This window comes from Rhododendron vialii, chromosome 13a (genome assembly GCF_030253575.1).
Source record: "Rhododendron vialii isolate Sample 1 chromosome 13a, ASM3025357v1".
In the NCBI taxonomy this organism is placed as follows: Eukaryota; Viridiplantae; Streptophyta; class Magnoliopsida; order Ericales; family Ericaceae; genus Rhododendron; species Rhododendron vialii.
Window position 1 is genome coordinate 29786668 of NC_080569.1, and position 61138 is coordinate 29847805.

The window sequence follows — 61138 nt, forward strand, 5'->3', positions numbered from 1 at the left end:
GAGAATCCCATCACAATTACCGGAAGTTCAGTTTTTACCAACTGACAAACACGTTGGATTATGAAGAGGGAAAGAGAATACAAATATTTCTGCTTGTGTTCTAGATTTTTGCTTTTTGTTTCTGGTTTTGGTGGACGATAAGATGCTAGTATGTTCGTTAAATTAGATTAGTACAAGGAGTATTGATAATGTTCCGTCAACTCGAAACCAGAACCTCCCATCACTTAAAGTGCCGATAACAACCGAGTTAGAAGCTTTGGTCGGCTTATGTTCTACATCCTCCGTCCCTTTTTAGGTTTGTAATTCCAATCAAGGAAACATCAACATTACAACTTTTCAAAAGGACAAAATGATAATTGTGCATACTCATTAATTATTCAAAACGGACAGCCCAAAAGAAAATACTTGACTCTTTTTTGGGAACGGCGAGAGTATATTGTAGGGCAGTTTGGTGGCAACTGTTTTTCTTTATGTCGTCATTTCTAGAAAATACTAGATAGTTTTCTTAGCTCAAAATCTAATGTTGCACTAAGATCAGAGAAGCACAAAATTGTGGATATTTTTACAAGGAAAAGAGCAAACTGAGGTAGGACTACCAAACACACAAAAAAGACAGAGTGCCGATAAGGTGTGTAGAGCGAGATACAACAAAATTACATGGCTCTAGAGTTGCCTGTTTGGCCAAAATGTCGGCGCTCATGGCTTCGTGATCTCGTTCTGTTAAGGAAAATAAATACTTATTGTTTGAATTAAATATAATGTATTGTGAGAGAATGACTTATCTTGTAAAGCGAGAGATAAATATTTAAAAAATAAAAACCTTAGTAGAATAGAGCTTAAAACTCGAGAGCGTAAGAAGCATAGAGAGGAACTCTCGGGGCAAAGGCCCTATTTTGACCGGCTTGTGTCAATCAGTCAATTTGCAGGAGTTAATAATGATACCAAGAGCAGATTGCCTGATATTTTAGCCACTGTAGGGTCTTTGCCTGTGAAAATATCTAGGAGTTCCCCTCATCGCCTCCAGAGGCCAAGCTGAAGTGTCTAGGAGTTCTCAGTCTATAAAATATCTAACTTTGTTTCAGGCATTTTGAACCAAAGTTGAATATTTCGTAAATACTCTTACCGATATCCAAATGAGTTAATATTTTACAGGAACCCTAAACATATTTTGAAAAAAAATGAGCTACTCAGATCATCTTTATGAGACCCAAAACAAGTCCCAAAAATGCAAGTACGCTGAGTATGTACTCATAATCTTTTTAATAGTTTTTTTCTTCTTTTTTTTGATCGTTTATTTTTTTCATTAATTAGGAACTAGTAATTGGTGAGTACCTGGGTCAGGAATTTATCATGCTTCACCACTATTTTTTTTATGGTAATGGTGGACACTGGGATGCACAAAGCAAATATGGAATTAAATTTAATAGCTAATGGGTTGCATATAATAAACTTGCAATCATATGACTTATCAAAAAAAAATAAACTTGCAATCATATTGCGTCTCCCAAATCAGAATAAGGATTTTTTATTTGAAATCTATCTTAGGAGATAGCAACATTCTTAACACATAAGTTGATCGACACCTAAAAGAGATTGCTCTCGCTTGCATGCTTGGATATCTTAAAAAGATGGCGCACTATTTTATTATATGACGAATACAATATGCATGTGTAATTAAAAGATATAATAATATTAGAAGTGACCTCAGCATCTTCATTATAATACTAGTAAATTTAAGGCTGTGAAGATAAAGTTAATATATTAATCTCGAGAAAAAACTAAATAATTTCAGAAAAGATGTTCTCACCTTTTATATTGTCATCGCGGCATACAAAATACTTTACTGACTATATTAAATTGTCAGAACAGTCATTAAAGTGGGTATGCTTATAGTAGTTAACAAGTCAAAGCGATATGCATAAAAAATTGAAATCCAGAATAAAAATTCGAAAATACCATTGGACATACCAAACAAGATTGCATAGTTACAATCTAGATTCTGAAACTCATCTAAAATCAGTTCTAAACACCCACATAAAATCAGCATAACAAAAATCACTCCAACCTCCCAGTGCTAATGAACGCAAGAATGAATCTCCGAGGAAAACCATAAGCAGCAGAAACTCCCACAAACAGAACCTCAGATCAGTTTTGGTTACAGTCGCGTGCATACACACACTCGCAAGTCCCTTACATAATTCATAGCTAATCAAACGTTCAATAAAAAAGTGATCTCCAAAGTGAACTGATTTTACGAGGGAAAACACAACTGAAAAAAAAACCCGGGTGTTCCAAGGTTTGGTTGAACTTGGAGCTTTGGTAGTATAAACTATTCAAAAGGGGAGAGCAAGATCCACCTTCCAAATGAGAAGGCAATAAGATATGGCACTCCTTCAACTTCCTCTAAGAAATAGCCCATGATGTTCAACCACATTACTTGCACATCTGTTAATTCATCATAATGTACATAATACACAAGGGGCTATTACCCACTTCAACAACCACCACCGCTACAATTGCTACATCCATCCACTTCTAACTACTAGCTTTCCAAATCTCATCTTATACCTGTGTTGGAAACTTCAGGTTGTTAGGTTGTAGGCATTTGATGGCCTCTTCACAACCTTATTCCCGCGTGGCAATCCAACATCCTGCTTCCGTTTCTAGCACTAAAAAAATTCCCTCCAATTTTGCTCATCTGTGCAAGAAAAAAACATCTATAATCAACTTTGAAATGATACTTCAAACGCAACAAAGCAACAGATCTCAGCAATGCACCGATTATATTAAAAAGAAATGATTATGCAGTAAAAAAAGATGCCCTAATTATTGTCTTATGCCATGAATCTTAGCTGTACAGGTCTCCACCACAAAGTAATCGATACGCGACAGAAAGCCTGTAAAAAAGCTAAAGCACAGATAGGGTATCCTCATATTGTCTTCACAAGTTCAGTTATTTACTTCTTTTTCGCCCCTTTTCCCTACTGTTTCGCGCAAATTTCAGAACTTCCATGCAGTCGAAAGTAAAGATACTGTAAAGACAACATACAAGCTTGAGGGGATCCACTCAAACCATCTCTAACACTAAGGAATTGGTAGATAAAATTTTTATCACGTGGCTCCATAATCATTCTACCACACTTCAAATATCAGTTCAAAATTTCTCAGCTGAAAGAAAGGGAGAGCGGGAACCCCAACCCAACACCAATTTCCTACCCTTGGACAATTTCAGAAGGCTTATGCATGACAAAGTACCAAAACTGTGAAGACAACATACAAGAACAAGGGGATTTAATCAAACCCTATGCACACTGAGGAATTCATGGAAAATTTTCTGAAATTTCGTAGTTTGGTACTTTGGTCCAACTAAAGTACAGGGTGATTCAATCAAACCCTATGTTTGGAAGCATTTCCGCTATATTATTGGACTACACGCTAATGACAATAGTCAAGTCGTTTCCACTAAATGGTATTTTTGTTGATGTATGTGAGGAGAATGACCTGACTAGAAATTCGTGGAAACATGGGCTTTAACCCATTTAGTACATTTAGTTTAGCGGAAATGCCCCCTTACCATTCTGCTATATCTTATATTTCGGTTCCAAAATTCTCAGCAATAAAAACATAAGCACAAGAACCCCAGTGAACGTAGAATGCAAAGGTCCCTAGAGAACAGTAACAGCTACGGGAGAGCATTGAGAAGCTAAAAGTCCAGCACAAATAGAGTCACTTATGTTTAATTTCAGTTATTTCACTTCATACTTTCAAAAACTTTAATCACTTTTGCTTTTACTCATTCACCTACTCCTTGATCCAAATCTGATGATTGAATGCAGTCCAATGACATACATATTTCAAAGACAAAATCAAAGCAGGAAGGGGTACACTTTAACCCTGTCTACACAGAGGAAATGGTAGATTTAAGGTTCAACTATTTTGACAATTTGGACCAACTAATCATTCTACAATGTTACTGACCTCTATGCCAAAGTTTTCAGCCAAAAAGGGAAGAAACATTCTCAGAAAAAGTTACTTCTGTGTTAAATAAGCTCTTGACTGTGGATGATTTGGTCATCTTAACATACGCGGTACCACCGAGCATAAACAGAAGATGAGAAGACTTAGATGTAAAAATCGGATCACCTCATCTGCAATTCAATATGAACATGCTCAGGCTGATGCTTTTTAGTACGAAAACAAACCATATCTCAGATTCTAAACAATCTTAACTAAAAGCAAGTAAGCAACTCTAAATCCAAAGAAAAAAATATACTTTCGGTGTATAGTCTCAGACTTCTCAACGCAAAAGATACCAACTCTTTCCAGAGTAGATGAAGCTACTGCGAGTACCAACATTCAACATCCACCTAGGGCTGATAAACGAGCCAAACTGCTCGGTTTAGCTCGTTTGTGAACGGTTTGCTACACAAAAAACCAAGCTTGAACATCTTTTTGAAGGTCGTTAAGCTTTCAAAACAAGTTCGAACAAATAACTGCTCAGCTCGTTTGACTTGTGATGTTTAAAAATTCAAGCTACTGGAGATCGGTTCGTGATCGGCTCGATTATAGCTCTTTAAAAATCAGTTCGTCCCCCAAACAAGCCAAGCTCAAACAAACTTATAAAGCTCATTAAACTTTCAAGCATAAACATTTAACTGCTCGGCTCGTTCGGCTCATTTATCACCCCAAACTCCAAATCTCCCCTGACTAAACAACTCACCAAACTACGATTCAACTCACATCACAGTAAAAACACACCAAACTCAAAATTCACCACATTAAGCACACATCAACAGAGGACACTCACCAGACCATAAGCAGATCCTCCTAGTCGCGGAAAATGACCGAATCTGATATGTTCAACAGAGGGTCCAAACAATCCGGCGCGAATTTCCTAGCAAACAAGTAATGCTGCGAAAAATTCGACTCCCTGAGCTTGTAAATCAGCTCCGGGGAAACCTCCCCCGCCCCATACGTGTGCGGGTGCCCCCCTACCATACCCGTCCAATTTACCCTAGTCAACGAATACCCTGTACACCCTCCCGGATCCTCCATCGACAGGAGCGTCGGGAAATAATGCTCTTCCGGGTAGCAAGAATCCCTATCCCTAATGCACGGCAGGCTGAACTTCCTCCACAACCTCCTATCCCTCACCACCGCCACCGCATGCCGCCGCGTCAATACAAAAAACTGCGACCCCACCTTGAACCTATCAAACGGCACTTCGGGCAACATCACGCCCTCCCCCCTGGCATTGTACCGGTTTGACATGAACGTCTTGTTCGACTCGATTTCAATGAAGCTGCGGTAGTCCAAATGATCGATCGAGCGGTGGAAGAGGGTTTTGCGGAGGTAGGCGAAGGAGTGGAGGGGGATGCAGTGCTGCGAAATCAGGGCGAAGAAGGCGTTGTGGCGGTCGTCTAGGAGGGCGTTGGCGAGGAGGCGGCGGGCGGCGGAGATGAGGGTTGGGGAGGAGCGTTCGGTTCTTTTCGACGGGATGAAGTGATTGGCGGTGAAGGGGGGGCGGATTGGGATGGGGACGGCGGGGTCGGCGTGGACGTAGATGTTGTAGAGGTGGGGGGAGGAGGCGTTGGAGAAGAAGATTTGCCAGAGGGGGGAGAAGGCGAGGGGGGAGTTGGTGAGGAAGAGGAAGGCGTTGTTGGGGGAGGGGTTGGGGGAGCCGAGGGGGGATTGGGCGGAGGGGAGGGGAGGGGGGGGGGAGGAGGGGGAATCGGGGGCGGCGCGGCGGAAGAGGGAGAGGTCGTCGAGCTCGTCGGGGAGGGAGATGGGGGAGGGGCGGGGGGGGAGAAGGCGGGGGGCGACGAGGAAGAGGAGGGGGACGGAGAGCAGGAGGAGGAGAAGAGTGGGGGCCAATGGGGATGAGGAGAGAGAGAATAACATTTGGAGGAGTGAGAAAATTGGGGAAATTTCTTGCGGGAGAGTGCCCTTCAAGTTGTGGGGGTGGTATGGTGGTGGTTGGTTTTTTTTTTTTTTTTTTGATTTTTTTTGATTTTTCGGGTTAGGGTTTGGTGATGAATTGGTTGGGTTTGGGTGGGAGTGAAGTGAGAGAGTAGAGAGAGAGAGAGAGAGGGGTGGATGAATGGTGGGGAGTGATTACTGATTGGGACAGGTGGGGGAGAGAAGGACGAGATTGGATCGGTTCAGAATCCAGATCGGGATTCCAAATGTAAAACGGTGTTCCAACGGGGTATGTTCCGCTAACTTAAATGAGAAGTAATTCGTACTTGCTTATTTTTTAAATTAAAAATAATGTGTTATAAGAGAAAGATAATAATTTATCTTTACAAGCGAGAAATTAATATTTAAAAAATAAAATTTTATCTTGTAGATTGAAAAATAAATACTTAAAAATTAAAATCTTTGATGAACGGGACCTAATTCTATGAATCCGATAAATTTCCGTGAAAATGTCCAAGAAAGAGTGAATAGTTCAAATTCAAATCTGAGCGGTCGGTTCATTTTCTCTTTCATGGATGTCTTTCCTGTATCGTATCAATTCTCTTGACGCATAAGATCCAAACATCCAATTGAATTCGAATCACTGATCTCTTTTTCGGAAAACTTTACGAGGTTCCTAGCATTGCCAAACAGCGTTTGATAATTGATGGAATTGCCTCTCTCTTTTTTTATCGGTGCTAGCTAATAATTGATGGGCATTAATGCATTATTAGAATTCAGATGCAATTCGCCATCGACAGATCTGATCTTTTGTAGCTGTACCAAAACGCGTTTATGGAGTACGAGTAGAAAACTAATAGAAAGAACATAATCAATAGGCATCTATAATTAATTAAGTGAGGCGGTTTCACGGACAACCAATTAAACACTTAAAAAAACATTCCCAAATCTCAATCTCATAGTTTCCGATTAAATTTTTATGATCCAAACCATTTTAATATGTGCAGAATGTGATTTTAAAAGTGCCCGCAAGAAATTAGCAAAATATATGACCGAAAGTACTTGTTTTGAATAGTTTTTAATTGAACCGTTCATTAAATCTAAGCTAAAAACTGCTCAGATCAAGCCATTTCCGATCTTTTTTTTTATTAATTTCTCACGGGTACCCTTTAAATCACGTTCTGAAGTGTTTTTTTAGATATCTAATTAGTTTTCATCGGAACTGACTCGATTACCAAATTATACAAGAAGAAGTCAACAAACGAATGCTAGTTCCTTTTTGGTTCATCAAATAAAACACCCTCACAGGTACTTACAACATGTTCTTCTCTTTCAGCCATATACAATCTTCTAATCTCCTTTCTCTACAGCTTTCAACAGTCAGAACCGAAAGACGACCTCCGCATAACGTGGCAAGACCGGAAAGACAGCAGCCCGGAAAACTCCGACATTAAAAGCTCAAATTATAGCCTGATTAAAAAAAACGAGGGCAACGTTGATGATGACAACAGATTACAACAGCCTCGATCAAACATGCCTATCTTATTTCTCCGACAAGCCCAACTTCCCAATGGTCTTGGGTCCTCAGTCCCCAGTAATCTCTGGTCCTCAGTCCCGCTACACTCCCAGCCACACGCTGTGGCGGGAACAGCGCGGCAATGAGATGAAAGAGCACTGAAACAGGAGGAAGGAAAGCAGTTTGGGGGGAAGAGGATCCTTAACGCAATGGTAGACAGAAGGACCAGGAAAAGGCGGACAATGGCACTACACCTCATTGCATGCAGAGTCCAATATGTACAAATGTAATGGCAGCAATTTGAAGGACAAGATCTTCTCTGAGTCTTGAAGCTACAGATTAACAGTGGGAGGCACAGATACTGTTGGGTCCAGGTCATTTCCAATCGATTTATCCTTCACAAGCTTTTGTCCAATCGGTGACCTTTTTCCAGCAGTTTTACTAAGTTGCCTTGAAGGTTGAGCTCCAAGCACTTGCCCTGGTCAATTCAAACAATAAACAATTAAGAAGTGCGAAAAAAATGTTCGTTGCACGACCTAAAATACTCACATTAAGGAAGGTTTTAAGTATTGTGTACATTGTTTAAGTTGTAATTACATCTCAATAGGGACATAGAAAAAATCGAATAAGTAGCTGTACAAATATTTAGCTACTTAAATAGCTAAAAATAGAAACAAGCAAAGGAACGGTTGGATGAGTCAGATATAAATAGCTGTGGAATAAAAATGTTATCCCTTTTTTTTCAAACGAAAAAATGCTATCCCTTAAATGAGTTAAATGAATCGGAACATGAGTAATGTGAACATTCTAATGGATTAGGGGGGAAAAGACACATGAACTCAACCCTGGTATAACCAGGGACAAACTGGGTATACCAGGACTATGACGACCATAAATTAATCCCTATGCCCAAAACGAGCAATCACTGAAAACCCTTTTGAATCATGAAAATAAGCACAAGACAGACAGCTATCAATTATTGAAGACAAAGTGGGTAGAAGCTAACTCCACAACGAATGCTATAGGAGTAGGGGATGTGATAATACAAAAACAACAACAATAAAAAAAAAAAACAAAAACCATCTAGTCCCCAATCATCGGGGATATGGGCGGGGGAGGATTGGAGAATGGAGACAGACCTGTGGCAATGTATGCACAAAGTAGCTGCTTTCAGAAGAATACCACTGAAACATGACCCCCTATACCTCCAGGAACCGAGGAGCTAAAGGGACGTTTTGTTACGAAACTATGCCCCCAAATGAAAACCGAAAGGCATCAAATAGACAGGCCTAGAGACTGAAATCAATTTTTGTGCACATTACCATGCTTCCTTCATTCATAGTCAAAAGCATCGGAAAGCACAAGTAGGGGATGTGGTGACGGCGATGGCTATTTCTCTAGTAATTATTCAATGCCATTGGGCCCCACGTGGCGGTGCTCCAAACTCCTCTAAAAAAATTTGGTGGACTCCACACACTTTGTGGTGGGGACCACATGAGAAGAGTTGGGGGCCCCACGTGGCTGTACCCAGGGGCAATGAATAATTTTTCCTAGTTTTCAGACTTCAACCAACTTCCTCACCCGATTAAGGGTGTTGTAAATTCAGATATGGCAGGTATTCCTTATTCGAGAGTCTGTTGAGGCAAGGCTTGAAAAGCCACCCTCTCTCCTTCAGTGATATTAAACAAGTGGCTGCTCAGAAAGTTTAATAACTGGTAACCACACTACATTAGTACAATATATCACCCAAAACAAGGTGAGGATGAAACTAACCTTAAAGTCAACAACACAGTATACACTCTACATTCTGATAGTACCAAAATTTCCTTCAGACCTTCAAGGTTTCCCAAGAGAGAGAGAGAGACTCACCCTTATTAGGCAGGGATAGTCGCTTCTTCGCCTGCTTATCTGAAAGGATGGATCGCTCTTTAGGATTGCTGTGGGATCTCAAGGCCATACCAGTTCTTGATCCAGCTACTACAACTAAATCTTCAGGAGGTGGCTTAGACTTGGCCTTAGTAAGCAGAGTGGCAGTTGCTTCTTCGACACTTGGGGACTCATTAAGTGGAGAGGAACTACAGCCTTCAGCAAGAGACCTACCCATTTGGTGATTTGACAGTTTTGGTAGAAGGTTCGGAGAAATGGGTTTCTTACCAGCAGATTTTACAAACGCCCTGGTCCCACTATTATTTACTTCGCCAGATCTATTCTCTTGAATCTTCACTCCATCTTTGAGATTAACGTCAAGAAATCGGTTCTCCCACGGACGAACAGCCATCCATCTCTCCAACCAGTTCCACCCCCAGTTGTTTTTATCTGGTTCGAACCCAGCGGGAGCTGACTGCAGCTTTGATCCTGCCTGCCACTATAGCATAAACGTAAAACTTACTGTTTAGCTAGCCAGAGAGACAATTTCGTAAACTAAACAACAACAAAAAAGGTTCCTGCTGGGGTTATAGAAGCTAAATTTCAAGAATCTTACCATATGATTCCCGTAATATTAAAAAATTATTTCTCACATCTTAAGTATAATATAACCACTATCAATCTAAAAACTTTGAAACGAATGTGTCTGAGCTTATGTAACTTATCCTTAAATTAAAATCATCTTTGCGGCAGGTTGACTTACCAAGTATTGTATCTATCAGTTTTACTAAGCCAAACAAACAAATTTATCCTTCATTTGTTATTGCGGATTTGCAGTAAGTAACAACCACTTACGTTGCGAACAACAATCATACAACACCATGAAATCAGAGTATCCTATTAGCTATTGCAATATGCTATTTTGCTATGGGTGTTTGTAATGTGGGTTCAAATATGAAAATATTAGAACCTACCTCCCCAATCTAGAAGAATTTTCGGCACATTGTGCTGAAGGTTTGAACAAATTATGGGTGAATTCCAATATACTTGACGTTATTCCAGTGAGAATTTCCAATTTTTGGACGGCTGTCTTCTTACCAATCTATGGAGACATCTAATAAAAGCAACTTAAGGGCACAACCTATCCAGCAATACCAATATTTAGAAGGTTGAAATGACATTGGCATTGCATATTTAGAATAAAAACCGTCTTTGGGGCCAAATAATTTCTTTGTCAACTCAAAAAGGTTCAACAAGAGTTACCACAGATTGGATTCACGCATAAAACTTGATACATCAGCTACATTAAAGAAATTAAATCAATTGTAATGACTAACCATCTTAGAATATAGGTAATTACTAAAGTTCACCCTTTTAAAATGCCATGGAGGCACATAATCAATCCACCTATTGTTACTTCAGCCTTATAACAACTTAATAACAAATGGCCCTGATAAATTTAGGGCAGCATCACACATTACCCTTACAGTTTGGCTAATGGGCAGATTGTCCCCTCTCATTTGAAAATCAGCACATAACCCCACTGTGGTTTGAGAACGAAACTGCACCACTAACTTCCATTAAAGAACTTGTAAATTGAAGTAAAGGCTCTTCATCTGCTCTACAAATCTAACTAATCTATACTAGTACTTAGGAGCCAAAACACAAACTTACATGCCAGTCTGCAAACTACCCTTCCATTAACCAAATTCTGCCCTCCCATCCCAGGACTTCTCCCATTTTGAGGTCCAGTCCTTTGGACTACCCTTTAATTGCTTCAAAGTTGTCGAGGGAATTGAAAAGAATAAGAAGAGATTTATGGTTCCTACTAAGGCCGAAGGGCATCGCCTTATAGCAAAAGGTCCCCCCAAGAAGGTCAACCTCGAGATCACCCCTTTCGTATCTTGCTAACATAACATCATGTCATGGTCATATTTCTACTTCTTTTCTCCCACCCTCCACCATCTTTCTCCTTCATAGCAGAATGCCACTCAATGTTCATTTCTTCATTGGATAATTCATAATTCATTGGCTTGCTTAAACTGTGAGTGGGATTTCACTATTTCCACATAATTTAGGTAAATTAGAAAGTCGAAATTTGGTAACAAGCCTTCTCCTTTCAAATTAAACTTGATAGAGCCAACATACCGAGTTTGGACAAGACCTGTGGGCAAAAGGTGACGAACCCCCCAGCAATTGACCACAGTAAGGAAAAATGTCAAGAGACATCCAGAACAGCAATTGTTTTCTAAAACCAATACTGTATTGGTAATCTGCAAGGGCGCAATACCAATTCTCTATAAAACTCGAACTGATCTGCAAGGCTTCCCGACCATCTCTCTCTCTCTCTCTTTGGAATTGACAAAATGAGCATACAATATCCTTCTACAAACACACAGTAGGTACATAAACAAGGATTGGAAGAGAGAAAAGGATGATGAGAACTGCCGCGTCTACAATATTTAAGCCTAAAAGCTATTTTGTCGCAAAAAATAGGTCGACTGAATGCCTGAGACCAAGCCCTTTATCACACTATCTGTTAACAGAAAAACAACTGGTGCATCTTCCATGACCATAGGGGGTTATGTGCTGATTCCCAAACAAGAGGGGGTACTCCGCCCATCAGCCAAATCACAAGGGGTGACGTGAAGTTTGACCAAACATTAACTTGCCTACAAGCATTCCTCAAGATCACCAAAACTTACTTTGGCAACAATCCGAAAACCATCATCAAGCAGAAAGAATCAATTATCAAGACCAAAACAATTCACAGATGTTGAACAGTGTTTATATTATTTGAATAGTTATACTTCATCAGACACATCCTGACGGAAGTAGGAGCCAAGTTATACCGTGGGGTGATATCAATTGAGTCAAACTTTCAGAAACACAGCATAAACAACAGAATAACCACATTCCATTTGAAGTAAAAGCTATATATTCATCGGTAATTAGAAATGCAGATGCATTAACATCCATATTTTTCCTCTGTTATCGTGGTCAGTAACCAATTTTCTGATCTGAAGGTCTAGATCATCTAATGTTAAAGTCAGAATTATCTTTGATGTTGATGCAGCATGCTATGATATTCTTACCTGGTGAGCCAAAGCGTAAGCCATAGCCCTCTCACGCTTAGCTGCCGCCTCCTGCCTCTTTAACAACTTGGCTTGAATTTCTTTGACAGATCCCACGCCGTCACACCAGCCTTCCTGCACCAAAATCAGAAGCAACATGTAGCATGCAATTAGTGTAAGAGGAAAGTGACATAGAGATACATAGATTATTGAAAGAATACAAACCAAACCAAACCAAACCAAACCAAACCGAGCCTTATGTCCCAATCAATTGGGGTCGGCTACATGAATCATTTTTCTCCATTGAGCTTTGTCAAGGGTCACTTGTTCACTCAAACCTATTAGACTCATATCTTTGCGCACAACAACATCTAATGTCAATTTAGGTCTTCCCCTCCCCATAGCGTTACTACCCAAAGCTATCTTATCCGCTCTCTTAACTACTGCATCTCCAGGTCTACAGTAGACATGCCCAAACCACCTTAGCCTATTTTCTCTCAACTTCTCCTCTATAGGTGCTACACCTACCATCTCACGTACCATTTCATTTTTAATCATGTCTCGTCTAGTCTTACCACACATCCACCTCAACATTCTCATTTCCGCTACACTCATCTTGCACACCTGTTGTATCTTAATAGGCCAACATTCTGTCCTGTTAAGCATAGCTGGTCTCATGGCAGTTCTATAGAATTTTCCCTTCAATTGTATGGGTACCCTCTTGTCACATAGTACACCGGTAGCGCTCTTCCACTTGAGCCACCTCACTTGGATCCTATGAGTCAGATTATTGAAAGAATACACAAGTTAACATAGATATAGCTTCTCAATAGTAGTGTTGATAGCTTCCCTGCTTTCAGTACAGAGACACAAATGGAATCTCTGAACAGGCATCAGTATAATAACAACTTCAAACAGCATATGTACTTCCAAATCCTTAACCTTCATTTCATCGATGGTCAATTAAAGCCATATTCCAACCATCATTGAAATCCTACACAAAACTTGTGAAAACAGCTAAACATCATGAAAGATTCTCCAAATTGAAAATCTGAAACAGAAAACCCATATATCCTTACAGCGAAACTCCTTCCAAGGCCTTTAAGAAAACAATTGTCAACACTTTTACATAAGCAAACAGTACTTTCTTATAAATCCGACTTTCAACCGAGACATCCCCATTTTGAAGTGTAGGTTATTCAATGTTGGGGAAAAGTTAAATAAGGCATACTTATAAGCTAGGGATGCTACCAATAAGTTCCATAGCCATAGCAATAAGAAATTTTGTTGCATTATCAAGGGGGGAAAACAAAAGTACTATATACTCGAGCTTATATTGAGGGTGTTTACCTCGATTTCTCGAACACGGGCCTCATGTTCAAAATGTTGCTGATGTTTTGGTTCTTCTGTTTGACCTTCCAATGCCAAACGAACACGCCGAGCTCGAACGCGAGCCTGAACTCTCACCAGAGCTTGCATACAATGAAGAGTTATTGCTGCTTGCTTCCTCACAGCATGACCGCGGACAAGAGCTTGAAGCCTTACCAATCCTTTCAAAGCTCGTAAAGCTCGCCTAGCCTAACAAATGTTTCAAAACTTGTCATATGATCCAATTTGCGAAACTTAAGTCCTTAGTAGGATATCAGGTATACCTAAAGAGTGACTACTTCTGATATTCGGAGGAATGAATAAGTAGGAAAGGAAATTAAGGAGGATGTTGCCCATGGACTTAGATCAAATGGATGACAAAATGCTTAAAAGACAATTATATGCTGAGTTAAAGAATAACTCTATAGAACCTCAAGGCCTCTTTTTGTTATTGAGAAGTCATTGTACAAAAGGGAGAACTAGAAAGCTTAAAACAGGAACTCATTGAACAACTTTTTCCTGAACTTGAGCCTTAATTGTTCAAGGCGCACAACGCTGCTAGTTTCTGACCATCTAAGTATTACAATGCCCCAAGCCAATGATAATGTTGTTTAGATATTGTGGTACTAAAAAGTGCGCAGATATTCAAGGTGAGAGAATTGAGAACGTCATAGATCTCCTTGGGTAAATAAATTGGATGTTCCAGATGTCAACATGTTACATTACAGCAGGTCAAACATTAGAGGAGTCCATGCACCTGTAGCCATCTGTCAATCAAATCTTACAGCAGGTTATCACAATCAATTAAAGCACCAAAAAGGAGGGGGAAACCCAATACATGAGAGGTACCAAAGTGAAGTATGTAAGGAATATCGACACCATGCTACACTCAACTCTCCCAGATACTGACAAACACCTGAAGAACAGAATTTCTCCCTCTAAACAACAACAATTATGTTCAACAAGTCAGATTAGGAGAACCATAATATTTGAGAAAAGATGCTAAGCTCTAGAACACATCTCCGCTGAAAGTTCCATTACAGTAAATAGAAAGACAAACCCACCAAAAAAAAGTATATTCAGGGGCCAGTTGAGGCAGCTAAAAAATGAAAGGAAGCTTCAAGTACCAAAAATCCTCGAAAAGCTGTTTGGATGCATGTGGCTGCCCAATCTTCCCTCATATTCGGTTGAACTTGAGCTGCATCCTGCCCTAGACATGGGCTCAATGGAGAATTAGCAGCTTCTGCGAATGAATGAATATTTCCATGTAATAGTGGTGGAGCAGCATTGGGAATGAACTCATCTTGAAGTTTGTCAGCGTCGAAATCAACTGAAAGCTTTTTCCGGTGCCGGAACTTTCCGGTTCTCTGCAAATGTCCAGAAAATAAGAAATGAAATGTGTTTATTGAAGTAAAGCCCTGTCTGATTACCATTTTAACATAGAATTTTGTAAAACACTTTCGAGAAACTACAGATTAGATTCACTGTTTAGCGGTTATTGTTTTCAACAATTCTTGAACATACTTTTTTGATTTTCTAAATTTGGTTGATTTAAAACCTTCAGAAAATTGCTCACCAAACAAGTTTTCTCAGGATCAAAAAAACAAAAAACAAGTTTTTCTGGAAAGGAGGAAAAAACATAACGCAAAAGTTATACCAAACATGCCCACTGTTTTGGCAATCAACGAATCAGAAATGTCAAGAACTAAATCAGCATCCAGGAAGTTCTTAGTAAGCGCAAGGTTGGAAGCCTACAGAAAAATGATTTTACCCCCAACAATGGAGTTTCTACTTCAAGCACCGTTATATACTGCCATGTCCAGGACAGTCTCGCACATACATAAAAGATGTAATTTTGCATTAGTCATCAAATTCCCTTCTTTTTTGTTTTTGCCGCTCTTCTGAAATTTAAATTTTTAGGACCAACAACTGTGAAACCAACGTAAGAAATGGAACACGAAAGGGTGAAGTGTGAACAATATCTAACAATGGAAATAATAGAAATGCAAAATACTCCACATAGATAACAACATTTTCATCCTTCTCTGAAGATTGTGACTTTTCTGATTTCTTTAAACCAACCAATGCTTTAATCCATTTCCCAGGTAAACCCATGATGATATTCCTTGCACCCTACCAACTTCAGACCTGTCACAGCAAAGACTTCAAACATTACATACATGAGCTAAGCTTCTTGTTCATAAACCTACTTTGGAAAAATAATCAGCGCAAGAAATATAAATAAGCCTCATGTTGAGGTACATAGTGAACAGTTGTTGCAAAACAAGATTTAGCTGAGCAGGGTGTCCAGTCTGAGCTCTCCAAAGAAGGCAGTTTGGGTATAGAAACCAACATATATGAATCATGATCCTTTTAATATCATATCATTGCTTGGAACACAACAAGAAATGTGTCAAGCACATCTTTATTGTGTCTTTTCAGACACTTCAGTGGTGTGTGCTTAGGTATCACTTGCCAGCTACCGCAACATTTAACTTAGTAACGCAGTTAAACCAGATTCCTATGATCTAATACGCACCCACCAGCATTCAGTTCAGCCAAGGATATCCAAAGTTTCAGTCCAACTAATCGAAACAGCCAGGGTCCAAGAAAAAATCCATTACAAGCAATTACCACCAATAATTACAAGAATTTCAAAATGCTTAAATTTACCCCTACTCTTTGATTTCTACGTTGTTTAGTTGTGAGTAGAGGGAGTGCAACCCTACACTGGATCAATTATTGTTCAATATTTTTGGAGTTTAGAGTGGTGTAGAGGTCCTTTTACAATTTGGCCTTTTCTTTTTTATTCCTCGCTTTCTTTTGTACTTGGTGGGTAGTGATCCCATTGATGCCTTTTCAATAAAAGTGGAGAATTACTTATAAAAAAAAACCTATTGATTCATTAATCAAAACCTAACCAAGTCCATTCAATTCAAACAAAGGAAGTAGAAGATAGTTGCAGCCAGTGGGTTCCTCGAAATGTGGATTAAAAACAAACAAAATTGGGCGAAACAAAGAAGCCTAAGATTAAAGCGCCAAAAAAAAACCCGACAAATTTGGAGTTAAAAAGGCACGATTCAGTGCAAAACCAATGCAGATCGACATATCATGAACAAGAAAACCAAATACATAACACGAGCACAATTATTGGCTCACAAATACACATACACGTGAGAGAGAGTAGGGAGCTAAATTCACCTGGATTGTGAGAGCCATTAAGAGAGAGAGAGTGACAATCCAGAAAAGGAAAAAGAGAGAATACCTTTTTTGGGGGGTGTTGGGTAGTAGTGGATCCAACAAACTACTGCTCCAATATCAATCAGTCAACAAAAACGCTCAAATTCAAGTAGGCATTGATGCACGTCTTTCATACTCAACTCGGACCAGTTAGCGAAGTTGGAGATTCGAAATCAAACCCAAATGGATTACTGAGAGTAGTTGATAATTACTCTCTCTCTGGGAGTAGTTGAAGATTATTCTCTCTCTCTCCCTCAATGAATTGATTACTCTAGTAGTTAAAGATTATTCTCTCTCTCTCTCTCTCTGTGGTCTGGCATTGAAGGTGGGCCGCCGGCAGTGTGATGAATGGGGGTGGGGGGTGGGCCTATTGTACGCGAGGGGGTGGGGAGTAGGGCTGTAAACGAGCAGAGCCGAGCTTTACGGTGTTCAAGTTCGTTTATTAAGTTTTTAACGAACACGAGCTCGAGCTCGAGCTCAGTGAAAACTTAACGAGTCGAGCTCGAGCCGAGCATGGCTTGGCTTGACTCGAGCTCGAGCTTGTTCACGAATCTTAACGAACCAACGAAAAATGTATATATATCCTCACATAGGCCTAATACAACTAAAAATATTTTGATTGTGAAGGTATATATCTTTCATTTTCCTATGGAGCGGGGGTGTACTGGTATGTGTGTGCTCTCGTTTCCTTTAGTTGACTAGAAAGTGAAAACAGAAAAAACAAATTATGAAATAACAATAAAAATTCTAAATTTAAGTATATATACCCCGGCTCGCGAGCCGACTCGAGCCGAGCTTATCCTAGCTCGAGCTCGGCTCGTTTACAAAACGAGCTGAAAAAATCGGCTCGAGCTCGTTCATTTAACTTCCGAGCCGAACTTGAACGAGCCACTAACGAGCCGAGCTGCGAGCGGCTCGGTTCGTTTGCAGCTCTAGTGGGGAGGGTTGGGACTGGCCAGGACGTCGCCGTTTAAATGGTGGGGCCGGTGGTTGGTCGTGTTGCTGTCGTGCATGAGACAAGAGTCAATCACGGGATTATTGTTTATTTTATTCTATTGGGCCATCCATCGGTTTTGGGCGAAAATTATTGGATGGGTCCCAGTGTCGGCCCAAATTGTTTTCTGGACCAAATTCGTTTTCAAAATATCATTACCCTTTTTGACTTGCTTTCTTTATTACTTTTAGCTGTTTTTAAAGTTTTTATTAAAAATTTTGGTCAAATTTTTACGCGTCTTCATTGATGAAAGGGATCGAAAAAGTAATATAACATAGACCGACGTTAAAAGAAATATCATACTCCGTCGTGATTTGAGAGGAAAGATGAGAGAAAATGACAAAATATTGTTTTAAAAATAGTAAAAAATTTCCTCTTATTTCCTCTTTGTTTCTTTGTTAATTATTTTCCTTCTCTTCCCTACTTTCTACAAATTACAAATAGAGCGTAAAAGGCGTTTGCTTTCCTCAAAAAGAGCAAAATCAGATTAGCTAATGCTGCAAGCGTGCCAGGACTAAATGGCAGTCCAATTTGATGTCAATAAATGGTAGTCCAACTTGATGTCAATGCCTGAATGCCTCAAATTTGACTTCTTCTAGGGCGATTGTGTACGACCTAAGGGGTAAGGTTGTGAAATGGTTCATTGCTTACCTTTGCGGGATAAGGACTTAATATTTCCTAACCATTGTTAGAAAATGAAAAGAAAACAAAACAAAGTTGAACTTGAATTAAAAGAACTCCATTAATGGTTTAACGAATTTTGGGTACAAGGGAATGCAATAAAAACTTAAGCTATATTGCAATGAATACAAGCAGTGTTCTGAAAGTAAAGGAAATGTAAATGAAGTTGCATAAGCCATGCCATGGGCTTTGAAGGTCGTGGACCTTTGGTAAGGCCTTTCATTATGGTATTTATAGGCAACCACCTCTGATCTTGAGCTGCTTGACCAGCTTCCATGATTTCCAGTAAACGCGCCACCTGCCCCTTCGTTGCTTCTTACTCCAAGACTTCGGCTAGCAACTTTGCTTGAGGCCTGAAATGAACCATTTCAGGCCAAGCTTTTGCCAGAAGGAAGATCTTGGGGCCTTCCAAGACTAAAGGCCGAAACTTTACTGCAAATCAGCAGACTTTCTAGCTACTTTTTTGCTTTTTGTGGGCCCTTGAAGGCTCTGGATTGGTTCCTTAAGTGAGGAGCTTGAAAACAAAAGGAATTTTCGGGACTTGGTCCATATTTTCTCGTGTAACAAGAGCCAAACAAGCCCAAAACGAGCTGCTTGTGAGCAACTTCTCTTGTTTTGAGCTGCTTCCACACGTTTCCCTCCATACGGCCATTTAGTTGAAGGCCGACTTTGGAACTTGAGCCATGGGTTCCATCTCTACTCTAGCAAGATTTTTCGCATTCTTCAAACTACTACTCTTTTCTAAAGGCTTCCTCAAGGATCTAGACAAAAGGTCTTCCGGGCCCGGAGCTCCATAATTTTGGGCTTTGAAAATACATCGGGCCCAGAAAAACGCCCAACGCCAAGCCCAACTTGTGGAGAGTCTTGGCCTAACGAACTACTCCTGGCCTTTGAGATGGAAACAGGCCTTTGGCTAATCTGGTCATTCTAGATCTAGGCCCAAAGAACCAATCACAGGCCTTTAACTGATTTGGACTTGTTGATAAAGGTGATCCAAACAGGGACTGGGTGGCGTGGCAACGAACCTTGTTGCCCCAAGGCTTGCCCTGAGTTTTGTTATAAGGGCTTAGGCCATGAATCTAGGTCATGCTCTGCATTTTAAACGGCCAAACAACATCTCACGTCTTAAGTTAAACAGACGCTCCTTTTAATCATTAAGTACCAATTTTTAAAACCTTCTTTGGCATCTAAAATCAACTCTTTAATTTGGCCAAAATTGAGTGTAAACTGTACCGTTCGAGTAAAATCAAGTAGAGTATTCTTTCACAATCATGAGAGCAAGAGAGAATGCGAACGCTACCACTGGCAAGAGCCTATGTACTGTGAAAGAAGAATTTCAGGAGAGGTTGTCCTAAATTACTGAAACGGTCTCGTTCCAGTTTAGGTTCTCATTTTAAAAGTTCTTATTTTCAATTTTTGAACTCAAATATAATGAAAATAAAAAATAATTTTTTGATTTTTTTTGCACCGTATAAAAAATTTCAATGAGATCTATCAAACTAGATCCATATTGTTAGAAAAATTATTTGCGTAAATATATGATTTTTGAGCGTAAAATTACTTTATCAAAAAATAAGAACTTTACATAGAAACTCGAATGGGGCCATTTTATTTTCCTTTTTGACAGTACTACTATTTTATAAGATTTGCGTTTAATTGGTTTAGAGAAATCATTTTCCTTGACATGAATCTAACTAGTAAAAAATTTATGATCAAAAGTTTCCAAAAGTACATTGATAAAGGGAATATTATTAGGTCCTGTTCCGTTAAGGTTCTTATTTTTAAAGTATTTATTTTTATTTTACGAGACATGTGATTCTCTCGCAATACATCACAATTAATTCAAAAAATAAGTACTTAGCCCCATTCCACTAAACCTTCTTAAAAAATCAGCATGTTTTTGCAATTTTCAAACTTAAAAATAATAGGTTTACGAATATAATTTTTTTATTTTTTTTGCATTGTTTAAAAGATCTCAATCTCAAGATCCATATTGCATATTTGTAAATTTCAATAAGCCTATTATTTTTAAGTTTAAAATTTGTAAAAAAAAATATACTTTTTTTGATTTCTAGAACGGAGCTAATTCTAGTTAGTGGAATACTTAATGAAGGTGATTTAGAAAAAAGAAAATGGACGCCTTTCACTTGCGCGCACCAATTTGCTAGTATTTCATTTCAGTACGAAACTATGGACCTTAAAAACAGAAATGTAAAATCAAGAATCGAAAATGCGAAAAAAACTAGCCCTATTCTTCCTAAATAACTACTCTGCTAAATTTTTTTCATTATTTATTTTTCACCATAATTTTTGGAATTAACCATTTTGTCTCGATTAGAGGAATACAAAAGTATAAAAATGGGACCGAAATGAAAAAAAAAAATTCATATAAGACAACATTAAAAACAAGAAAAGGCAATTTTGTCTTTGTTGATAGTATTTTTTTCCTCTTAATTGATCTTTTATTATACTTTTAAACTCTTTTTGTCTAGATGAAGTAGTGAGACCCCGTTTTTCCTAAACTATAAGTTGTATATTACTCCCTCCGTCCTTATTTAATTACCCACTACGGCTTTGCGTGTATTTTCAAAGGCTTATATCTCTCGACGTATATTATCTATCTAATAAAACACAAGTGTTTAGGAATATTCCTAAAGAATATTCTCTCTCAACGGTTCAGATTTCTCCTTGACACAAATTTTATCTATCCATACAACCAAATCTAACGGTCTAGATTTCTCCACCCTTCACATACAAACCAATGGTATCTTCGTAAATAACTTTCATTTTCTGGAATAAATGGTTGAATATTGATTCTTTCAGTTTTGGTATTTAATTTTCCGGATTTGGTAATGATTTAATTTTCCAGTTGAGTACATAGATGGACTTGAATGCTATCTATGTGATTCTTTTTAATTATTGGCATATGTTGACCCAATTGGAAAGGAAAAACCACATAATCTTCATTGAAGGATTAAAAATCCTGAACATCAGTATTTGATTGCGGATAAAAAGAAAAGAAAAGAAAAGACAATAAAAAAGCAAGCAAATACCATAAAAAAAAAAAAAAAAAGACCATAAAAGGGTGGTCAACTTTGGCACCATTGAATGACAGTGAACTCTCTCTCTCTACCTTTCAAAATAAAGTAGGAGTAGTATATTTAGTAGACCTAAGAGAAAAGCAAGTCAAGGTCCCTGGCTAAACCGCGCCTAAATCGCGTCCGAGCAATGGGTCCATTGCTCTCAAAATACTTTCGTTGCAAGTTTTTAAAAAAATGTGAGGGAGGATTTTAGTTGAATGTTATATTCCGGTTTTGGAAAATTTTGATTGGGAGATTTGGTAATGGCAGATTTTTGGGTGCTTGATTTTTTGTAGTGATTTTGATTGCCGATTTTTGGTAATAAAAGCTTGATTGAGCAATATAGTCTTTGGCGTTTATTCTCATTTTCGATTTTCTCTCTCTCTCCCCCTAAACATTTTCTTTCCATTTCTCTTTCCTGTCTCCCTGACCCTCGCCTTCTCTCTGGTTGACTCTCCACATGTATGGCTCTTAGTTCTTTGTTTTGTTTTGTTTTTTTCCCAGCCAATTCTTTGTTCTCTTGCCACATTATTTAGAAAATTAGTGTTGGGTTCTAATTGGGAGTTGAAGTTAATCGAAAAATTCTTCTAACAACCATATTGCACGAGCATAAGATTTATTTTTGAAATTATCTTTGAAGCTTGGGTTTCAAATTCTTTAGCTTTAGTTAAAAGGATAGATTTGTTTTTTTCCTCCGAAAAAACACATTTTATATATTGAACTTGCATGAAAAAACACGTTTTCCATCACATGGGATGTAGCTACTAAACTTGCATCTGAAATTGATTTTTGGTTGCATTCGATACATACATTATATAATTTTTTTTTTTTACTTTTATGCTCTTTTCTTCAAAACATATTTCCATCAAAACATTGGTTATCGATTGTTGGTTCATATGGACTAATAGAATTGCCGAGTTATGTCAAGGTGTGTTCCACGAGAGGCTAGCTATTCATAGGATCTTGAAGCTGATTGAATAATTGGCAACCAACCAACAATGACCTCTCCGTCTTCCAAATCCCACCAATGCCGAGCCGCCGATGACTGCAACCTACCCACATGATGTGAGTTCATTTTCAATCCTTCTTTTTTTTTTTTTTTGTTTCCCATTGCTTGCCAATCCACAATCCCCCAATTCAAACCCAATCACAACAGACACTGAGAACTTCGTGTCTTCTATTATGTAGTCCACTCTAGATAGATTCATTCAGAAGGTGGAACCCAGCATTCGATTGGAGATCAACTGGGAAATCGATCAGGATAGGGTTGAGGAAATAGACCTAGATAAGTTCAAGGGTAGTGGATGGGTGAGCTACGTTGAGATCGATGCAGAGGCTGCAAAAACCTGGATCTAATTTTCCTCTTCTTTTTCTGTAGTGGTTTTAGTTTTTCAGGATTTTTGTTTATTTGTTTGAAAATGGTTAATAGTTTTTCTGAGTTAAGTTGTTTATCTGAATGTGAGAAAAATGATCTGCCTAAAAATCCTAGAAAATAGGGGCTTTAGACCATTTAGTTTAGTGAATCCAGAGAACTCACCACCTATTTGACGCAACATCGACAATGTTACTCGAATAGGACGTTGAATACTATCAAATTTGGATGCGCTTTGACATGGATCTGGACATGAGGTAGAGAACAAGCTATATACTGATCATACTATGGATGATATGTTTGTTGTGGGATGTTTTCTTTGGAACAATTTGTATTTGAGTTTAAGTTTGCCCTCTTTGTATAGCTTTTTGGAACAACAAGCTATATGTCTTGTATGATTTGGGGTGACCGTGGAGTATAACCTACTAGGAAAATATGGCATTATTTGCTAATTACACTAATGAATCCATTTAGTGTTTGAGCCATTAGATAGCAAGTGCCGTAGGCACGGGTAAGCACTAGTGTTTAATATTTTTTGAAATCATTGTCTTATAGAAAAAATTGAGATCTATCAAACAAGATCCATATTGCATATTTTTAACAATATACTTTGAGAGATATAAACCATTGAAAATGCACGTAAAACCGTAGGGGATAATTAATTAGGAACGGAGGGAGTATAATTTTTTATTTTGTTTTCTTATTAAAAAAAAACCCTGCATTTGTTAGTTTTTGGGCCTTTTTCTCGAATATTTTCTAAAATATTCGTATAAAAGTCATAATTTTTTTCTTTTTCGATTATTCTCGTTGAGACATACCAATAGGACATGAAATTTTGGCTTTTTTTGGATGGAGTATTTTCTAAAATACTTGTGTAAATCTCATACTAATTTTTACTTACCGAATTCTCCTCGTCAAGACAAATCAAAAGTACATAAACGGAAAAAATGAAATAAGGACAAAACCCAAAAAATTATAGTCTATAATATGTAGTTTAGCGAAAACGGGGCCGATCGCAAAGTTTAACATGATGAGTTTATTGAGTCCTAACAAAAGTACTACTTTACCCAAAAATACAAAAATAGTTTGCTGATATTCCTCAACAAAACTGGAGTTTCCCACGAAGCGGATGGACACGGATCCTTTTTACGGAACCCTCTAGATCGCTAACCTCAGCCGTCCCATGAACCATCCAACGGTCCACACTCTTTCCTCATCACCGCTGCTGCAGAGACAGCCCCAAAGAAACAGGAAGAGTATTCTAGACCCTTCCACTACTTTCAGATGCCCACGCTGCAGTCGCGAAACTCCCACTCACCACCCCGGAATCATCCCCGCCGTCCATTTTTCAATAACCCAAAAACAGCATATTCACATGGCATAATTAATCTTTCCACACACACACACACACAAAAAAAGGGCTTAAATACAACTTACTGCCCTAACTGATCATGCTTTTTAAAATTACCCCCTAACCAATAAAATCTGACACTCAACTGCCTTAAACTACCGAAATCTATTAAGTTTGACCCTTTGTTAATCTTAAGTCGTTAGTCTAACAGACGTCAAATAGTATAGAATAGTGCTCAAATACTTTTTAATCAAAATATTACTAGAATGCCTTGAAATCTGTATACCTAGTAATATCAAAACCGTTTATTTATCTAGATTACGCACTTTTCACTCTCATGTCCATCAATTTCCCTCGATTTTATACACCATTCAAACCTCTCTATAGTATACCCGTGCCTCATGAAACCGTCAAGATGTCAAATAAATCTTTATGTACACAAAATAGAGAAAAATCTAGTCTTTGATTTGACAGATTTGCAGATTTATATGCATATCATTCTCGATTTTTCATCATGTATGGATATAATGGAAAACTATTCTAAGAGCTGTAACGAATGTTAAGCTAAGCTATTGAAGATAATAAGGGGCCAACGTTAAACATTGTAGAGTGGTTAAAGTAGTAAAGTGTAGGATTTTGTAGTTTTAGGGGAAATTTTGGAAAAATGTGAATGTGATAGTTCGAGGGGCAATCTGTAATTAATCCTATTCCGTGCACACTATAAATATCCCGTGATGGTTCCCTTCTCTGGCAGTTTCTCTCTCCCTCTCTCCAGAACCCTCTCTCTCTCTCTCTAGAGTTTTCCGTCTCTTCGGGCAGAGTTGCATACGCAAGTACGAGGAAGACCTTGTGATAACAGCAGAATCTGCGACTAGGGTTTGGATTTAGGACGGAATAAAGAAAGAAGGGGCAAGAAGATGTTTGGTCGGGCGCCGAAGAAGAGCGACAATACGAAGTACTATGCGGTATTGGGGGTGTCGAAGGACGCGAGTCCGGAGGATCTGAAGAAGGCTTATCGGAAGGCGGCAATCAAGAACCATCCCGACAAGGGCGGGGACCCTGAAAAGGTACTCTCCGTCGCTGCCCTTCATTGCCATTATTTCGTGAATGAATCAATCAATACTAAATTCTTGTAAATTCTTGTGAAAGGGAGAGAGAGAGAGAACACGGGGAGGAGTGGGAATTTTGAGTGAGAGATTCTTGGGGATGGGGAGTTGGGTTTTTCACAATTGCAAATTAATTTAATTCACGCTTCAAATTTATATGTCTTACCCGTGTGAATGGATGATGTTTAGGGGCCGTTCACGCGGTGTTGGCATTACGATTTATTTTGGGTTTTGTTATGAGTGGTTAGATTTGCGCAGTAGAATTTATGATGGCGTGTTTGGCTAGTAAATGTTGGTTGGTTGCATATTTCCATTGAGTGCAAAAGCAAATGTTTTTGGAAGGCCATCACCCTGGATTGTGTACTGGTTTTCTGAACGTTTAAAGCATAATTAATGAGTTTGTTTTCATAAATTTTAAGAGTATTTCATTAGAGGTTGATTATCACTTAACGCGCTATTATGTGAACCTATCTAGTGATTGTTATGTGCAAATTGGTAGTTTCTGAAGGACTCATGCTTCAAATGTGCCCAATGGCTAATTTTTCCTTTACATTGGTGAAGAAGTCTTCTAAGCTGCTTTATTTTCCTTTTCCAAGTAGCCTCTAAATTTGGGATAAAAAGATTTGAATTAAAGATGGCAATTTCTTGTAAATTTTTTGAAGTAGGGTAGAGTGGTAGACTAACTTAACATGGATTATGACTTAGTGTTTCACCGTTTCTTCTCCTTGGAATTGTCATATGATGATTTGACTGAGGCTTGCAATCTTACCTTTGGATAAATGTTGTAATGTCAGTTATAATTGGATTAGCAGTCTTTTGGTGTGATATATGAATCTTGTGCACAACATGTGTATTGTATGCATGAGTTTGGATTTTCGACATATCTCATGGTTTTCACGCGATCCGATGGCTATAATACAACGGAACACTGGTATAAGCAAAATTGGGTTCACATGATTTGAAGGGATTAACTAGGTGGTATTGTTTTTTTTGGCTAAGCAACTAGGCTGTGTTGTTGGAAGCTAGTAAACTTTATACATAGATGTAATCAAAAGCCTTTTGAGTGAAGTTAGGAGATTGTTTGGAATTAATGGAAATTTGAATTCGGAGACTCATTAAATGAAGGTGATTGACATTATTGCAGATAAACAAGTGCCCCCAATCATCAATAATACAGATATTCAAGTGCCCCCAGGGCATTTATTAGAAGGCCCTGTGCATAGTTGTGTTATTATAGTTGAAGGCCAGACAGTGTTTTGGAGGATGATGATGTAACTGTTCTGTGGCTATGATTAAGATTGTCCTGTGAATTTAGTTTGTTTCACAGATTAGTTAAAAGCTGGAGAGAAAAGAATAGGTTTGATATTTCTTCAACTTAGTCTGCATTTTGATCGAATAGGAGCTGAATTTTGGATGTTGGAATCTGATTACAGTTTAAGGAGCTTGCTCAAGCTTATGAGGTGCTGAGTGACCCTGAGAAGCGTGAGATTTATGATCAATATGGTGAGGATGCACTCAAAGAAGGAATGGGTGGTGGCGCTGGTATGCATGACCCGTTTGACATTTTTCAGTCCTTCTTTGGCGGTGGCAGCCCATTTGGAGGTGAGACACCAAGCAGTAGCTTTTTCCAAAGTTGCTTGATTTTTTAGCAAGTTAGCTTGTAGAAAGATATAAAGTATCGAACTCACCAATGAATTCATGTTGTTGGTTATCAGGTGGTGGTAGCAGCAGAGGACGAAGGCAGAGGAGGGGAGAAGATGTAGTTCATCCCTTGAAGGTCTCTCTTGAGGAGTTGTACATCGGGACATCTAAGAAGCTCTCTCTGTCTCGAAATATTATTTGCTCAAAGTGCAATGGGTAATTGCTGTGACATGATCAATGTTAAACTTTGTACACAATGTTGGATATAAATGATGCTCACATAGTCGGATTTGTGTTCTGTCCATGACAGGAAAGGTTCAAAATCTGGAGCTTCAATGAAATGTGCTGGCTGCCAAGGATCCGGAATGAAGGTCACAATTAGGCAACTTGGACCCTCTATGATCCAGCAGATGCAGCATCCTTGCAATGAATGCAAGGGTACTGGCGAGAGCATTAATGAGAAAGACCGTTGCCCTCAATGCAAAGGTGAGAAAGTTGTCTCAGAGAAGAAGGTGGTGGAAGTTATTGTGGAGAAGGGCATGCAGAATGGACAGAAAATTACATTCCCTGGAGAAGCCGATGAAGCGGTATGCTATTGCTCTTACTCTGTCCCACAATTTCTAGTCTAGATTGGGACTTAAGTCATACATTTAGTTACTCAATGCAATTGAAAAGGCAGTGATTCCAACATTGTCCATCTTCACTTGTAAAATTAGTCATAACTATTTGTTGGGAATAGTTTACGGGGAATAAAAAGATTTATGCTTTGAATTTTAAAGTGGTGGTATTTTTTTGACATTTCAATTCAGGAAAATGGACAAACCAAAAGGGATGGAGGGTGTATTTTTTATGCTTGTAAGTGCTAGTTACTGCATGATCATGTATGCGAATGTTTGCTTACTTGGTATGTGTTGCTTTACAGCCCGATACAGTCACGGGAGATATAGTGTTTGTCCTACAGCAGAAAGAACATCCAAAGTTCAAAAGAAAGGGCGATGACCTCTTCGTAGAGCACACCTTGTCTCTGACTGAAGCTTTATGCGGCTTTCGATTCATTTTAGCTCACTTGGATGGCAGGCAACTCCTTATTAACTCAAACCCTGGGGAAGTGGTCAAGCCTGGTTAGTAACAGAATGATATCGCTTTCACACTCTTTTTTATGCTTTCTGCTAGAATATTAGCTATCTGCTATTGCTTTCATTTTCTATTTGCAGTCATTGCTTTAATTGGTAACACATTATTTTGGAAAACAGTTTTTTAGCGATGTTTTCCAAACATCCCACTATTTAGTAAACTTGTGCCCAACATGCGGCCAACATGAAATTACCATAATTTTTCTCACATTCGTGGTCACTGGGCAAATAAATTTGATAGTACACTTAGCCGCGGAGGCGAGGTTAAATATCGAGAGTGTGTGTGGCAATGATGAACGGCTAAATTTGTAATTTCAGTCAGGGTCTTTGGATAATTTGTTATCATCTGTGGGGTTTCCTCTGACCAGGGTCACTTGACCCCACAGTCCAAACCCTCCCTCCTCCCTTGTACCCTTTTGGTTATGAGAACATATGAGGATGATAATCATAACAACTTCAAATTGAATGATAAGTTACTCATGTTGCAATTTTGTTGGATGGTGGAAACCATGCAGATCAATACAAGGCAATAAATGATGAGGGTATGCCGATGTACCAGAGGCCATTCATGAAGGGGAAGCTGTATATTCATTTCACTGTAGAATTCCCCGATTCTCTGAGCTCAGACCAGGTCAAAGAGCTGGAGGCCGTGTTACCCCCGAGGCCATCAATGGGGATGTCGGATATGGAGCTGGATGAGTGCGAGGAGACCACACTGCATGATGTCAACATTGAAGAGGAGATGAGGAGGAAGCAGGCCCAGGCTCAGGAGGCCTATGACGAGGATGAGGAGACGCACGGTGGAGGCCAGAGAGTGCAATGTGCCCAGCAGTGATAATCTGAGTTTCTCTATGTTCTTTCGGTTCTTGTTTCCAGAAATGATTGAAGAAAAAAAATGGTAGTTGTATGCATAGAAGACTTCTGGGAATCCACAATAACATGTGTTAGAGCAGTGTGTGTTGTTTTGTTAACATGAGGAAAAGTACAACATCTATTGGTGAACGATTATGTGTTTTGAAATTGTTACCTGGGGTTACCTTAATACTTCCTAGAGTTGTTAGTTTTCCCAGAGGTAGCCTTGAATCTTCAATGGTTCGGTACTAGTACAAATAGAGTATTGTTTACAGTTCCAAAATATGGACCAGAAAGGAATAGGTCTACCCCTCGTAAACTAGGCTTGGCTTCATGATTAATGAGGTGAAAGATGAGGAAAATGAAAAGAATAATCACGGGGAACGAGAGATCATATAGACCCTCATTCTCTGTCTAGGATGAGGGCCTTGAAGGCAATCGTTGAATTGTCATGTGCGATAGAGATGGAAGGTGATTCTTCAGAAGTCATTGAGTCGATTCGTTGGAAATTGGGTAGCGCATCATTTAGCTGGACATGTTCGTTTTCTGATGGATTCTAATGTTTGGTTGGAAGTGGCCCCAATTTCTGTTATGCCCTTCAATCATCGATGATATTCCAATGTTCTGAATAAATGACCGCTTTTTCATCAAGAAAGGAGAAAAAAGATGTGTTACAGCTTCAACGTATCACATCAAAGAGGACCCGAAAAATTATGCCCGATAAAATTAGATTATGGCCTCAGAAATCAACAAGAACACAGTTTTTAAAAAAAAAAAGTACAGTGCAGCAAAAAGGATAGAGTAATTTAAAACAAAAGAAAAATTCATAATCTATTTGATATATCATTCTTACATAGATTCCTGCAATAAAAGGGATTCTGCTATTTTCCCCTATGGCAGCCTGAACCAGCCTGAAGCTGTTTTGACTACTTAGAATCAAGCCAAGTACAGAAACAATCAAGAAGAGCACACGGAATATGAAAAAACTACTTACTATATATTGAAGCTTGGAACAAGGAACTAAGACTCCAGGGAGCCATCAAGTCCATTTCAATGATTATGCATAATACTTATATACTTGTATACATGACATAAGCATCGCCAGCCAAATGATAATGGTTTATGCGACAGCAATGCCTATCTTCTTCTGGAGGTACCTAAATACCTGAGGGGTAAAAGCTGTTGGCTTATCTACAGATTTCGTACACAATCTTGCTACAGCTAAAAGGCCCTTGAGCTCTCTAGAATCATAATTGTCTCCAAGGTCTGGATCAAGCACCTTATGTACGGTTTTTGAGAATCGATATTCTTGGACCCATTGGATTAATTCAGCACCTCCATCCTCTGAGGACTGACCAGTAATTAGCTCCAGAATTAGCAAGCCAAGCTGAAATATGACGTTTCCACATTCCTGATCGTCACATTCTGCAGCAGCAGAGGAAAGAGATACATGAAGATTGAATTAGCTCGAGACACAAAAATAGTGGCACAGAAGTGATCACAACAGTTTACCCTTTGTACATGAGGACTGTGGTAATGTCACATTATTTGGACGGGAGCCAAGAATGCCAATATTGCAGAGCTGTGACCGAAGGCAGGTTAGTATCGTGGATTTGTCAGCGAAGAGTACGATGACGGTATTTCCGTTTAAGAAAACATAAATCCTTATGGGTTAATGGAACCACAAGCTAAAATTTTTAAATTTAGACAAAGAGAAGTGGAATACCCTACCTTTGCATTGTAGTTCTCATCTAGTAGGATGGTACTTGAACTGACTGAGACGTGATACATTGGAGGGTTGCAGAAGAAATACAAATATTCCTGCATCAGACGAGAAAAGTCAAGAATGGTGGCTAATGAATTTGAGCCAATCCAAATTGATTTCCTCAATTTCCTGAACCCTCAAGAGTCTCCACCACTGAAGGAATTTAACTCCCAGGTGCAGGTGCTCAACGATATTCTGGAATTCATAATCCATGTGGTACTCAAGGAAACAGCAAGTCCAGACCAAGTGCTGAATTGTGCACTAAGACGACAAGACATATGAATCCGAGTTCTAATATTTCAAACAGTGGGAAGAAATTTCATTGTAAAAATATATGGGAGAGATTTAGGTGAGCAAAATCTAAATGCATGTGATAATCCAAGAAATTTATTTTATTGAATCTATAGAAGGAAGAGTAGAAAACAAATTAGGTACGGGAGCATTTGAAGGTCCCGGAATATTGCAAATCGTCTTTCACGTTTTCCAGACAAAGTGTAGTGTTAGAGTCCCTGTTGCAGATGTCATAAGTTCATAACCACAGATGCAGGCATCCTCTTTTAAGATGTTTAATGAATCTTAGCTTCTTGGCTTCTGTATTTATGTACGAGAGCTTTTACTTTTGCCGTATTCCTTTCATAACAAAATACGCAAATGTAGAGAAGATTGACATAATTTTATTTGCATATATCATAGATAAAGAGAGCTTTAAGACTTACTAGGGCAGCTGCCACGCCGATGACTATATGTAGCCTTGTTCTCCAATTCAAGGGAGTCTTAAGAGGATCTGCAAAGACCCGGACAATTATCACCAAATCAAATTGGGAAAACCTAAGAAACGTTTCTCCAAAAGTTACCGTTCAGATGATCCTTCAGGGTTCCGTTTTCTATGTTTTCAAATACTAGGAACCTGAAAGAAAGAAGCTATGCATATCAAAACAGGAAGTTTCTCAAAAAGAAAACAGTTAAGGGTTGTTTTTTAAAACGTATGAATGCATAAATAGGCCACTGGTGCTATGCCACCCGGTCAAATCCTCTCTTGCAATCATAAAACCCATGAAACTGTCAAAAGAACTCAATCTCAGGCTTATATCCTGGAGACTTCGTACACAGGCTAGTTGGTGCCTTATGGAACCAAATTAGTTTTATGAATGTGAAAACCTAACCTCCATTTAAAGAAAGCTACTAGACAATTAGATTTCGAGACAACTGAAAAGGATGTTTTGCAGATTTTAACATCGGGATAGCTACAACGAAACTATTAAATTGTACAAAATCAGTGGTCCAACAATCATAAAACCCCAACAACATCCAACAAAACCACAAGCTCATTTTACAGCAATAAGGCTACAGTTGGCTGTTCAAAGTAAGTATCTTTCAAAATGCCTGAAAAACTCTTCGACCCTACTTGTTTACTTGTTTTTAGGATTGGGTGTAGGACCAAAACCTACATGAACTCGAGTCTCCAACCACTAAAGCTTCCTGCGATAAAAACTCTCTCCTTCTTTCTCTCTCTCCCTTGTATAAAAACTCCACTAAAACAACATGAACCTTTCCCAAATAAAAAAGGGTTTCTCAAAGGTAAAGCAAGAGTAAGAATCAAACCTCTTCCGCCCTGTGGAAAACCCACAAAGTGAAACAATGTGCCGGTGATGCAAACAGCCCAAGAGGAGCACTTCTTTGTAAAAGGCCTCTTCATCAAAATCTCTTATTTCTTTTACCATAGCAACACTGCCATCTTGAAATTTGGCTTTGTACGTAGCTCCGTGGGAATTGTCAATAATTCTGCGGAAACCATCAGTTGCCTTCTTTATATCCCTATAGGAGAAGTGCCTTGCAAAACATATAGTACCTGAAATAGTTAGTGTAGACAGACATTTAGACAAAAGGGATTATAAGGCATATTAATGCAGCCCTACGTATAATGATCTGATTGACATATACTCCCTCCACACCTTTTTGACTTTTTCTCTTTATGTGCTACTCTATTTGGGATGTTCTAAAATGATATGCGTTTTGAAATGTTGATTTGCTTCTTTCTGCTTGAATGTGAATGCATTTCACAACGTGATCCATGGTCCATGGAATGAAGACACGGATAGGGAAATTTGCTCATGTTAGAACTTAGATGTATGAACATATCAAATTGTGTGCTTCAAATTTTTTGGTCTTCCACATATACCATAAATAAATAAATAAAACAGATATGGGGAGTAAAAGTGTTTCGATGAATATTATATCTAAAACAATTTAAATAGAACTAGTGAAAACCGCCGCCAGGAAGCAGCATGGCAAGCCAAGTTTTTCACATAAGATAACTAGCATAGTAGCTTTCCTATCTCTGGTCAAAATGAAAAGGGAAGAAAGAAAAAACAGAAACCAATAGATCTATGCCCATGCACGCGCACTTGAGAGAGAGAGAGAGAGAGAGAATAAAAACAAGAAGATATGTCTCATATTATCGAGATAAAATAAATATACTCCTCATATTCTCAACCAGGATTCTTTTCATAACTAGGTAGCTAAGTTTTCTTGAGTTGCCGAGCAAAAAAAAAAAGTTTTCTTGGGTTGATGGCAAACACAATTGCTGGTACTAGATTCATTTGGTCTTCAAAGATGAACTCTGCAAAGACTACTGTTACTGGAAACTGCAGAAAACCCAGGTGTATCTTAAAATGTGAAAATAAGTGCCGAGATCCTCCAGGAAAAAAATCATTTAAGGGAGCAGATACTGAACTAAGGTTCACATCCACAACTGCAATGCATCTTAGATCAAAGAAATTCCACCATTATGAACAGATTATTCCTACATAATCAAACCATATATGCAGTGAAGGGCACAAAAAGAGAAAGAGTACGGTCTGCAGTCCTCCAAAATTTTCCTGTTATAATGTGTAAGTTAGTCCCTGCAGTCCCATGGCACCAAAATGATCTTCTAATGAGAACAAAAAAGTCCCCATTTTGTAATCTATGAATTGAAGTGGTCAGAAATGTGGTATGCTTTAAACTTCAGAGGAACAGATGGACAGAATATGCTACTAGGCCAACTTCTTTCAAGCTGTTACACCTTTGTCAGCGACATACAGGAGAGGGTGTAGGCTAGGTCGGAGCAAGATTCAACTTCTCAATTTCATGGGAAGCCAAAAGAATTAAGGCTCCGTTTGTTTCGATGTAAAATGTTTTATAATGTAAAATATTTTCCATGTAAAATGTTTTTTCAGAAAACAAACTTCAAACTTTTATTTTCCGGTGTTTGGTTGGCACTTGAAAATACTTTTAGAAATCAACAAAATAGTGTAGAAGGGGGGGGGGGGGGGTTGGCTTCAACGGAATTGCAGTAGAAGGAAGCGGGTTCATTTCGAAAAATAACTTACGGAAGATTTAATGGTAAGTCATTTTCATCCAATTGATGGAAAATAATTTACATGTAAAATGTTTTCCTAATTTTTTACACAACCAAACACCGGAAAATAGGTAAAACATTTTACCGGAATATATTTTATACCCAAACAAATAGAGCCTAAAAATCAACCTACGAAAACTAAAGACTAGGACTATTCTTGCCAATAGCCACTTAGCCTGAACCAGAGGCTACAAATACGAACCAACGCTCTGATTGATATTAGGTCCATCAAAACAATAGGTTGGCTCAAGAAAATCTTAAATGATTTCAAAAATTGATAGCAACAAAATAGCCCTAATGAGTAGATGAAAAATGCAGAGTCAACATAGAACATTCCTGAAATGTGGGTATATGTTGAAAGATACCTGTCATCAATAGTACGACATGAATAGTTGACCACTAGATACGCGTTACTATCAGTAGTATGCAATTAAGAACGGTGAGAGAGTCCCGTTATCAAATAACTAAAATGGAACAAAAAATGAATAAAGTAGTCTAAAATGGATGCTGGTTTTATCTTCTAAATCTGTTGTTCTCATAAGATAGAAAAGGCAATCATGTGTTGAAGTTGTCATGCATTCTAAATGAAGAACAACAGAGTATATTCAAGTTGATGTTTCACCAACTATTCCAGCATTTGGAAAATCTCCGAGCAAGGCCACCTATCACAAATCTAATACAAATAACTGTTTTTTGATGTTTCCCCCGCAGCATTAGATAAAGATCAAATCAAAGTATGTGATAATTAAAATTTGTATCAGCACCAGACAAAACAAGGCCCCACTGGGTCATACACCTGCGGTTCCTTGTTAGAGCTCTTGTAAAACTGTTTAAATTTGTTTCCATTTGTATCAGCACCAGACCTGTGTCCGATCTGTTACAGTTTTCTTGGCAACTAATATTAAACGGAGTAACCCCGAGGGGGTTGTTGCAGCGGTCAATTGACTTGCCTGAGGGGGGCTTACCACCCCAAGGTTGCAAGGTTGATTCCCTCGACAGCAATTTGTCCTTGGGACCACCTCACCTCACCTCACGCAAATGCGAGGAAAGGGTTGGGGGAGGGCCGGAGAGATTAGTCCTCTTCATCGGGACAGTCTTCATTACCAACTATATACAATACAAATACATACCTACAAATATACAAAATGGAGCCCCAAAACCACAACACACAAAGTCTAGATAAATCAAAAAATCCCGCAGAAATATTTTACTAACAGAGAAGTTGAAGCACCATAATTTTCATTTCTTCAGAATCACAGCTCAACCTGTCCACTGTCAGCACAAAAAAAAATCACATGTTTCCAATTGTAATTCCAATCTCTCAAAAACCCACATCCCAATTTCGCTTGCTTTAGCATTCCACTCATTTCTAATGGCTTTTGGTACTTAATTCCGGTGCCAACATATCATAAAAATTCCAGAAGACCTGGAACTTGAAGCAATTCAAAGTGGGTATTGTTCAAATATGCTGAAATCCTCCAAATTCAAAGAAAAAGAAAGAAAAAAAATGAAAAGAAAGAAAAAAAATGAACTCTTTAAAGCAACAGATGGTAAAGACAGTTCACAGAGAGAGTAAAGAGTGAGGAGGGAGATGGGACCTGGAGGAGAGGGGTGAAGGTGGAACCAAGAAAGGAGAAGAAGTCTAATCTTGAGGAGCAGATGATCCATGATTGTGCAGATACTGGAAGCAAACAGTGGTGGTTGCTGTATTTGTGGGGCACTACTCTAAATGTCGCCATAGCTTTCCTCTTTTAATCGAATTTGGGTACCTCATGTCTTTTACTTTTGTTTGGTCGGTTAAAAGAAAAAGTGAATATGCATGGAGGGACAGAGAGAGAGAGGGAGAGGGAGAGGGGCGGGGGGGAATTGTTTGTTTTTACAGCGCATGCACGGTCCGGGAAGTCCGGGTGGGTGCCATGTGAGCCAATTATTAGCTTCATAATGCTGTTCAAAAAAAAATGGAGAGGTAAATGAAATATTATTTTTTTTTTGGGTACAACGGAAATGATTAAAATCTGCAAATAAGGTTCAGAATGTTAAAGTCAGGGCGGAGCTATACTGGAGATCTGGCTTTACAAATTTTTGAGTTTTAAAATTTTTATTTTTTGTATATTTTTTATTTTAAATATTATTAATAATTATTTATGTATAATTACTTGTAATCTTAATAATTTTAGATTGATTTGATGAAAATTCTGTTATTTTATATTCTCTTTTTATATTTGTGATTTCAATTTCTTTTATCTACATTACACTAAAATCGTTTCAATGTACAAATGTAATGTATTTGGAAGCAAAAAAATTTATGATACTAATAAGCATACGCTCCGATCAAAAATATATATCTTTTAAGCTGGGCTCCCGGATTAAAATCTTGACTCTGTCACTAGTTAATGTTATACAACTAGCATGTGTTAGACCCTATAATGGCCATCAGCAAACAAATCCTATCTCACAAGGATCCTCACAGATTGAAGAGATTCCTCACAGACCACAACTTCTTCTTCCTGTTAGGCTCCCACTCTAGCCAAATGATATGCACATTGATTAGCTCCACGGTAAACATGCTTCAACGATGATTCCGTCTTATGTAGTAACATCGGAGAGTATTCCACAAGCAATGACTGAACTATATAAGGGCATTGGGGGCCACGGCCCCCTGGTGTTTTTTTGTATTTTTTTTCAAAATTTAATATTAATGTTAGTTTTTTTTATTTGTTAAGAACACCTAAATATTGCATTTTGTATGAGTGTTAACATTTATATACTTTAAGAATGTGTTTGTTTTAGGTCCCAAAATCCAATTTCTCTCTCTGCACATAGCCTCCTAATAAGTTTTCCTTCAATTATTAATCTCATTTCACTTTCTCCACTCTTTACCCAAAAAACCTCCCTCAAACCTAAACCAAACAAATTATTACCTAAACCAAACAAACTATTTAGATTTCCAAAATTTAAAATTTCAAAATCTTATTGTTCATAATTCAACCCATGCGGTTGCAAAATCCTAATTCTGTCCATGTCCACGAATGCTCGATGGGAGTGGTTTGGTTCAGCTCCCTTGTGAACGAGTTTCACTGCCACCAAAGAGTCCGTTTCTATTTTGACATTGGTCATATGACTCATATCCTTCTAAAAAATAATTGTCAGGCCTTGCTAAATGTCCTTTCACTCTGTCTCGATGGATGCCCGATTATTCGAGTTGGTAAAATAAAAGGCAAACTATAGGTACATCATTTTGGTGTAGTCAAGGGTGGACCTATGTGGGGTTCGGGGCCGTGGGTTCCACTCGATTTTGTAGAGTCACAATTTTATTTTTAGACATTTCAATTATGGAGTAACAGATAAATATATTATAGTGTTTCGGTAAAATTATTATACGTTCCCTTTTATATGGATATTTGTTGAATCTAATTCCTTTTATATGGATATCTGTTGAATCTAATTCTTAAGTTCACTAGTATGAGACTCCGCTAATGAAAGTTTCTGGGTGAGCCACTGTATTTGGTGTACACTTATTTCGTAGGGACATAAACTGAGATATCGGTAAGGTTTGATGATTTTGGTCCTTGAATTCGTAGGCATATAGATTAATTAATTCATCAAGCCTTTATTGATATTGAATGGACTAATCTTTCACAAGGACCCGCCAAATTGAACAGATACAATCAATACGACCAATAGCGTAGGATCCCATGCAATTTGGTGTACAACACATGGTGTGACCATAGTTCGCTCTAAAACACAAATATGAACACAATTGTGTTGGGCCTCTGTCTACATGGATGGAGAAGATTTTCAGTGTCGAGTGGGTACCATGTGGTGCCACTCGGCGAATTCGGACAGTCTATTTCGGTTTTAGATGGCTCAAATTTGGAAAGATAAATAGGAGAGAAAAAGAGGAGAGAGAGTGTTGAGATGACATCGTTCAAAAATGTATTGAATGATTCGGATATGTTGCTTGGACACTATGCCAATCGGGTGACGTGATACCCATCCTGCCCCAAAAATTTTGTCGGTTGGATGGGCCTAATATATCGCTGACGATGCCATATGACAATGGTCAAACCATCAAAGTATTTCACCACCGATTCGCCCTCTGTCTCTCTCTCTCTCTCTGGATTTTTCCTCTCTCATCGACGAATTCGTATCGGCATGGGGGCAGCAGCATGTCGGTCAAAGCTCGCTTTCCTCTTCCTATTCTCTGCTTGTTTGCTCCTGCCTTCGATTCAAGCCAGGAAGATTACCTACTGTGAGTTCACTTCTCTAATTTTTCTCCCACCTCCTTTCGTTGTCGACATCTTTTTTCTATTATTGTTTCCCTAATTTTCCGCCGAGTTATTCTTCCTTTTGTCGAGGGTTTGAATGTTTTTGCTTTTTTTAATTGACAACAAATTCATTAAACTAACTAGGTAAATGCTAACTAAGGGCTGTGGATAATGCCTAAAAGTTGTATCGATATCATATCAAGAACGAGAGAGAGAAAGTGTATTAATATCGGTGAAATGCTTATCGAAATTCTAGCTTGTTTATTATCCATCGTCCACTAGGCCCACCAGATGGTGGTTAGCAAGACCCGAATAAGCAAAATTACGGCAAACCTATACGGCTATTACTACAACAACCAGACCATAAATCTGATCTAATTGCATACAGAACACAGATAGAAGCATCCATTGTTGTCCGAATCGTACGATTCACAATTCGGTGGGTAATCGATTACGAATAGGCTGTCTGAATCGGAAATAGCTGTGAATTGTAAGTGAATCGGTGATTCGTTCGATTCATTTAAAATTTCCGAAATTCATTCTTTACTCTTGTTTTGCTTCTTTTGTAGTTTGAAAAGGGTTCAAACTGTTTTCTTAAGGTCTTTAGTATTGTTATATATGTCATTTTTTGTCCATGTTATATGGATAGATAATAAGTAAAGGAGATTTTTTATGACAGTGAATCGAAAATGAGGAAGATAAAGGGAATATAACAACCCTATCGACCTTCTAAGGGGGGTTTGTTTTGTACTTATAACTCTTTTGTACAAAAAGAACCATAAGTAGGATTTACTAAACATCATCTCTTGGTAGTTGCAATAGAAGCAACTTACCTAATATTCCACGTTATTATCAAATCATCATTTAGAAGAAGGTTTTTATTGATTTAGGCCTAAATCTTTCATTTGCAGTATATATTGTTGTTACCCTAATCAATAAGCATAGGTTTCTATGCATTATATAAGTCATGACTGAATCGGAGCGATTCGCAATTCGATTCACTACTGGACAACTATGGAAGCATCCATCAAAGCCGTCGGCAATCCCATAGATGCACCGGAGAAAGATAACGAGGCGGGGATCTCCATGGGGAAATGCAGTCGTAAGATGATAAACTGCAAATGGTGATTCCAATTGAGACAAACCTTCTCCACGAAATCTAACTGAAGACCAACTGTCGCAGTACTTACAATCTGGGCCTAACCATATGAATTCACTAGTCACCTGTAACCAAATAGGACTCCATCATCTCAACGAGTAGTTGATGTAAAACCTATGTTTGAATTATTAAATTCCGTTATTGGCGATTGAATCTGATTCGGCAATAGTTGATTGATTGTTTATAAAGAGGATTAATGTTTATGTTTGCATTTGTTTCGTTGTTCGCATGAGAGAGAGAGAGAGAGAGAGAGAGAGAGAGAGAGAGAGATGAGGGGAATATGAAAAGAAGAGATCGCATAAGAAAAAAAGTTGAGGAGATTAGCTTTAGGCGAGGTTCTATGTTTTTCTGAGAGAAGGATAAAATGTTGGCTGAGAAACCATGGAACATTGCCGGTCCGGGCCATCAGAGAATTCTGGTTCAGTCACAAGTTCAGCTCAATTGATCTGTGATCGATTCCTTTGAGTCAATAGCAGTTAAAATGCGTGTAGACAAGAAAGTTTTGTTCCTTTTTCTTTCCAAATGTTTATGGGCCATCAAGGGGAGACTGAAGGTTTGATTTATTTATTTTTTGCTTTTTTCCCCACTTCTACAAGGTAATCCTCGTACTTACAGTAGTTACCTTTTTTTTTTATAATTTCTTTTACCCCATTTGGTACATTACCATTTAGGTTGATCGTACTTGTATAGTTGTATTTAAATTCACCAATTGTGGGTAGTTGCAGTTTTCCATGTTTACGCAGTACTGATGGTTCCAAAAAGGCCCTGCTACCGTCTTGTTGACTTTAGTTAATATGTTTGTTGGTTCTATATTTTGTGGAGTTGTTTGGTTTTTGCTCCTGTCTGGCTCTTCTTTCCTGTTAAATTTATGCATTGTTTGTACAAATGATATATGGATTGTACATATTTCCCAATGGAAGGTTTGTGAAATATTTCCTGAATTTGCTCACATGGGTGCAGGTACAAAGAGAAGTTATGCTGTTAAGGTCGAGGATGTAGTTATATCACCTGACCCGCTGAAGGCTGGGAAGCCTTCGACCTTCACCATCAAGGCTTCTACAGGTAATTCTTGATTTCCATATCAGCCTTCATCTTCTTCTTCTTATTGGTTGGTTAGTTGCTTCGGTATGATAAGGGACCTTTCCATTATGATTTGACTGGAACATTTTATTCTGTTGTAGAGCTTTGATTTTCTAATTAAATGCTTATTTTTCTCTTGATTGTATATACTAAACATTAGTTACTTATCTTTGCATGGCTAAAAAATGGTTATAAGGTTGTGACATAAGAAATGGAGAGATAAGACATGGGATAGGCCTTTCAAAAATTAAACACCCAGACCATTTGATTTATTAGGAGTGTTCAATGTATCAGCAGACTGAGCCTTGTCCCCATGCGTCCTCCTCTTTCTCCCTCTTTGGTGGGAGATTTACATTTCATGGACTTCTTGGAACACAATGTTTGTGCTTGAATACTGGTAGTAGGAAGTGGTTGTGTTAATCGTGCAGCTTTTGTTGATCATCTGTAAGCACTTTTGTGAAGTCGTATTGGAAGCAACACATATTTGTTTGTGCTCCAAATTCTAGCCATGAAGGAAGCTAAACAGAATGGGAAAATGACGGCCCAGGACGTGTTTTGATAATTAATACCCACCAAGGACAAGCAAAGAACATTTGTTAATGCTGAAAATGTCCTTAGCGGGTATTAATTATTAAAACACGTCATTGGCCGTCATTTTCCCAAACAGAATGCATGTGCACACTAATCTCAATGGGTATTTGCATCTAGTAGTCTAGGCAATACATAACTATTGTAGCTGACTTTGAATATGTACAAGGTACATAATTAGGGCAGAATGTGCAGTTGAGAAATATCACTGTGAGAGGAGAAATGTATGTATTTTGTGTTTGAGTGGGTGAAAAATTAGATGATTAAGTCAGTGCACACCATTTTAGACTGTGGAGACTGTTGTTTTCGCTAGCTCGAGAAATCCTTGCTGTTTTATCCATCAGTGTACCCTCCATCTTAATGCAGGTCAGGCCTTTACTGGAGGGAAATTGGATCTGGAAGTTTTGCTTTTCGGAGTGAAAGTCCATTCGGAGGCTCATGAGATTTGTGAGAAGACAGCTTGCCCAATCTCAGCTGGCAAATTTGTGCTCTCTCACACGCAAACCTTACCTGGAATTACCCCACCTGTAAGTCAAAATTTTCCCGATCTTGTAGTTGTGCTCTTTTATGGTCAAATTTCAGTTGAATCCACGACTGACAATGCCAGTTAGTTGCAGTTTCTGTTTTGTCTTTTTAAACCTTCTTGTCGCCTGTGAAGCATAATCTCTTATTCTTATGGTGATGTCTGACGAGGTGATTCAGTTGGATATTGCACTCAACTCCTGATTTTTTTTTTCAGCTTTTCTTTTGTAAATGTTCAGTCCAGTGTCTTCCTTTTCTAGGCTCTTGAAACTTTTGTCAACTGCACTGTCCAGTCTCCACCTTTATACTGAGGCCAGTGGGGCCGTGGAGGAACCACGAATCTTGCTTAGGGGGTTCCCAAACTCGAGAGAAGAATTTTCAATCATTAATGTTATTGCTATTCTATTAAGTTTTTACTACACAATTTTTGGTTCAACTAAACTATACCGAAACACATAGTTAGGACAAACAATCCAATACAATTTATGGTTATATTTAACTTGATTAGGGTCTTACAGAGATTAAAACTTTGAGGGGTGTCACATTTCACGTGGTCACGTGGACAAAGGTTCTTGTGTTTTTCCTGTCTCCTATTTTAGACAAGGAAAAAGATATTTGGTTAATTTTCTTCTTCTGAGATATAATTACTCAGGCTTTACATTAGAAATGTTGATCTCACAAGAATTGCGTGTGTCCAGGTAAAGAAAGTTGCATCACATATTCACATGTTGTCAAACACATCCATTTATAGACCAGTGTACACATCACTAGCTTCCTTTTTTTCATAACATTGACCTATGTGGATGACTGCATCCATTTGTGTCTGATTTTTCACATTTATCATGGCCTCCTTTGGAATAAGATTTCTGTAGCTGCCATGGCTGTTGAATGTCTTGCTCCCCTTGTACCTTGTGTGGATACTTGCATCAAGGACTGCCTACGTTTTTGTTATGATACCCTTGTTTTTGTGGTAAGAGGATTCGTATACTGCTTAAATGTACTGTGCTTTGGTAATAATCATTGTGAAGAGAAAATCTTAATTGACCTCATAAGATGGTGTCCTTTGTTTTCGAGAGCAATATTGGTTTAAATTTGGCAGTTAAAACTAAGGAATCAGGAGATGCACACCTTGCACCGTCGTTATGCTTGGTTGTAGAGTTTCTCTCTCTAATATGAACCATCACTGTGTTTACTTGGGTAGTGCAGTTTCTCCTAAGTTAAATGTTTTTTCACGTGCATTTCAAATCTTAAGGAACGAATTCATATGAGGTACGCAAATGAGCTTTAGGCTATGTTTTGTTTTAAATGACAGGGTTAATCAAAACTCGATATTGAAACTGAAGGGAAAAGTGAAATGGCCATATTTGTTCTGTGGTTACTATTGAATTTCCACATGTGGTCATAACTGAAGAAAAGAGAGGAGAAAGCGACAGCTAAAAACAGAAAGTTCCTTACTTTCAAATTTTCTGCAAGATTTGGTTTTCCTGTCCTGTTTCCATGCCACCGAACTAAGGAAAACACATTTTCTGCATCAAGCAAATCCTATTAACACATTTTGACTAGACTTAGTAGACTAGGGCCCATGCACTAACTAAACATGTAACTTGGGACCAGGTTTATGCATGCAAGGCCTTGCTTAAATCTCCTTAATTTTGTCATGGAAATTTCTGGGGCTAGAATTCGAAAATTGTTAAAAAGGCTTTCGGATACTTTTGGATTGGTTGGACCAAATTGTCTCTACCTGGAAAGTTTCTGTCTAGTTTTGTGGGAGTATAGAGACTGGTAGAAAGACAGCGGTTTCCTGGCGTTGAAATAAAGTCAAAGGCCACAGGTGTGGCAATGGTTGTAAACTTGCAGTTTACCTGGCTTGATGGGATTTTCATTGGGTTATCGCTATTACCATCTCAATGGACCAGTTTTTTCATTACCTGCGCGATGTGCTTCTCAAGATGGTATGCACATTTAGTCACATGTCTTACATTGAATGAAGTCTTTTTTGGTATGCGTAGGGTTTATACACTCTCAGGTTGAAGATGGAAGATGAGAAGAAACAACAGTTGACTTGCGTTAGCTTCAAATTCCAAATCGCGCTTGGTGAATCCGTCTCCTCCATTTAAGAATGCATCAATGCTTTCTTGGAAGTACTGTGTTTGCTAGATCTTGCAGCTTACTTCAGCAGATATGGCTATCAAGGAGCTTCCGTCTCATCATGATTTCCTTTGCACGAATGTTAATCAACTGGGAAGAATAAATCTTACTAGCATGTGCTTTGCGTTATATGACTTTGTGAAAAAATGAATGTACTTGTAGTTGGGAATAATGACTGTTCTTGGTTTGTAATTTGCACGTCTATACGTCGCAAAATGTCATATTTCACATTGGCATTTGCTATGGCCCATACGTTTGTGATTTACCATCTGGGTGTGCCGAAAGATGACCAATGCCTGTTTATAATTCGCTCAAATTTTTTTCCTACACGAGTAAAGAACACATATTTTGATCGTCACTAGAGTACACATTGATGCATATACTCCAACAAAATGAAAAATCGCCAAGTAAGATTGTACTCCTTCCGTCCTGAACTTTGTTCTTTGTTTGTATTTTTTGCTGTCTTAAAAAGATTACCCTATTAAAAATAATGAGCAAAACGTAATAAGTTTACTCTTTTATTTTTTTAAAAATTAAATATATGCAATAGTGATACTTTGAAGGATAAAAAAAACAAAAAAAGACAAGTACAAAAAATTAAATATAGGAGTATGCAATAGTTGGAACTGTGAGGAACCAATAAATTAGTTAGAGAGTGGTTGAAAGACATCACGCCCAGAGAGAGAGAGAGAGAGAGAGAGAGAGAGAGAGAGACGGGGTTTCGTTTCCTTGCCTTCCGGAATTACAAGAGGGAAAGGATGATGCACTCCGCCAGTAAAACCACCACGTTCTATCGGAGATGGAGAAATCCAACTAAAATCTTGAATTTTCTGCGATTCCGCAAGAATTTTAGCACCAGCAAGGGGACTCCGGAAGAAGTGGGGCCGAGGCCGAGGGAGAGGGTGGATTGCGTGGTGATAGGGGCAGGAGTTGTGGGTTTAGCGGTGGCCAGAGAGCTCTCTGTGAATCTAAAAAGACAAGTTTTGGTCATCGATTCTGCTCCTACCTTCGGCACCGGCACCAGCTCTCGCAACAGCGAAGTCATCCATGCCGGCATTTACTACCCTCCTAATTCACTCAAGGTCTCTCTCTCTCTCTCTCTCTCTCTCTCTCTCTCTCTCTCTCCAGTTTCCTTTTTAAAAGATTTTGATCTTATCGCTTTGCATTTGTTCGTCCCAAGAAGAAGGGGTAATCCTATGTTTAATCCTTTAGAACTGTATGAAAGGTTAATCCTATGTTTTGTTTTGGTAACTAGTAATTCCTATGTTATTTGGTGTATTCGGAAGATTTATTGGTTTTGGTTCTGAATTGTTCTGCAGGCACTTTTTTGTGTTCGAGGAAGAGAATTGATGTACAAGTATTGCGAAAAACATGACATTCCCCATAAACAGGTTGGTAAACTCATAGTTGCTACTGGATCATCGGAGATTCCAAAGCTGGACATTCTGATGAATCGCGGGATTGAAAATGGTGTTAATGGCCTAAGGATGATGGAAGGTTATGAAGCCATGAAAATTGAGCCTGAGTTGCAATGCATGAAAGCTCTATTATCTCCTTTGTCAGGAATAGTTGATTCACATTCTCTAATGCTATCTTTCGTGGTATGACTTTGCGTCCTTCTTGTCCCCTTTTAATCATCAATGGATTAATTCTATGGCAGATCCTAACTATACATTCATGCGAGTGCTGCCATGGCATTGTAACTTAACTATTCTGCAGAGGTAATCTAATTCTTCCGATTTTACCATGGCTTACAAGTGTATATTGATAGGGATGTAACTCAAATGTCGGTTTAGGGGGAAGCTGAGAGTTATGGAACCACTTTCTCCTACAACTCTGCTGTAATTGGTGGTCACCTTGAAGGAAATCAGATTTGCCTGCATATTTCTGATAGCAAGACTCTGGAGAGCTGGGATGGGAAATCTCCGTTGGAGCCAGAGCTTATACTCATTCCTAACTTTGTGGTGAATTCTGCTGGCTTGAGTGCCACCTCTCTTGCAAAGCAAGTCAATGGAATGGATAGTGAAGTTATCCCTGCTTCCTATTATGCTCGTGGTTGCTACTTCTCTCTATCGAATGCTAAAATTCCCCCATTCAGGCATTTGATTTATCCTATCCCCGAGGATGGTGGCCTTGGAGTGCATGTTACTCTGGATTTGAGTGGCCTAGTCAAGTTTGGCCCTGACGTTGAATGGATAGATGGTATTGATGATGCCTCAAGCTTTCTGAACAAGTAATATTTTTCTTTTCATCTTGTACTGAATTTTTAGAATCTTTTGCATTGTCAAGTACTTAAGTTGAAACCAACCTCAGGTCTATGGTTACGCATTTGCTACTTAGTTGTACAATATGCAGTGACTGTTATACAACATTCCAATAGTAATTGGACAGTAAACATGCCTTTAAAAAATTATAGTCTGAAAAACAAGGAAATAAATTGGCTAGTTTTGTTGAATGAGGGATGCCACTAGTGTTACAATGTTCACATGCAACTAAATAACAAGAAGTAAAAGAGGAACAAAATATAGGCGTATAAAATCTACTAGATAAAGGAGTTAACTTTATCTAGAGCAAACGCCGACATTATATCATTCAAGCATGCATTTCTTTATCCTCTCACTAGACCTATGTCTTTAGGCCTTTGGCTCATCCCTCTATCCCCTTCTAAATCAAAGTTACCTCATAAGATTTGTTGCAAATCCTGCAAAAATTGAGAGCATGCCAACATGGCCTAGACCACAGACTCTCAAAGCTTTGAGGGGCTTCCTAGGCCTGACTGCTTTTTAGAAAAGATATATCAAGGATTATGGTAAAATTAGTCAACCACTGACTGAGTTGTTAAGAAAAGATGCTTTCAGATGGTTTGAAGCAGCAGAATTGGCTTTTCACCGGTTAAAGACCCTTATGAATACTATCCAGTTCTGGCCTTACCAAATTACCACAAAACCTTCATGTTGGACTATGATTCTGGCAAAGTGGCGGGTGCTGTTTTGATCCAAGATGGGCATCCCATATTGAAGCTATAATATCGTCAAACAAAGCAATAAGAACTGTGGAGTCTCGCTAGTTTTTACGGACATTATCTTATTATTTCTGAAGACCTGCTCTCATGCATTGAAAATCCATGAAGAACCAGTTTAAGTGCCATCAGAGAGTGTGTCGCTTCTACTTTATGATTACTTCTTTTCTTTTCTTTTTCTTTTCTTTTTATTTCAGTTGCTGAATACAATTCCTAATTTCTGTAGGTTCATATTTTTGTTAAACAACATTAGCAAGCTGCTTGAGTGAATCATACATGGACTCGTACATTTCCTCTCCTTTCCTATGCAGCAGTCCTGTTATCTGGCATACCTTTCACAAATGAACGTTACTGAAAAAATTTCTTTTTCTCGCCTTTTTTAGGTTTGATTACTCAGTACGCGAAGATCATGTTTACCGATTTTACCCCGAAATAAGAAAGTACTACCCTAATCTGAAGGATGGATCTCTTGAGCCTGGTTATACTGGCATCCGACCTAAACTCTCTGGTCCCAAACAGGGTTCTGTTGATTTTCTGATACAAGTAAGTTCTTGCACGCTCTGTCACTAGATATCCTGAAAGCTCATGCAGAAATATTTTTCATGTTCTTGGAAATATAAGTTTAAGTCCCATTTTGGAATTTTTGTAAACGGGCTAGTCAACTCAGTATTCACTGATATGAGATGAAGACATGGATATTGACCTGTATTGACCTATTTCTTGATGTGCGGATGCCTGCTAAGTTCTACTGTTTCCCCTGAGGCTGCTAAGTTTGACTGTGCTTAAAATCCTATGATTCATATCCAATAATGTGGACTTAAATGTACCTGGAAGCCACAGATGTTAAACAAGATCGCTCCTAATTTAGAATATTTTGAACCATGTTTCTTGAATTTGAGTTCATTAATTGAGAAATTTAGTGCATTATTAGATCTTTGGTGACGACTATCAGCCACTTCGGTTTCTTTTTTCTTCTGGCAAGTATGCATATAAAGTTTTAGGCTCCGTTCGTTTAGGGCAGAAACCATTTGGAAGGGAAATTTTTTTCCATAGAAATTAGTTTACGAGAAATGCACTTCTCATATTTCTGTGTTTGGCTGTGACATGAAAATAATTTTTGAAAACCTTTTCTATTTTTTTGTTTCACACCTAAAACTCTTTCATATTTCTTTACTTTGTTTTTTGTTCACAGAGTGTTGAAATCTATTCTCCCTCCGTGTTACTAAAGTAACACCAGATTGTGCTAACAAATCCAGTTTTGAGTGGGGAAAACTGTTTCAGTTTCAGCGTCTTGTTTTCTTGGTTCAGAATTTTGTGCTTGTGGAAAAGAACAATTTTGATAAAATCAGTTTCAAAGTTTTGGAAAACAGTTATGTTATTTGGAAGTAAAGAACAATGCAAAGTTCTAATAGAGAATGACAAAGGGATGTTGATATGTATGGCAGAAATACCATAGTTTAATATGTCGGTGGCAGAGGTGCCAGATCTTAGCAATTCATGGAGTGGTAGGGTGGGGGCAATGTGGCGGCGGTGGATGTGTGTGGTGGAAGGGTGATGGTGGTGCTAGAATGATAGTATTGTTGTCTCGTTGGGTTTGAAATTGTTTCCACATTTGAAGAGTGGAAACTGCTTTTTGTCAAACTCAACTCAGCTCATGGACTTTCGTTTTCTGTCTCACTAAGAACCACAGATACATAAAACGTCCTCTCCAAATTGTCTTCCACCAAAAAAAAAAAAAAATTTTTTTTTTGAGATTATTTCCAACCACTATTACATGTGAGGAATTGGTGATAAAGTAGGCGCCTTGGAAAATATACTACTTGTTTTCTTTCTTTATTAGTTTCAAACTCATGTTTAGAGAAAGAAATCCTTCTCTGCAGCTTTAGCAATCATTTTTCGTTTCCAAAGAAAGAACGTCACTGAAACATTATTCACACCTTACTTCCAATGATCTACTATAGTTTTAGTTGTCGAGTCTCCAGGACAGGGGCCATGTCTTTTTTGGAAGATAAGTTTTTGAACAAAAATGAATGAGAGAGAGAGAGAGAGAGAGAGAGAGAGAGAGAGAGAGAGAGAGAGAGAGAGAGAGTTTAGTTCGAATGGAGGTGGGGACCGCTTGATCAGAGGATTCAATACTCAAGATTTGTAGAGACTAATTGGCCCGTCTTACGCACGGCACTCCTTTTTGTACGCGAGTTGGTCCAGTATGGATAAAATACCAATAATTAGGTTGTTCACATGGTTACCGGACGGTGGTTTATGCCAGAAACAGAAAGTTGTTGGATGGGACGTGAAATGTGACGTTAAAGCAAGTTACCATCATGTGCTCCTAAAAACTAAGTGTGGAAAACTCATCTTGTATCGGGGAAGCTTATGCTTTCTCATGACAGAAGGGAACTTTAGTTTGTCCATGAGGAGAGCATCCTAGGAATGGCAGCTGGTGAGAATTATGCCTATGAGGTTTCAGTATACCGGCTTGTCCAATTTGGCGTTCTGCCTGTCACAACTCACAAGCGTGTAGCTTTTGGGTTTATAATCTTTTAGAGGCTTCACCGTTGACTGTTATATAACTAAATGCCAAAAACCAAAATCATAGCGACAAAATGGGAAAAGTTTGTATTTTTTTTTATATGAAAAACAAATCCTGGATTGTTTTACATAGGAAACTGGAATAATAATCCAGCTTTTATGATATTGTTTATGTAATCAGCGACGAATCATTCAATGACATACAGCTCAAATTTCACAGCAGCGATCAACTCTGTCTTCTGAATAGCTAAAGCTTGTCATACGGTGTCTTTTTATTTTCTTCTCAAGTCTAATTGTCATAATCTGTTCCCCCACCTGCATTACGTCCATTTTACTACCTATTTGTTTGATGATTCTAGTCTAAAGCGAGTTACTCTTTTGAACATCAACCTTTTTTGACGAGCTTTCTTGTGGAAACCTGACATTTCAATTTCTTGTTTTCTTTACCTAATGCTTTTCCGAAGTCAAGCACTGTAGAGCATCATTTTCAACCTAGTTCATCTTCTCCTAGTTTTGGTTTTGATAGAGAAAAGATTGCTCGCGATGATTCCTCCTCAGTTATACATGTTTCTTTTTTCTATTCTGGTTTGCAGGGTGAAGAGATTCATGGGGTACCTGGTCTTGTAAACTTGTTCGGAATCGAATCACCTGGTCTAACTTCTAGCATGGCTATTGCGGAGCATGTTGCTGTCAGATTGTCAAGATTATAGACCTTGCTTGCAATGATACTCTTACCCAATTAATTTTCAAAGCTCAGTGTTCTTGAAGTCCGAGGTGCTGAGAATCATATTTTATTAGTCATAGAAGCCAAATGCACTTTCAACATTTCAAGGATTTTTTTTTTTTTTTTAAGAATGAAATTACCAAAAAAAACAAAAAAACATTTCAAGGATTTCTTTACCCACTCCTTGTAGTCCAGTCCTCGGTTGTCTCTGTTTTTCTTGAACGGCAAAAGTCGGTATTGTTAGAATAATTAGATTAGCACCTCGGCAAAAGTCTTCGGTTGTCTCTGATGTGGATTTATCTTGAAGGGCGGTAGCAGAACATAGCGGGAGGCTATGGTCCCCCGCTTCATGGGAAGATTACTATTTAACCCATGATGTACAATACTCGAGTGTAATGTATTGTTCATTTTATTCCCATCATGCCCCTCTACCCACCCAAAAACAAAGTTCTCATGCATTTGTAGTTATTTTCTTAGTATTTTTTTTGTTGGTACATAGATTTTTCCCCCCCTTTATGTTTGTAAATTTGCATCTTTTCAAGTAATTCTATTACTGTCCATCGACTATTTCTTGCATCTCGTTTTTCTATGGGTAGTCTGGGGTTGCAAAGGCACCATTTAGTGTTCCCTTGCCCTCCGAAGTTTTGATTCTGCCCGTGTGTAATTTTTTGTCTGCTCTTTATGATTATTTGTATTTCTTTAGTTTTCATTTACTTGTTCTTCTTTTATGAAAACCAAATAAATACAATACTAATACTCATAAAGAGCAGACAAAAAATTACACACACGGGCAAAATAAAAACTTAGGTGGGCAAGGGTGAGGTCAAATCTTTTGTACCGAAAAAGTGCCGGTACCTCCGTTCCCATATAATTTCAGTCGTAGGATTGCATAATAGTCTCTTTTCGGGAGGAGTCTTTTGTGCAATCCGGCGGCTGACATTACGGTACATGCATTTTGAATACATGTGACTTGAGATGGGCCAGGGGACAACTCCAGAGTCCTAGACTACCCTTGGAAAATCATGATGCAAGAAGTAGTCAATAAATGTTTGTCTGCTCTTTCTAGATGCTTCTTTGCGGCTCTTTTTCCAGGTTATTCTCTAATGCAACTTCCTTTCCTCATTAGGAAGGTATTCAAACTCGTACAGATATTCTAGACTAGAAGAAGAGGCAGATGAACTTCTACTGGAAGAGGAGCAAGATGGAGTAAGAGCAAAACTAGTGGAAAGACGACTCATAGCAAATGGAAAAAAGTCTGGGTTTTTCCTTTCCTCATACATCAAATCTTTTGTCGTATGACTTGTATAGAGTCGTCTGTTATGATATTCTTTTTGTGTTAAACAAAGAAGGTAACATTCCCATGAAAATATACGTTGATACTCCAATTTGTCCCACCATTCCCTCAACCTCACTCTCACCATCGTGATCCTCGCGTTGAAACCCCCCGAGATTCGGTCGGCCACCGTTGACGTTTCAGCAAATCATTGCTATAAAACAATGACTAAGATTTGCCAAAATTTGAATCTGGAGCCCTATGAATTAGAATCTGTTAATGAGGATGACTGCCTCAGTTTGTTAAAAATTACTGCTGGAGACTGCCTGTCCACTTACTGGAGGATTACAACATGGAATACCTTCCTCGAGAAGAAAACTGTGTCTAGGACTTCTTGGCGAAAGTTAGACTAAACTTGACTTTTATACCCACGGAGCAACCATCATCATTTATGGGAACGGGCAGAGGAGGCGGCTACTAACAAGTTTAATCGAAAGCCTAAGTTTAGGCTATGTTTACCTAAAGGTATATTGTCGTTCTGTGAACAAAATAGGTCTAGAGGATCAGTATATTCATTCATTTTTTTCTTTTCTTCACAGTAGACCCGCCGCCTCCCGGAAATCCAATGGGTTTATTTCCCATTTCTATGAAGATTGGCAAGGTTCTTCCAACCCTGCTGAAAAAAGGGAAGTTGGTTCGATGGTGAGACCGCACAATGTGTCCAAGAAGATCGAAGAGGATCATCATTTTAACATGTCTTTTAGCTCGAACTAGCATTTGAATTCTTAAAACAATTTTGGATTTGGTGGTAGTCTATGGATGCGTACATGGTGTAGACCCCACCTAAAATAAAACAATTGATAAAGTACCAATTTTAAATCCACCCGTTACTGGACCGACGCTTCAAATACAACACTTTTAGCCATTGGGGACCATGGGTCCCACTGAAATGTCATAATTTAGCAACATGCTAACTATAACATCAGGGCGTGAGTACAAAACTGAACTAACTACACCATAAAGAATACATATGTGGAGACCCATTTTTCGTACTTTTGGGTCATGTAAGTTGTAACAACAAAAACTAAACCTTAGTATTGGAGATGGCCTTACAAAGAAAGCCAGAAAGGGGCTACACATCAGTCAGCAAGTCAGAGTTTCAGTTAGTTCCTCACACTTGATCGTCTCCCTTCTAATCGATTATAAGGCTGAATTTGATAATATGTATATAGACAATCATAGAAATTTTCGGTTTGCAGTGCGGTGAAATGGCCAAAACTAATACTAATACTAAAGAAAAAAAAAAACGAAGAAAAAGCTAAAACTGTTTGTAAATGGAAAGAGAATGTATCTCGGCAGCTTAAACCACTGGCTCTGTTGTGAGACCATAGCCGAAAGGGAAGAGTGGATCATAATTTGGATCACCAACATTCATCGGGAGCTGATCCACGGTCTTAAACCACGTTCGGGGAAGTTTTCCGGTGAAACCATAATCGCCAAAGAGAACATCAGCCACGCCTTGGCCTTCGCTACCCGGTAACCATGCAGCAACAAGAGCATTCATGGAGGAAAGGTAAGGCTCAACCACAAGGGGCCGGCCAGAGACAAGCACGACGATGCACTTGACACTGTTGCACACGTTGGTCATCGTACTCAGACCCGGTTCTGGAATTGTTAAGTTGAGATTGTCTCCAGCAGTTTCGGAATAAGGAGTCTCTCCCACGACAACGATGGCGTATGAGAAGTTGCTGGACTTGACAAAATCGGGATTTGGATTCTCGCTGTAGACGATCTCTGTGCTTGGGTCTACTGCGGTTGAGATGGCATTCAATATGGTAGTTCCTGCACACAACATTGCAAGACAATCAAAAACCTTGTTAACCCAACAAGATGCGCGAAAAGAGGACGCCTGTATTTGAATTCCATTTGGTTTCACTCGTCTACTGCTCCTGTAATTCCTGTTTCACATCACTTCTGTTTTCTTTCTGCTCCTGAAAAACGTATATTTGACTAACAGCTTTCGAAACCCATTTGCAGGCTTCTTATTAGACAACCCTTTTCCAGAAAATACACATAAAAGTTGTTTTCGTAACTCCATTTGTTTCAGCTAACCGGTGCCGAGTGCCTTTGTTTGGTAAAAAAATCGTTATTTGAACAAATTATGGACTAGCGTTGTTTGCGAATGTGATTGAAAGTTCAGCCAAAAAAGCTCAGAAAAGACACAAGTTTAATGAGACAGGGACCTTAATCTACAATCTGAAGGGAGACATACCACTAGTAAGGTTGTTTCCACCGAGTCCCTGCCAAGCAATAGTCCAACCACCACATTGGTAGCCCAAATTGTTGGCATGGGTTCCGGCAACCAGAATCCTGGATCCATTTTTGGGAAGAGGAAGCACGGGGCTATCTGCATCTTTCCCATTCTTCAAAAGCACTAGCGAATTCCTCACGGCTTCTCTCGCCAAATCCCTATGAGCCTGTTAGATCGATAAAAATATCATGCTACAAGTGAATTGCAGAAATGTTTTACAGAACATTAAATTTTCAAAATGTAGATTTTACGGACTTGGCTTCCGAGTTGGTCAGCCATGCTCAAATCTGCTAAGGGGTTTTCGAAAAGACCCATACTGAACTTAACTCTCAGAATTCTTCTAACTGCATCATCGATACGACTCGTGGGAATGACGTCTTTGTCAACCAAGGATGTCAAAGTATCGATGAATTCAGTATGGTTGTAAGGGACCATTATCTGGAAAAGGGAAAAAAAATCAAAGTAAGAACTACCTAATGAAAGCAACATTGTATATATGATTTGTAACGGAGACTGCGATCGGGAGAAATCTAGGCAACTAACCATGTCAATGCCAGCTTGAATGCCAGCCTGAACTGAGTATGTGTAGTTTGCATGGGCAGGTGAGGTGATCTTATCAATGCCTTGCCAATCAGAGATCACAAAACCCTAGCAGTTTTCATATATGGAAAAGCAGTAAGTTATCATTGCTTCAAATAATTCCGTACTTGGAAATTTTTCATCAATGCTTCTGAACTTGAGAAATTGTCATACCCTGAATTTAAGGGTGCCCTTGAGAAATCCGGTGACAAGATCACGGTTGGCGTGCATCTTTGCACCATTAATGCTCGAGTAGGAGACCATGATTGTCGAAACACCCTTCGCGATCGAGTTATAGTATGCAGGCATGTGGATGCTCAACAGCCCGTGCCAGTCTGTCATGGTGTCGTTTTCGTTGATTCCGTTGGTTGTGCCGCCATCTCCCACAAAATGTTTTGCACAAGCAGCAACCTTATCCCTTTGAAAATAAGCAACGCCCAAAGAAATCATAAGGTTTTGTACAGTTGGAAGTAAGCAAAATTTTGCAGCAGAAAAATAGCAAAGGCATCAGTTGGACAATGAACTTACTTTCCACCAACATAGGGAACACCCTTCCGGGAATTGTTCGGGACTTCGCCCTGTAAGCCGGATATGATTTCCGTCATTGCTTGCACAACCTTGTGATCTTCGCTGTAACTTTCGTAGCACCGACCCCATCTTGGATCTCTGCAAACCTGTTATAGAACAAATCATTATCGCATATACGTACATTGGCCTAATAACTGGTTCATTTAGGAACATGGATTTTTGGAACATACCGCTATACAGGGAGCAAAAACATAAGGAATTCCGGTAGCTCTAGCTTCACGCGCAGTTGCAGCACCGATTCTCTTGACAAGTTCTGGATCCCTGCAATATATATGACAAGTCACGGGATTAGACTTAAATCCGCACATACTCAATACCATAGAAAAACATCATATACATTATGCATTTTGGCTGCATACGATACGAGTGATCCAGTGCCGACAATACCATAGAGAGATAAACATATATGTGAACAGGGAAAATTCTGTAGCGTGTTTTTTGAACCCAGAGGATCAAGCGAACTCTTCGATTTGATAGTGGAGCCATGCACCCTTGTCTATTGCCCTTTCTGATTTCTATCACAAGAATGTAAAAAAGCCTCATCATTTTACCTGGTTGCTCCAAGGCCAACATTATGTGGGAAAATTGTGGCCTTGTAGACATTGTTATGGCCATGAACAGCATCTATTCCATAAATCATCGGTATCCCAAGCCGGCAGGAAAGCGAAGCATTCTGGAACCCATTCACCATATTAACCCAGTCCTCTGCTGTGGCGTCAAACATCGGCGCGCTCCCTCCGCCGCTCAGTAAACTACCAATGTAGGAGTCCCTCACGATCTCAGCAGTTGCATTCATTCTGTCAATCTGTGTCATCTGTCCGATTTTTTCGGCTAACGTCATCCGATTCATTAGGTCCTCGATTCGCCGATTGATGGGCTGCTTTGGGTCCTTGTACTTCAAGTATTCTGATTCTCCCATTGTAGTAGCGAAAACGTACAAGAGCAGGAGGAGGAGTCCCACTTTAGGGACCGAATCCTTAATCTTTGCCATCACTGTAAAGCTTTTCTGAGATTTTAAATGCTGCAGAGCAAATAAGTACAAACTCAATATTTATTTTTCAACAAATAGATACTCCCTCCCTCCGTCCGGACAAGATCTATAGTCCACATAAAAAGTAGTATTATCAATTTAAAAATATATATGCAGTTCTTTATCTGACTTGTATAGAATGAGCGACAAACAAATTGAGACGTGGATTATATGCATCGGTTCATTGTGATTCATACGTCTAACGTTCGGGCGGTAAGACTAAGAATCCAAAAACACATATCAGATCGACGAAAAGGAACAATAAATATATCTACATATATAAGATTACTAGATTAGTAACGTCGAGGGAGTGTGGCGAAAAAGATTAGTAAATTCAAGTGCAACGAACATTCCAGAACGCAGATAAGATTCGCAGGTGTTTGAAATCAAAGAAAAGAAGAAGAAAGAACCTGTTTACTACTAAAGAGTGATGCTCACAAACATGATACAGAGCCATACAAACCTTGGTTACAATAGGGGTTAGTTGATCCCAGTGGTTTTGAAATCTCACATTATGAGTACGCATTTTTTTCCCGCGATATCAGTACCTGCTCTCCAATCCGAGTGGTTTATAATGCACGCGCGTATAGAGATTCTATTATTTTGATCGACCTTCCTAAAATACGAACGTTGTACCAAATCCAACGTAATTAACTCCAGATTTTCCCAAGATATCTTTGTACTAATATCATAGAGAAATTTATCGTACGCATTGTTAAACTATGTAATAACTTATAACTTGAAAAGTCTATAGAGGAAATATACATTCAATTTTGATTGGTACTTCAATTAGATATTTTGTTTCTATTCAAAAAAAAAAAAACTCGGCAGTTTTAAGTTTTTGAGCCCTGATTAAAATTCTAGCTCCGTGCCTGCATGCAATACAAGAAAAAAGTAATCGGCTCCCAAGAGGAGATTCCATCAAGTAGTTGCACTTGTAGTATTAGCATTACATGTAATTAGCACATACGTACATTGACGTATATTGAACGCGTGTAAACATTATGTATATGCACAGAATATACAGACAAGAATGTTTACGCACACAATACGTACGTCAATGTACGTATGTGCTAATTACATGTAATGCTAGTACTACAATTGCAACTACTTGATGGAACGCCGATTACTTTTTCTTCTCTGTATATTCTGTGCATATATATACATTCATACTAATGTATGTGTGTGTGTGTGTGTGAGAGAGAGAGAGAGAGAGAGAGAGAGAGACCATAACCTGATCACGAAATAGGAAGTTGAAGTCTGAAGAAGAGAATGGAAAACAATGAAAAAGGTGCTAAGAAATTTGCATATATATAGACATAGGATCATAGATAGAGTGTATAGATTTTTTTTTTTTTTGATCCGCAGATAGAGTGTATAGATTACTACGAGTACTTGTAGACTTGGCATTACCATGCATTGTACTAGGATTGAGCTCAACCGTCAGATTGGAGTCGGTGTATTTTAAGTCTTCTTCTGGCCCAATGGATTTGGATACGCAACGGACATACGCATGTATTCGGATAAGGACAAATCTCCCTACTAGGAAGAATACTTTTCGTGTTTTTTTTTATCAGGCAAATCCTATTCTACTACTAATCTCTAGGAGAAAAAAAAAACGGGACGGGTAGAATTTCTATCCTAAAATTCGTAAAGTGTTAATCCCAAACGAACAAAGTCGTCTATGAACCTAAAAATAAATACCTTTTCGTACAGATAGTCTAACCACGGTCCCATTCGCAATGTGTACCGTAAAAAAAAAACCGAGGTTATGCATACGAATCTCACGCTAGTTCCGGTTTTTATCGTTCGCGAGTTATCAATTTTAACAACTTCTTTTTTTGGTTTGTTACGTAGCTTCGGTTCACTTGCTATAGCTGTTCGTTGTTCTGGTCATGCATTATTTTGGTCAGCGGATTAGCCATGCCAGGGGATATATATACAGTTCCCTTCTAGTAAGGAATTTCTTACCTTTTTACGGTGCGGACCTCATAGTTCGGAGCCCATGCGAATAACCGGAGCTGTTCAACCTGTTTTAAAACAGGTTTTTAAGGGTACCTTAAAGTTCGGTTAGGTTACATAAATTTTGGTCAAAATTAAACTCCAGATTTGAGACCACTTTTTTTTTATCGTTCTTCTCTGTCCGAAAAATACATTCTCATGAGTTACGGAAAATTAAGATTTGTTATAAATTCAGTGTTGACTCTACTAAATAATTGCATGCATCCGTAATTTATGCTTAATTAATCAAATTGTTCTTGACTAGTGGGGGAAAAATATTTAAATTGTGATTAAATAGAAGGATACCAAATTAAACGGATGAGAGAAATAACTCATTCACAGCTTCGCTCAATTTCACCCTTGTATTCATTCAATCAATAGCGCGTTGAGATGTGTTTTCAAAAAATTAATTTTTACAGATTAAAATTGGTTTTTAATTCGAACTGTTCAAAACATTTTTGAACTCGCGTGATTTAACGCTATAAATTTTCTTTACGGAACGCCACGTAAAGAAGTTTTTCTCTAAACGGATATACATCTTTTTTTGGACTTAATTTTGGAGTAATTAATTGGATAAGGCCAAATCTCTGTTTTTCGAAGACCGATTCTTCTCGAGCTCAAAGACAGCGGTAATTATTACACTACCTTGTCCTTTTTTTAGGTTGGAAAAAAGGCAGTAATTCGTCCCTTATATGGTCTCCTCGTGATCCATATTACTAATTACGAAAAGTCTAAGAACACAACTTCCAAACAGGCAAGAAATCATTCCGGATATGGTCTCCTCGTGATCCGTATTACGGATCACGAAAAGTCTAGGAATACAAAAAGTTCTGAACATAGATGTGTTTAGAGTTGTACAACTCTTATTGTAAAGTATTATCCTATTCCTTCGAATAAAAGTAAGATTTGAGGGCGTTAATATTTTGACCTTTAGAGAATAATACTTTTAAAGAAAAAAATGACGAATGCAAATATTTTTGAAGAAGAATTCATAAAAAAAATGACGAATGCAAATATTTTTTAATAAAGAAAAAATAATCGAAAATGATTATTAAGCCAACACCCATGCTGGAAAGTTTATTACAAATTAGGGCAGGAGTTCCAAACCTTGCACATCTAGATCAGGAAGATTAGTGGTTTGAGCATGTATTTGACGTCATTTGACATTGGTAGCCAAATCGATGACGACGAGTTTAGAAAGTCGAGGGTTTTTAAGTGATAGTATGCAAAGAGCAGTGGCAGGGTTGGCATTTAAGTGATATATTAGGGACCTTTTTAAAATTTCCCCATTCTTTTACCAAAACTAGACCTGTTTATTCTCCGCATATGCTTTTGTGCTTGTCCTAATATAGAATATCTTTTTAACGGAGTTTTTGTGAATAATTGTTTACGGATAAGAATTGCGCGTGTTTGTTTTGGTTTTGGATGGTCCGAATTTAAATAAATTTTTTTGGAAAATTCATTTAAATCCGGATCATTCAAAGCTGAAATGGATGACAGAAATTATGCGGCTCCGTAAATAAGGGAATCACGACCCCTCCTTGAATAAGTCAATCTCGTTCTAATATCACCCAAAACCTTAGATTTTTTTTACAATCGAGTGTCTGGTTCAACTTGTGCGTATTTTAATTAATATCTCAGACCAAAAATTTGGTTTGGGTACATAAATTATTGAATCTTAAAATTTACGACTAGGCAAACCTCAAGTGACCTAAAAATTTGAAACATCTATACTTTGTGAGATTTGACTAAGGCAAGTCCTTTAGTTGTTGTTTCTTGCCATTTCTCCTAAACCCTTGGGTTTTATATCAGGTAGATCTATTGACAGAATAGTAATTTGGTTTATTTTTTTGTCCTTATTCAAAAAAAATTCGCATTTGATTTTTTTTGAGAATTATTGCTTTGTCATGGCAAGATGAATCTAAAAGGTAAAAAATTATTATCGAAATTTAAGATTTTTTGAATAAAGACAAAAATAAGTCAATAAGCTAATTTTTCGTCTTTATTAAAAAATTGAATTTCGATCGTAATTTTTTACTTTTTAGATTCTTCTCATCATGATAAAGCAATAATCCTCAAAAAATCGACGAAAAACTAATAAATGCAGAAAAAATTTGATTAATGACAAAAAAATAAGCCAAATGGCTTATTTAGCCAAATGAGGCCTAAGAAATTATATTTGTTCTCCTTTGTTTTAATCTTAGTCTGCTCAATTATTTCTGTCTTTCATTTATGGAGGAGATAAAAATAAAAAAAAACTTAAACAGCAAAAGAAAAAAAGTGTACGCAAAAGCATATTCCGTACATATAATCTGTATAGTGAATAATCTATCCTTCTATACTCTTCTAAAATAACCCATAAAGACTTGATCCAACTAGGCCCCGTTATGTTAAGGTTCATATTTTTTAAATACTATTTTTCGTTCTACGAGATATGTCTTTCGCTCATAATATATCATTTTTAATTCAAAAAATAAGTACTAGTACTACTCGTTGCCCTTAGGCTCCGTTCTAGAACACCTTCTTAAAAAATAAATACTTATTTCACATTTTCAAACTAAAAAATAATTTAAATAAAAAATAAAAAATTTTTTTGCACCATATGAAAGATCTCGATAAGATCTATTAAACAAGATCTATATTGCTAGAAGAATTATTAACGTAAACACATTATTTTTGAGCTTAAAATTGCCTTCTGAAAAAATAAGTAAGTACTTATTTTTTAGTTCCGAAACGGAGTTAGCGGAACGGAGCCTAAATATATTAGGAGTAAAATGCAGATTAAAAAATGATTAAATATTTAAATATTGCACAAGTTTGAACAGTACCATCGAGTCCAGATCTTGAACAATCGTACAGTTGTATCTTCATCTGGCAGAACCGTTTTTCCTGGGTCTGGCAAAAGCATCGAGCCAAAATACATCCTTTTATTTAATTGGTTTTTTTAATCATTATTTAATT

At 38.3% G+C, this 61138-nt stretch overlaps 8 protein-coding genes, 2 long non-coding RNA genes and 1 other non-coding gene across 17 annotated transcripts in view; 6 read left to right on the forward strand and 5 right to left on the reverse strand.

Annotated features, from left to right (window-relative positions):
- LOC131312452 (outer envelope protein 39, chloroplastic) overlaps positions 1-103 on the forward strand; it is a 7630-nt gene extending 7527 nt beyond the window's left edge. The window contains exon 11 of the mRNA XM_058340200.1: positions 1-103. This exon is cut by the window's left edge and continues 490 nt beyond it. The gene's annotated coding sequence lies outside the window, so the exon portion shown is untranslated.
- Positions 104-2098: 1995 nt separating this feature from the next.
- On the reverse strand, positions 2099-6104 carry LOC131312453 (glycosyltransferase BC10). The gene is made up of 2 exons (XM_058340202.1): positions 4808-6104; positions 2099-2698 (listed from the first exon to the last, which is right to left on the reverse strand). The coding sequence occupies exon 1, from the start codon at positions 5899-5901 to the stop codon at positions 4828-4830; it is 1074 nt and encodes a 357-aa protein (XP_058196185.1). The 5' UTR covers positions 5902-6104; the 3' UTR covers positions 2099-2698; positions 4808-4827.
- A 1069-nt stretch (positions 6105-7173) lies between these two features.
- LOC131312454 (protein IQ-DOMAIN 5-like) lies at positions 7174-17321 on the reverse strand. 4 transcript variants are annotated; one of them, XM_058340203.1, is made up of 7 exons: positions 17009-17321; positions 15775-15891; positions 14871-15110; positions 13726-13953; positions 12397-12510; positions 9305-9800; positions 7174-7913 (listed from the first exon to the last, which is right to left on the reverse strand). In XM_058340203.1, exons 2-7 carry the CDS (start codon positions 15856-15858, stop codon positions 7768-7770), a joined length of 1308 nt encoding a protein of 435 aa, XP_058196186.1. In that variant the 5' UTR covers positions 15859-15891; positions 17009-17321; the 3' UTR covers positions 7174-7767. The 4 variants fall into 4 exon arrangements, with proteins under 4 accessions (XP_058196186.1, XP_058196188.1, XP_058196187.1 ...); XM_058340205.1 differs by having other exon boundaries at positions 15775-15906; XM_058340204.1 differs by having other exon boundaries at positions 16945-17301.
- On the reverse strand, positions 8667-8773 carry LOC131315403 (small nucleolar RNA snoR100). The gene has a single exon (XR_009196735.1). It is a non-coding gene; the product is annotated as a small nucleolar RNA snoR100 (small nucleolar RNA).
- A 7888-nt stretch (positions 17322-25209) lies between the features above and the next one.
- Positions 25210-29383, forward strand: LOC131312456 (dnaJ protein homolog). Its single transcript, XM_058340207.1, has 6 exons — positions 25210-25528; positions 27001-27169; positions 27283-27424; positions 27519-27795; positions 28131-28329; positions 28857-29383. Exons 1-6 carry the CDS (start codon positions 25379-25381, stop codon positions 29174-29176), a joined length of 1257 nt encoding a protein of 418 aa, XP_058196190.1. The 5' UTR covers positions 25210-25378; the 3' UTR covers positions 29177-29383.
- A 615-nt stretch (positions 29384-29998) lies between these two features.
- LOC131312457 (probable receptor-like protein kinase At1g49730) lies at positions 29999-36144 on the reverse strand. 2 transcript variants are annotated; one of them, XM_058340208.1, is made up of 7 exons: positions 35957-36144; positions 32561-32807; positions 31813-31865; positions 31675-31742; positions 30925-31014; positions 30706-30775; positions 29999-30618 (listed from the first exon to the last, which is right to left on the reverse strand). In XM_058340208.1, exons 1-7 carry the CDS (start codon positions 36024-36026, stop codon positions 30314-30316), a joined length of 903 nt encoding a protein of 300 aa, XP_058196191.1. In that variant the 5' UTR covers positions 36027-36144; the 3' UTR covers positions 29999-30313. The 2 variants fall into 2 exon arrangements, with proteins under 2 accessions (XP_058196191.1, XP_058196192.1); XM_058340209.1 differs by having other exon boundaries at positions 35574-36002.
- LOC131312458 (uncharacterized) lies at positions 33722-34736 on the forward strand. The gene is made up of 2 exons (XR_009195877.1): positions 33722-34143; positions 34177-34736. It is a non-coding gene; the product is annotated as an uncharacterized LOC131312458 (long non-coding RNA).
- A 2126-nt stretch (positions 36145-38270) lies between the features above and the next one.
- LOC131312460 (uncharacterized) lies at positions 38271-44391 on the forward strand. Its single transcript, XM_058340212.1, has 4 exons — positions 38271-38610; positions 40746-40847; positions 41820-41980; positions 43985-44391. The coding sequence occupies exons 1-4, from the start codon at positions 38412-38414 to the stop codon at positions 44090-44092; spliced, it is 570 nt and encodes a 189-aa protein (XP_058196195.1). The 5' UTR covers positions 38271-38411; the 3' UTR covers positions 44093-44391.
- Positions 41987-43317, forward strand: LOC131312461 (uncharacterized). Its single transcript, XR_009195880.1, has 2 exons — positions 41987-43198; positions 43288-43317. It is a non-coding gene; the product is annotated as an uncharacterized LOC131312461 (long non-coding RNA).
- A 365-nt stretch (positions 44392-44756) lies between the features above and the next one.
- LOC131312459 (L-2-hydroxyglutarate dehydrogenase, mitochondrial) lies at positions 44757-50895 on the forward strand. Of its 3 annotated transcripts, none has more exons than XR_009195879.1 (6): positions 44757-45205; positions 45443-45724; positions 45920-46356; positions 47526-47685; positions 50265-50492; positions 50551-50895. XR_009195879.1 is itself a non-coding variant. In XM_058340211.1 (5 exons), the coding sequence occupies exons 1-5, from the start codon at positions 44882-44884 to the stop codon at positions 50379-50381; spliced, it is 1320 nt and encodes a 439-aa protein (XP_058196194.1). In that variant the 5' UTR covers positions 44757-44881; the 3' UTR covers positions 50382-50895. The 3 variants fall into 3 exon arrangements, 1 of the variants encoding a protein (XP_058196194.1); XR_009195878.1 differs by having other exon boundaries at positions 50265-50487; positions 50546-50895; XM_058340211.1 differs by having other exon boundaries at positions 50265-50895.
- A 2015-nt stretch (positions 50896-52910) lies between these two features.
- LOC131312462 (uncharacterized) lies at positions 52911-57492 on the reverse strand. Its single transcript, XM_058340213.1, has 9 exons — positions 57411-57492; positions 55698-56167; positions 55317-55407; positions 55087-55232; positions 54733-54976; positions 54523-54627; positions 54235-54417; positions 53941-54145; positions 52911-53510 (listed from the first exon to the last, which is right to left on the reverse strand). Exons 2-9 carry the CDS (start codon positions 56135-56137, stop codon positions 53029-53031), a joined length of 1896 nt encoding a protein of 631 aa, XP_058196196.1. The 5' UTR covers positions 56138-56167; positions 57411-57492; the 3' UTR covers positions 52911-53028.
- Positions 57493-61138: the final 3646 nt, after the last annotated feature.

Excerpts from the sequence above, each read along its gene's own strand:
- LOC131312453 (XM_058340202.1), bottom strand. The coding sequence starts at position 5,901 with ATGTTATTCTCTCTCTCCTCATCCCCATTGGCCCCCACTCTTCTCCTC.
- LOC131312454 (XM_058340203.1), bottom strand. The coding sequence starts at position 15,858 with ATGGGTTTACCTGGGAAATGGATTAAAGCATTGGTTGGTTTAAAGAAA. Across the intron at positions 9,801-12,396 it reads CTTACGCTTTGGCTCACCAG|TGGCAGGCAGGATCAAAGCT; the intron begins GTAAGAATATCA and ends TTTATGCTATAG. Across the intron at positions 7,914-9,304 it reads ACTATCCCTGCCTAATAAGG|GGCAAGTGCTTGGAGCTCAA; the intron begins GTGAGTCTCTCT and ends TGAATTGACCAG.
- LOC131312456 (XM_058340207.1), top strand. The coding sequence starts at position 25,379 with ATGTTTGGTCGGGCGCCGAAGAAGAGCGACAATACGAAGTACTATGCG. Across the intron at positions 25,529-27,000 it reads AGGGCGGGGACCCTGAAAAG|TTTAAGGAGCTTGCTCAAGC; the intron begins GTACTCTCCGTC and ends ATCTGATTACAG. Across the intron at positions 27,796-28,130 it reads CTGGAGAAGCCGATGAAGCG|CCCGATACAGTCACGGGAGA; the intron begins GTATGCTATTGC and ends GTTGCTTTACAG.
- LOC131312457 (XM_058340208.1), bottom strand. The coding sequence starts at position 36,026 with ATGGATCATCTGCTCCTCAAGATTAGACTTCTTCTCCTTTCTTGGTTC. Across the intron at positions 32,808-35,956 it reads CCTTCACCCCTCTCCTCCAG|GTACTATATGTTTTGCAAGG; the intron begins GTCCCATCTCCC and ends TAACTATTTCAG. Across the intron at positions 31,743-31,812 it reads CCTGAAGGATCATCTGAACG|ATCCTCTTAAGACTCCCTTG; the intron begins GTAACTTTTGGA and ends GGGTCTTTGCAG.
- LOC131312460 (XM_058340212.1), top strand. The coding sequence starts at position 38,412 with ATGACAATGGTCAAACCATCAAAGTATTTCACCACCGATTCGCCCTCT. Across the intron at positions 38,611-40,745 it reads AGCCAGGAAGATTACCTACT|GTACAAAGAGAAGTTATGCT; the intron begins GTGAGTTCACTT and ends ACATGGGTGCAG. Across the intron at positions 40,848-41,819 it reads CACCATCAAGGCTTCTACAG|GTCAGGCCTTTACTGGAGGG; the intron begins GTAATTCTTGAT and ends ATCTTAATGCAG.
- LOC131312459 (XM_058340211.1), top strand. The coding sequence starts at position 44,882 with ATGATGCACTCCGCCAGTAAAACCACCACGTTCTATCGGAGATGGAGA. Across the intron at positions 45,206-45,442 it reads ACCCTCCTAATTCACTCAAG|GCACTTTTTTGTGTTCGAGG; the intron begins GTCTCTCTCTCT and ends ATTGTTCTGCAG. Across the intron at positions 46,357-47,525 it reads GCCTCAAGCTTTCTGAACAA|GTTTGATTACTCAGTACGCG; the intron begins GTAATATTTTTC and ends CGCCTTTTTTAG.
- LOC131312462 (XM_058340213.1), bottom strand. The coding sequence starts at position 56,137 with ATGGCAAAGATTAAGGATTCGGTCCCTAAAGTGGGACTCCTCCTCCTG. Across the intron at positions 55,408-55,697 it reads GTTGGCCTTGGAGCAACCAG|GGATCCAGAACTTGTCAAGA; the intron begins GTAAAATGATGA and ends TATATATTGCAG. Across the intron at positions 54,146-54,234 it reads CTGACCAACTCGGAAGCCAA|GCTCATAGGGATTTGGCGAG; the intron begins GTCCGTAAAATC and ends TCGATCTAACAG.